General features: G+C 44.3%; 1 protein-coding gene across 1 annotated transcript; it reads left to right on the forward strand.

Moving 5' to 3' along the window:
- The first annotated feature begins 23,974 nt into the window (after positions 1-23,974).
- DCSTAMP (dendrocyte expressed seven transmembrane protein) lies at positions 23,975-58,619 on the forward strand. Its single transcript, XM_073590165.1, has 3 exons — positions 23,975-25,178; positions 49,720-50,058; positions 58,227-58,619. The coding sequence occupies exons 1-3, from the start codon at positions 24,129-24,131 to the stop codon at positions 58,278-58,280; spliced, it is 1,443 nt and encodes a 480-aa protein (XP_073446266.1). The 5' UTR covers positions 23,975-24,128; the 3' UTR covers positions 58,281-58,619.
- Positions 58,620-60,948: the final 2,329 nt, after the last annotated feature.

Consider the following 60,948-nt stretch of genomic DNA (forward strand, 5'->3'; position numbering starts at 1 on the left):
TTGTTCATCAAATGAAAATCATCCAGATATTGATATTCTTCAAAAATTAAGGATTGGTCGGAAGGAATGTATTTTTACGTTCATGTCCATATATGAACGTTTGTACAAAATGCTGAGTGAGAATGTCAAAACACCGTCCCTCATAAGGAGTTTTGTAAGCAAATTTTGGTTTCTAAATCCTGCATCTCGTGTTATTGCGTCACAAAAAGATTCTTTGTTTGAATGTGCGCAATCCCTTGATTTTGCCAGAAAACACGAGAATCGTGAGAGAAAAGTAAATTGTGCTAATTTTGTAAAGACAGGCAGAGTAAAATCTTATCAGAAGCCGGTATTAGCAAAGCCTTCTAAAATGAGATTTCCCCAAAATCAAATCTACGAAGAAAGAAAAAGAAAATCACATGTTTGTTATAAGCCATATGGAATGATGCAAAAGAACACCGAAAAGACACAAATTGAATTAAGAAAAATGATGAGTTTTGATCTTCTTTCTGTAACAAAGATGGCCGAATTTAACAGACAGAAACAGGTGGTGAGTGACATCATGGCCTGTAAACTGAATACTCTGCTCCAAGAATCTATCAGCTTTAAAATGGCAAGAACCTTTCAGGATATTTTTTGCAGAGAAATAAGTATGGGTGTAGGAATTGGCTAGAAAAAGTAATATATATATTGTGTAACAGTGTTATACAATTAGTGAGTTATATGTAATTATTTTATAGAGTATAATCCTGTAGTTTTATGGTTTGTGGATATATACATAGTCATACAGTATATATAGAGTGTTTGTAGAAGTAGAAATAGTAGAACTGTATTTTTTAATGAAAATTAAAATCTACATCAGTAATAATATTTAGAATATGAATATGATATTAACCTTATTTTTTATGTTTCCTTAGAATTTTCATTTCAAAGCAGGACTTAATCGAGAAAAATTCTCTTCCAAGGATTTATGCCTTTATTTACACAGGAAGTTGCAATATTGCATGATTTTATATATCTAACCCTTAAAAGGAAATAACTAATTGCTTTTTAAAATGTTCTGGGTGTGTGCTTTACTGCATGGTTTGAATGACAACCACAGCAGGGGAATTTGAACCTTGTTCTAATAATACAAGTATAACATACCAGTATACTATGTCCCTGTTCCTTAGGAAAAGAATTTTAAAGGGGGTCTCAACTTTTGCAAAGCAATGGAATATTTTTTCCAGGCCTAAATGTCAAGTATAGCTATACATATATTTATGTCATGTGGGGAATATTCAAAGAAATATTAAGAGACTAAATTGAAATAGTTTACAATGCATTGATAATTAGGATAATTTGGGTTAAAATACGTGTATTCATCACACCTTCGTATGTGAGGTATTTGGTTTAAACTTAATATGTGACACAGTCTGAGTGACAGTGACTGAGTGTATGAGCAGCTGCTGAGCGAGTGATGTGATACGTTTGTATGAGGCCTCAGGATTCTATAAGAGAGAAAAAAAAAAAAAAAACCAAAAGCTTTTATCTTTAGGAGGAAATATGCAGATCAGTTAAATTATTAGAATATTAAGATACATAATGAAATATTATCTATACAACATATATTTCTGTATTTCTATAGTAATTATTTCTTGATTTAGTTAATTGTGGATAAGTGCAATCGCACAACAAAATAGAAAATAGTTTAGGAAGAAAATCTATTCTTTCCTTATCAGCTTTAGCTCTTTTAAACAGGCACCAGCACAGAGCCTGGTATTCACCAGCTGCATCTGGGAATAGTGGACCTTCCTTCTCTGTCCAAGTGTGTTAATCTTAAACTACATTTAAATTAATTTTTCCAAAGGATAATTTTATGATATTCAAATTAATTTTAATGGTTACACATCTTCAGACAAATAATGGTATAAGCAAGTATAATATTTACACAATTTATAAATTAATTATTTTTAATTTTGGTTTTGATAAATGAATTATTTCATGAAACAATATTTTTTGGTATTAAGGGGGAAAATATGTTTTTGATCCTGACTACATCATCACATTTGATTAATACTTCTTCTTCACACATTTTAATAGGAAAAAATATTAATAAGGTGCAATGGTATAAGTATTGGGTATAATAACAAGTATTATAAGGATTCATTTCTTTACACTAAGAGGAATTACATGCAAAGTTGCATAATTTGAATATTTTGGTAACACAAGTTTATGACAATTATGAAATAATCCAGATCATGGAAATATTAAGGGTATATGTTACTGAAGACATAACTACTCTGCATCAACATAAAGGCCTTATTCTTATTTTTATTTTTATTCTTATTTTTCATTATTTTTAATTCTTTCACCAATATTTAGTAAAGTAATATCTACTGAGAATATTGCTTCATTAAATATAGCAATTATATGGTTCTATTACTAAGGAAAATGTTTCACTTCTGAGTTATATGCAACAATTCTTTTATTCCTTCATTCGCTCACTCATATATTCTTATTTTGGTTCATGGCTTTACATTCCTACATATTATTAGTATAATAAATATATTCCTTATTAATAAAGATGAAAACACTGGTTACATAAAACAGTGACACCTATGGGTTGGAAAAGGTAATTACACCTATGACAAAAAAAAAAAATGTTCTATCACATGAAAAATGCGGATAATAATGTATTATCGTTTATTATTTCAAATATTGAAATCCATATACAGTACAAATTCTGATAATAATTATATGGATATTACTGATTGCTATGGTACGCTGTGATATTATAGGATAGGAAATTACCAGATTTGGTATAGAATAGGGAATGAAGACTTCAAGCAAGATACTGAAATTATGTTAATAAAGACTTTTCACATTTCTAAACTTCATTGATTTTTATCAGTTGCAAGAAGAAGAATGCCGCGATCCAGAAGTCCCAGAAGGTAACAAAGCTATGATTACTGAGTAATAGACTGTGTTAATTACAAATGCAGTATCCACCACTGACAGTCACAAGTGCAGTATCCACCACTGACAGTCACAAGTGCAGTATCCACCACTGACAGTCACAATTAAAGTGTCTAACCTGACAACCAGAGGACGATGATCCTATGATGTTGAGATGAACTGTGTTATCACGTTCTTATCAAGTTCCAGAGGTTTCCAATCACCTGAAAAGCTTCCATGAAAGCTGGTGAACAATGAAGGTAATTATCAGGAAGCTACAACCCTGACATATGTCCTGTGCATTAGGACAAGGACTGGTTATGGTGCTATGTTTAGCAAGGAAGAGTCATTTTAACCCTTGCTTTGCTGACCAAAGACGTCACACCTGTTCAAAGACCAGTGCCGATGGAGGATTCCAGAATATCCAAGGCGAGCCAATGTAAGCCCAGGTTTTTAAAGATGACACTGCACAGATATTAAAGCTGCATTTCATCTATAGACTTTGTTTCTTATCAACATTTGAATTTATGGACTTTGATTTGATACACCACACAATTCCTACAACATCTATATGCTATAAGAAAACTGTATTTTTAAAAGAACCAAGAAGAAGACAGAAGACATCAAAATGAAGACCAGATGACACCAGATGATAATGACTGGACCTGAGATGCTTCAATTTAGACTTAGGGAAGTAAAATTATACATATTTTATATGAATATTGTTCACGGCTTACCATAACATGAATTCACATCAATTATGTCATTGAGTACTTATAACGGTAATCTAATATTATTATTATTATTATTATTATTATTGATATTAAATTATTTTGTCAAAGAAGAAGAAAAGAAGAAAAAAGATCGTTATATTTGAGGGTTCCAATTAATGTCTGTCTCCCTCAAAAGGGGGAATTGTTAAATATTAATAATTCGTTAAATATTTCTTATAAGACCCAGTTCTGTAGAATGCTTTAGCTTACACGACATAGGCTATTTTTAAGCTTGGCTCATGGTAGAAAGACAGCTCCATATATGTAGAGACCACGTGCTTTAGGAGACGTATATAATTCATGGCTAACTGTAGAGGTCGCTCTTCTTCTTCCCTCACCATCATGAGACACAGACGCAAGATGACATAACTCAACAGCTGGTATGTTACTTTAGTACGAAGAAGCCGAACTGAGAGACAGACGCCATTTGCCATGTGGGATCTCAGAGTATGAACTATGGACAATTTCTCTTTCACCTATTTTTATTCACCTGTTCATCTGTAATAACCTTTCTTTGATGGAAGAATCCAAATAAACCACTATATTTTTATCTGGTAATTAGTCCTGAGTATTTTACAGGATAAGCATTATTTTACAGGGTATCAGGTGCAGTAATAGGGACACATACGGCAGCAGCGGCTCAGTATTGGGGTATCAGGTGCAGTAATAGGGAAACATACGGCAGCAGAGGCTCAGTATTGGGGTATCAGGCACAGTAATAGGGACACATACAGCCGCAGCAGCTCAGCATTGGGGTATCAAGTGCAGTAATAGGGACACATACGGCAGCAGCGGCTCAGCATTGGGGTATCAGGTGTAGTAATAGGGACACATACGGCAGCAGTGGCTCAGCATTGGGGTATCAGGTGCAGTAATAGGGACACATGGCAGCAGCGTCTCAGTATTGGGGTATCAAGTGCAGTAATAGGGACACATATGGCAGCAGCGGCTCAGTATTGGGGTATCAGATGCAGTAATAGGGACACATACGGCATTAGAGGCTCATTATTGGGGTATCAGGTGCAGTAATAGGGACACATACGGCAGCAGTGGCTCAGCATTGGGGTATCAAGTGCAGTAATAGGGACACATACGGCAGCAGCGGCTCAGTATTGGGGTATCAAGTGCAGTAATAGGGACACATATGGCAGCAGTGGCTCAGCATTGGGGTATCAGGTGTAGTAATAGGGACACATACGGCAGCAGCGGCTCAGCATTGGGGTATCAGGTGCAGTAATAGGGACACATATGGCAGCAGCGGCTCAGTATTGGGGTATCAAGTGCAGTAATAGGGACACATATGGCAGCAGCGGCTCAGTATTGGGGTATCAGATGCAGTAATAGGGACACATACGGCATTAGAGGCTCAGTATTGGGGTATCAGGTGCAGTAATAGGGACACATACGGCAGCAGTGGCTCAGCATTGGGGTATCAAGTGCAGTAATAGGGACACATACGGCAGCAGCGGCTCAGTATTGGGGTATCAGATGCAGTAATAGAGACACATACGGCAGCAGCGGCTCAGTATTGGGGTATCAGGTGCAGTAATAGGGACACATGGCTGCAGCGGCTCAGTATTGGGGTATCAGGTGCAGTTATAGGGACACATACGGCAGCAGCGGCTCAGCATTGGGGTATCAGGTGCAGTAATAGGGACACATACGGCAGCAGCAGAGGCTCAGCATTGGGGCATCCGGTGCAGTAATAGGGACACATACGGCAGCAGCGGCTCAGTATTGGGGTATCAGGTTCAGTAATAGGGACACATGGCAGCAGCGGCTCAGCATTGGGGTATCAGGTGCAGTAATAGGGACACATACGGCAGCAGCGGCTCAGCATTGGGGTATCAAGTGCAGTAATAGGGACACATATGGCAGCAGTGGCTCAGTATTGGGGTATCAGGTGCAGTAATAGGGACACATAGGCAGCAGCAGCTCAGCATTTGGGTATCAGGTGCAGTAATAGGGACACATACGGCAGCAGCGGCTCAGCATTGGGGTATCAGGTGTAGTAATAGGGACACATACGGCAGCAGCGGCTCAGCATTGGGGTATCAGGTGCAGTAATAGGGACACATACGGCAGCAGCGGCTCAGTATTGGGGTATCAGGTGCAGTAATAGGGACACATACGGCAGCAGTGGCTCAGCATTGGGGTATCAAGTGCAGTAATAGGGACACATACGGCAGCAGCGGCTCAGTATTGGGGTATCAGATGCAGTAATAGAGACACATACGGCAGCAGCGGCTCAGTATCGGGGTATCAGGTGCAGTAATAGGGACACATGGCTGCAGCGGCTCAGTATTGGGGTATCAGGTGCAGTTATAGGGACACATACGGCAGCAGCGGCTCAGCATTGGGGTATCAGGTGCAGTAATAGGGACACATACGGCAGCAGCAGAGGCTCAGCATTGGGGTATCTGGTGCAGTAATAGGGACACATACGGCAGCAGCGGCTCAGTATTGGGGTATCAGGTTCAGTAATAGGGACACATGGCAGCAGCGTCTCAGCATTGGGGTATCAGGTGCAGTAATAGGGACACATACGGCAGCAGCGGCTCAGCATTGGGGTATCAAGTGCAGTAATAGGGACACATATGGCAGCAGTGGCTCAGTATTGGGGTATCAGGTGCAGTAATAGGGAAACATACGGCAGCAGAGGCTCAGTATTGGGGTATCAGGTGCAGTAATAGGGACACATACGGCCGCAGCGGCTCAGCATTGGGGTATCAAGTGCAGTAATAGGGACACATACGGCAGCAGCGGCTCAGCATTGGGGTATCAGGTGCAGTAACAGGGACACATACGGCAGCAGCGGCTCAGTATTGGGGTATCAGGTGCAGTAATAGGGACACAAATGGCAGCAGCGGCTCAGTATTGGGGTATCAGGTGCAGTAATAGGGACACATACGGCAGCAGCGGCTCAGCATTGGGGTATCAGGTGCAGTAATAGGGACACATACGGCAGCAGCGTCTCAGCATTGGGGTATCAGGTGCAGTAATAGGGACACATACGGCAGCAGCAGAGGCTCACAGCATTGGGGTATCAGCAGGATGAGGGGTTTGTGCAGGTTGGGGATACATGGTGATGGGGCTGGAATATGAGAAGTGAAACGTGTCGTTGTTGTATTCTCTGTAGCTGAGTCCTGGCTGGAGGAGTTGTCATGTCGGTCTGGGCCAGATGGAAAAGACGTGAAAAGTGACCGATTCCATCAGAAAGAACGTCAGTGGTAAGACACCAACTATACCTGTGCAGTAATCACATATGTTTTGTAGGACTGGTATTTACCACTGACCATATTGCGGTAATATCCATGTTGGTCTTTATATAGGGATTATTTTCAGTAACAGCGCAGTCATCTCCTACATCCACTATTAGGGTGCGTCACCGAGTTGTAATCAAAGTTACGAAGTTAGGGGCCCACTCAGAAGTTTCGCCCCCCCCCCTGAACCGAAACCCTAGCTACGCCTCTGCTCTGTGCACATCGTTTACTTTGGTCTGCCTGTGTAAACAGGTAATTCAACGACCGCTGATCAGTAACAGTTTGTATCATGCCACCTGGCGGTTCATGTAAATTGACCCCTTAGGTCCCCGTACACATTTTACCACAAAATGTACATGAGCTCATCTATGATTTCCTTTAGGAAACTAATTGTTTTAACCAATTTGATTTTTTCTCTACATATCTGCCTCTTACTAATTCATCTTGAAGGTTTCTACATCTATGGAAAGTAAGAATAGGGGGAGTATGAGTTCTGTCAATTGGCTGCTGATCTGATTGAATTATGTGCCAGTGTTTCCTTATTGTACTTTTAATTTTATCTGCTAATGGACTGAATTGAAATAAGAAGACAGACTTTTCCATATCATTTCAATTTTTCTTTTTTTTTTTAACAAGTATTTGTCTACAATCCAACAGAATCGCTTTATTCAGTACCTCCTGGACAACCTGTTTATCATATCTCTACGAAATTAATCTCTCGGACAATTCCAGTGACTACTGTGGCAAAACATTATATTCTCTATTAATACGTCAAAGTTGAAAGAAATCAGCTGTAAGGTCGGAAAGTTTTAACATGGAAAGGGTAATAACTTGTATAATGAACAGATGTCACGGTTTCATAACTGACTGTGGCGTAGGAGCGCTGTGAGTGACAGCTCGGACACCCTGTGGAATCTGGAGTGTGCTGGACTGTTGGTTGTGTGAGTGACAGTCCAGTCATCCAATCTGATCCTGGGGTGTGCTGGCCTGTCAGCATGTTGATTGACAGTTGATTGATAGGTTTAGTTTGTGGGAATTTCCTCAGGTGCCTCCCACCTTTAATCATTTGCAAGGTATTTAGCTGGCTAGTTGTTAGTGATCAGTGGCAGTTGTAGCTTTGCCTAAGCTGGGTGTGTTTGCTTAGCTCTGTGTCACTATCCTCTGACCCTATTGCTGCACCTTAGATTTGTCATGACTTCTCTTGTGACTTTAGGTATCTGACCCTGGAATTGGCCTCTGATTATCCGTTTATTGTACTCCCTGGTTTTGCTTTACCTTCCTGGCATTTGACTCCTGACTTTTTTTTACCTGACCAAGTCTTTGACTTACCCCTCTGTACTTCAAGCCCTCCTGGTATCTGACCTCGGACCTCCTCAATACCCTGTCTCACGGCTTGCCCTTGAGTAGTGACTCAGCATCCCAACAGAGAGTTAAATGTGGTTTGCTTTCTAGAACCACACGTTCAATCCACACTCCTCTGCTCTAATGTGAACATCCCAAAAATTCTTTATTTGATTACACCTGTAAATTGCATACTAATATGATTATTATTAATATATGACAAATTCTTGTTCTGAGCCTGACCAAACAATTAAAACATTGTCTATGAACCTCGTCCAATATTGTATGTATTTAAAAGGAATCTGTCACCATGGTTTTGCTACCTCATCTGAAAGCAGTATAATGTAGGAAAAGAGACCCTGATTTCAGCAATGTGTCACTTAATTTACTGGGTGCAACAGTTGAGATGCAATCAGGGTTTTTAGATGTAGCATTAGAGAGCTCAGAAAGTTAACCCCACTCAGACCACATTCTTCTGTTTACATTGTGTATTGACAGTAAGCTGCGAATCAATGCTGGGGGCGGGATTGGACTAGGTCTCACATGGACATCAATCCAGGCAGTGATAATCTCCTGCTGATAAAGCACTGAAACAACAGCACCTTGCCTAATAAGTGACACATTGCGGAAATCGGTGTCTCAGCTTATACCTCATGCTATCCAAATTGCAATAGGTTAGACAATGTAGGTGTCACTGGCATTTGCATTTCAGTTCCTGTGCACTGGGCATACCAGTGCTCACCAAAATGGAAAAGTATTATTCCTTAACACAAGTTTGAGTTCTTCACATATAAAATCCATGCACCCCATGTCCTTGTCCACGCTCTCTAGAGAGGTTCTCACTACTTTAATTCAATTAAAGTGATCCTAGTATACAGACTAATACCATCAGCTGCTGCCATTCTGTATGAATCCTGCCAGGGCAGTTCAGAAGAATTCTGTAAAAGGACTTTTGTGTCAGGTAGATATGATGATTCCCTATGTAACAGGATCCCTTTAAGACCACTATTGCAAGGTTTTAAGACCCCAAATTAACGTCATCGCAGTAAAGTACTTGTAATTATGATTACATTCATACCTTTATTTTATAAGTCCATGCATCCATTGTCTTGTAATCTACCAGCGAATTCTAGTGCAAATGATCTTGCCAGTGGCTTGGCCTGCAGTGAGAGCTCTTCGGCTTCTTCGACCTCTTTCTTCTCCCAGCACCAGCCTGGACAAGTCACTCTTCTCTGAAACATTTCCAGGGGCGGTGCATGCGCAGATGGATAATCCAGCTCTCGAAATGTCATCACCATGTTACTACATGTGTGCTACAGTACCTCACTAATGATGGCGCCTGCGTAAGATGTCAGCAAATCACAGAGAAGAGTGACCTGTCAGTCACTGGCAGGACCCCGGTGATGTAAGGATAAAGAGGCTGGAAAAACTGGAGAATGGTAAGTGCTGGCCAAGCCTCTAAACTTCCGAGATCATTTGCATAAGACTTTGTTGATAGATTATGAAACAACAAAGACATGGGCTTATGAAATAAAAGTATGGAAGTAATCATCTGTCTTGGTTTTACCACAACATAGAAGAGACAGAAAACCGCAGCGTCTGATTTCTCCTACTCCTGCAATGATTACAAGCACTTCACCTTCTTATTACAGGGCAGGGGTTAATCTGCTCTGTAGAGAGCTCCTGGAGGTGTTAAGGCTCTCAGCTGTGCACTGTTAGCCACTCCTTTCTTCAATATAAACTGGGTCCTTGCTAGCACTCATTGTCAGAGTAGCTTATGCTGCATGGGTGGATGTTGTTGTTGGTTACTATTGGTGGATGCATCTGTGACTGTTGCTAAGTTTTGAGTGTGTGATAATTCCCTTTCATCTCCTACTTTTGGTTTCACCCCATCCTCCACCCCCAGATGGCATTCCTCTGTTGTCTGTGTGAGTATATTTGTAGGTTTGGTATTTTTCATTATCCCTGTTCGTATTACCTTGTTATTCTGGTTGGTCTAGTACGATACACTACTACTCCCCTCTTCCCTGGGTGGGGGAAGGTTACAGACTTATGGTGGATTCAGGAGCTAAGGCAATATAATTGGTCACGGCGTCTCCACCATCAGAAGTAATCTGAGGGAACAGGGAGAGCTAGGGCGCCCCTAGCGTTGGGGACAGGGAAGGAGTCATGACATCCTCATTATTGGTACTTTACTGTGGTGACCTTACTTTGTGGTCTAAAAAACCTGCTGACAGGTTATCTTTATGTTAGTCCAATGTTGAATTCATATGCACCATTGACCAGTTGTGCCTAACTTGGCTGGGCCTCCCACCAGGCCCAAGAGCAATATAGAGGTTCAGGAAAGCCACGATACAAAAACATCAGATTCTTGGTAAAAAAAAAAAAAAACTTGTCCTTTATTTCAATTCAATTCAAAAACAAGAGCAGGAAGACACTGCAGGAAACATTTCTGCCATAATTGGTATAAGGTGCCTTATAACCCTGCCCATTACTCTGCAGATGCTATGTGTGGGTGTGATTTGTTGAAATAATCTATTACCATATTACTGGGCTTGTTCTATGTGATACAGTTAGGTCCATATATATTTGGACAGAGACAACATTTTTCTAATTTTGGTTCTAGACATTACCACAATTAGTTTTAAACAAACAATTCAGATGCAGTTGAAGTTCAGACTTTCAGCTTTCATTTGAGGGTATCCACATTAAAATTGGATGAAGGGTTTAGGAGTTTCAGCTCCTTAACATGTGCCACCCTGTTTTTAAAGGGACCAAAAGTAATTGGACAGAATAAATAATTGTAAATAAAATGTTCATTTCTAGTACTTGGTTGAAAACCCTTTGTTGGCAATGACTGCCTGAAGTCTTGAACTCATGGACATCACCAGACGCTGTTTCCTCCTTTCTGATGCTCTGCCAGGCCTTCACTGCGGTGGTTTTCAGTTGCTGCTTGTTTGTGGGCCCCTCTGTCTGAAGTTTAGCCTTTAACAAGTGAAATGCATGCTCAATTGGGTTGAGATCAGGTGACTGACTTGGCCATTCAAGAATATTCCACTTCTTTGCTTTAATAAACTCCTGGGTTGCTTTGGCTTTATGTTTTGGGTCATTGTCCATCTGTAGTATGAAATGACGACCAATCAGTTTGGCTGCATGTACTGTATGTACCCCTAGCTATGTCACATGATCGCTGCCATAAGTCCTGCCCAGCAATGTCACATGACCACGGCAATACGCTCGGTCTAGCAATGTCACATGATCAGGGTCATAGGTCCCGCCCACTGATATCATATGATCATGTCCTTGTTACACAATGCCATGTAATCACTGGGTAGACTTGCGTAGCCCCACCCAGTGGCATCACGTGATGCCGTATTATGACGTGGAATCATGTGATGGGCGATCATGTGATTACCTATTACGTGATGCCCCTATAGTCCTGGAAGATGACGTCACCCACCATCATTTATTTTCAGCTATCAATGTTATTTTGTTTCTTTCCATCTGTATCGGGAACGCTAACGAACAGTGCGATTTGATATTTTAGCATATATCTTTATAAGGTATGTGTCTCATTATATATGCAAGTTAATATGAGATTGTGCATTGATGATCTGGTTATTACAGTATGATAATTTTACATTGGCTATGTGGCATTGCATGGGACAGGAGTGGTGGTGGAACCACTGTGCCATAGTCTGAGGAGAGCCTGGAGGGGAATAACTAGTTGAACAGCTGACTCTTTGCTAGAGCCCCTGATGGTGAGGTTAAACTTGGCTCCAGATGGACACCAGGTGCTACACCAGGACAGACCTTGGACCCACGACAGCTGACCCCCAAGTGGCAAGGAGTGAAAGTTCAGCTGGTACAGGCAAGCACGGTAGGAACACAGGAGCAGCAGGTGCTGGCAGGGATGCTGGAATACAGGCAGGCACTGGCAGGTGCAGACAGGAACCACAGGTCTACAGGTGGGCATTGGCAGTGTGCAAGCAAGTATGGCTGGTATACAGGTAGGTATGGCAAGTGCAGGCAGGTAGGCAAGTAGGTATCCCAGAATTCCAAGTGGAGGAAGTTCACCGACCGCCATATTGGGACACCCAAGTGATGGATGGTGTCTCAATATGGAAACTGCTGCTGGTACCAACCTATTGCATGGTACCACCAGCGGAACACCGTCGCACCACACACACACTCTATACTCCGTACACACGACACACTATTCGCAGTACGTACCACACACACGCTATACGCCGTATGCACCACACGCACACTCACACACACTCACTCTCACACACTCATACTCTCACACACACACACTCACGCAGCCTCTTGCGCGGTAACACCTGCGGAACACCGTCGCACTGCTCCTGCGCGAATGCCACGCAGGCGCAGTGAATCATTCGGCTGATCACGGCGGCAGATGCGCAACATGTCTACAGTCAGAGGAAGCCGGTCACATTAAAGGGGTTTTCCCACGAACGAAAGTTACATTTAAAAATTGTCTATGTCTGACCGTGTACGTAGCAAACCACATGTCCTGGGCAGGGGAGGAAGCAAAAGACAATACTGACATTACAGCAGGAGATCGCAGAGGATTCATTTTGTAAAATATTTCACTGACTGTTTTTAAACAATATTTTACCTTACAAAATGCATCCTCTGCGATCTCCTGCTGTAATGTCAGTATTGCCTTTTGCTTCCTCCCCTGCCCAGGAGCTGTGGTATGTTCTGTACATGGTCAGACACAGGGGTGAGAGAGACAGAGCACAGGGGGAGAGAGCTCAAACAGGACAGCACATGAGGGGAGAACACAGCTCAGGAAGGAGAGAGACAGAAGACAAGGGGGACAGCACATGGGGTAGACAGGTCAAAGAAGAGAGTACAGACGGGAGAAGTCCACATGGGGAAAGAGAGAGTGGATAGGTGAGTGAGCATATGGGGGGAGAGATACTCAATGCCCCCATCGTGACATTACCGCCCTCCCGATGCGATAGCATCGGGCCTCCATCTAGTCTTTTATAAGAAATAAGCGTATCCATGTAAAACTCCATGAAACATTCAACAGCCAGTATCTGTGTGTGTGTGTAAAGATATAAAGTGCTACTGAGCACATAGAGTGAGGGCAGAACAGATGAAATAATGGACGTAGATGTAGGAAGGTAGAACTGAGAAAAGTAGATTAGTGAGGTGGTATGATTGGGCTGCCTAAATAGCTGTGTTTTTAGGGAGTGAAAGAAAGTTCAGATTCAAATATAGACCCAAGATAGTGGGCATGCAAATTATCTGAATATGATGAGTTGACTTTTATTGAGTTTCTATTTTCATTATGTGTGAATGATTTATAATGGTGCCATTCTTTTTTTCAGCATTTCAATATGATAAAGGTAAACTAAAACAGAGAACAGGATAAAATGTCATACATTATAGTTGTGGCCACTAGAGGGTGCTATGTTGTATACATGGAGCAGTAGTGTTATCTTACAGCTTGTTGAAAGCTGTATGTCTCTTGCTCCCATTAACTTGCTGCCTGCTGTAAACCACATGATGACTTTCCAGGTAGGGTGGACATAATTGTATGTATTTCTTCATAAGACTGAAGTGCAATTCCCATAGAAACATCACGTTCCATTATATATTATTTTTACATTTACATTGCATCAATGGTTGTTGCACACAATACGGGCTTTGTGCTGAATGAATGGTGCAGTTGGAATACGCTGAATTGTAAGTAAATGTGTTTCTAGCCTCAGAAATATCTACTATTAAATAAAATGAATGAAAATTGTGTGACAGATCCAAGACACAATAACAATAAGACACTAACCCACAAAGGAAAATTGCAGCAAACTGAAAATAAGGTTTAATGTAGAGGAAATGATCTATGCTGGGTCTTGTAATAGAGGTTTTTTTCTGCACTTTAGCATTTTTTCATGGTAAACAATAGTGCATAAAAATGACATGCAGCCAATAACTGTCAACCTGACTTTTAGTGGAGAGGCTGGGCATACCTGTAAACTGTTTAGTGTCACTATTAGAGATGACCGAGCATTAAAATGCTCGGATGCTCGTTACTCGAACCAAGCAATTCCTAATGCTTGGATGCTCGTTTTGAGTAATGAGTGTGATGGGAGTCAATGGGTAATCCGAGCATTTTTCGAGCAGACCCTACGAAGTCTGGGCGGCAGTGAAAATGTAGAAATGGATGGAAAAATGCTGAATAGAAGGAGGACAGCATGGGCAAGATCCTGGAAGCATTTCTGACTCCCAGATTGCTGTCGAGAACAATGGTGTCACGGGGTTACTGCGACAGTGTGGAACCAGAAGACCACAGCGTCTGATTGCTCCTACACAAGAGCTGAGAAGAAGCACTTCTCGTTCATTTTAATGGTGTTTATTCCTTTTGGCAGAACAGGGGTTAATCGGCCATGTTGGAAAACTCTGAGCTCACAGTTGAGCTCAGTTAGTCACTCCCTTCCCCTTTATAATATGGGCTCTGATGCAAATCCATGTCAGAGGTAGCATTTGCTGCATGGCTTCAGGAGGAAGAGGTGTTCCAGGGACTGTTTCCTTGGTTTTCTGTCCCATCAGTCCGTGTCTCCATCCTGTCCTGAGACCTACCATCTTCACCCCACTCTGCAACTCAGCTGACGGCTTCCTCATCAGAGAGAGAGAGGCATTTAGGTCCAAGACTGTTCAATATGGCTGCAGATGTGTCTTCATTCTCCTAGGAAACTTGCACTGACTGATCTCTTTCTTCTCTGCTGCACCTTTTCTGCACTGGAACCTGCTAACTCTGCTATGTTTAGCCTTGCTCTCCACTCCACCCTGAACTTGCCTTTGTCCTTGACTGAGTCCTGGACTCTGACAAGACTGCGTCTGTCTCTCTGTAACCTGGAAAACAACAAGGACAGAAAGATCTCTCAGTGGTAGTGTAATGCCTGCAGCAGTGCAGTAGCGCCCAACCTCCACCATGGGGTGTTGGTTGAGGAAAAAGGTTATCCTAACAGCAAAACACCACAGTGCAGCAGCGCAGGGAGAGTAGTCAGACAAGCCAAGTCCGCAACGGAGAGGGAACGCAGTACCAGAAGAAGCAGCAAAACAAGTGGTCGGATACAAGCCAGAGAAGATAGAGCCAGTCGGGAGCAGAGACGGGAGACAGTCAAAGAGGTCAGAGTACAAGCCGGGAAAAATACCAATGGGTCACAGTACGGTGAGCAGACACAAGATGAGTAGGGTAACAGGAGAGGGCAGACACGGGAACTCAGTAAACGGGCAGAGGACGATTCAGGGTGTAACGGGGTCAGCCGCTCACGCTGGGGCAGGAGCTATAACTTGACGCTGCCTGCCGACAGCAGCGGACTGAATAGCCAAACAGGTCCCAAAGCGAGGCAAAGAAAGTTAACCCCTGCATTACCAGACTGGAGAGAGGATAAAAAACAAACCCCGACCTGGATCATGACAGGTAATAGTCAAATCTTGAGCCGTCTCGAGCAGTCTTTACCAGGCACGTTAATTTTGAAAAAGGGTTCATCCTTTTCCCTTCCTTCTTGAATCAAACCCACCACATACCAGCGATGTTGCCCCTTCTTTGTGAGGAGCATGACCCTGTTTCCAGCAGTCAGCTTTTGCAGCTTTCGAGACAAGTATTCCATCTCTACTGCCCACTGGTTGAATGAGATGTGATGACAGGTACCAAACTCTTTGACGGACCCCCATCTCCGCTTCAGGTCTTACTTATCAACTTCCTTTGGGATACCAACTGTCAGTAACTTGCAGCTAGCAGGCCCGCTAGTATGTCTCCAGCCCTGTTCCTGACTCAACTCCTTCTCTCTTCTGACCAGCCTAGGCCCCACAGTCTGCTCACCAATTGTTGGAGCTCCTACCACCTCCCCTGTCGTGCCAGCTTGGTTTGGCTCCCACGGGAGTCTCTACCATTTTTGCTGCCCACTAAGCATGTTACACTGTATGGATGAGCAATTGAATCCAGAAAAAAAAATATACTACTGAAATTTACCACAAAGCATGTAAAACTCCATGGAAGAGTAATTGAATCAAAAAAATTCATCAAAGCTTTTATGGAGTGTTATATACCACTTAAATGTAACAGAAAGCATCTAAAACTGTATGTATGAGTAATAGAATAAAGACAAATTTTTCAACGCTTTTTTGGAGTGTTAAATACAACCAAACTTTAACAGAAAGCACATAATACTGTATAGATGACTAATTCAATCCAGAAAAATATTTCAATGGTTTTTTTGGAGTGCTATGTGCAACTGAAATGTAACACAAAAACACGTAATAGTGTGTGTATGGCTGAGTAATTTGATTCAGACAAATTTTTGAATTTTTTTTTAGTGTTTTATACCACCAAAATGTATTACAGAGCACATAATACTCTATGGATGAGTAATTGAATCCAGATAATTTTTTCAACACTTTTTTTGAATATTATATACTACTGTAATGTACCACAAAGCATCTAATACTCTATGGATGACTAATTGATTCCAGAAAAAAAGTAAACGCTTTTTTGGAGTGTTACATACCACTGTAATGTAACAATAACCGCATTAAACTGTATGGATGACTAATTTAATCCAGAAAAAAATGTTGCACGCTTTTTTGTAGTGTTATATACCACAGAAATGTAACACAAAGCATGCAATACTCCATGGATGACAACATAGTATATTTTTTCACCCCCCCAAAAAAAATAATGTGCTCACGTGCAGCAGATATATTTAGCAACGGACTGCAAGGTCCTAAGCCCTGCCTAGAGACTGTATTCTGCCACTCTCCCTACTCCTGCAGCTGTCCCTTCCTAGGTTAATTGAAGAATGTATCTGACAAAAACAGCAAAGCACAAATTTAGCTCTTATGAGGGCTGTTAGTATGATGGTTTAGAATCAGCACCAGTATCAACGCTAGAGGACATTGATTTGCTCAACTGTGCACACACAGGCCTGGACAAGCACTCTCCCTCCAATAAGAAATGTCCTTGAGCTGTACAATGACGTCAGTGTGCCGAGCATGGTGGCGCCTCTCCTTTTATAACCCCTGATGATGTAGATATGGGAAACTAGGAAAAACAGCGCAATAGGGTCTTAACTGACAAAACAATAAGGTGCAGAGAAAAAAGGAATCTGCTCACCTGATGAAGTTGCACCTAAGCAACATGTTTTGCACATATCAGGCGCTACAAGACACAGGTCCATAAGGAAAGAGTGGCACAGGATCCGGGTGAAGTGTCAGTGGATGCTCTGCTGATGAATATTTTCAGATAGTCAATGATATTTTCAAAAGCTTTATTGGACACATTTCAGGTCAACGCGTTTCGAAGTCATACACAAGACTTCTTCATCAGGACAAAACTCCTGATGATGTAATGTGGCTAGCCAACCACAGTAATGCCACTACCAAGATGGCTATGGCATTACAGTGACTGGCAGGCAATCCCTGCTTGCTTATCGGTTGGGTAACAGGCACCAAACATGAGGGGCATGGATTCGAATTTCAAATTCGAACACCGTCTAAAGCTCGCCGAGCACGTCCGAGCACCCAGATACTAGAGTGATATCTGAGTATCACTGAGCACGTCCGATCATCCCTAGTCACTATATGTCACCCATTGTCCTGAGACATTGAATCATTTATCGTAATGACTGGGAACCTTATCTCCATTATGGTAAGTACTACTGGTCCATTGAACACTTGCTAATATTGCGCAATTGTAAATGTTTGTTACAATTCAATATTTATAAAATGTATTTTAAGTGGGCCTTATAGTAACTAATTGATTTTTGTGCTTTCATTTCTGTTCAACTAGCGGAGTGCGATACATGTAAAAATATAAATCAAGGAATACTTTTTTTTGATAAATGGAGATAGACTAGGATAGATTTCCACCAAAATGAGTGACACTGCAACGGGGACCTTCGGGGGCCTGGAGGAAGCTGGCTTCCTCAGTGCCTGCAAAGCGCAGGCAAGAGGAAGTCTTCTTCAATGCCTGTGACAGATTGCTGATCTGTCACAGTGATCTGTGATGTGACAGATCAGCGATCTGTCACAGGACAGTGATGTCCCACCTTGGACTATGTAATAAAGTTAAAAAAAATAAAAAAAAGTGTAAAAATAATTTTAAAAAAATCGCCTAATAAATTAGTAAAAAAAAAAAAAAATATTCCCCAATAAATTCATTTTTTGAAAATAAAAAAAACCCAAAACAATAAAAGTACACATATTAGGTATCGCCGAGTCTGTAACGACCCGCCCTATAAAACTGTCCCATTAGTTAACCCCTTTAGCGAACCCCTTAAAAAATAAAAATAAAAAACGAAGCAAAAAATAATGATTTATTATCATACCGCCAAACAAAAAGTGTAATAACGCGCGATCAAAAAGATGCATATAAATATCCATGGTACCGCTGAAAACGTCATCTTGTCCCGCAAAAAACAAGCTGCCACACAGCATCATCAACGAAAAAATAAAAAAGTTATAGCTCGCAGAATAAAGCGATGCAAAAATAATTATTTTTTATATAAAATAGTTTTCATTGCATAAAACTGACAAAACATAAAAAAACGACCTAAATGAGGTATCGCTGTAACTGTACTGACCCGAAGAATAAAACCGCTTTATCAATTTTACCGCACGCGGAACGGTGTAAACGCACTCCCCCAAAAGAAATTCATGAAACGCTGGTTTTTGTTCATTCTGCGTCCCAAAAATCGGAATAAAAAGCGATCAAAAAATGTCACGTGCCCGAAAATGATACCAATAAAAACATCAACTCGTCCCGCAAAAAATAAGACCTCACATGACTTGGTGGGTCAAAATACGGAAAAATTATAGCTCTCAATATGTGGTGATGCAAAAACTATTTTTACAATAAAAAGCGTCTTTTAGCGTGCGACAGCTGCCAAAAATAAAAACCGCCATAAATAGTAAATCAAACCCCCCGTTATCACCCCCTTAGTTAGGGAAAAATAATAAAATTAAAAAAATGTATTTATTTCCATTTTTCTGTTAGGGTTAGGGCTAGGGTTAGGTTTAGGGCTAGGGTTAGGGCTTGGGTTAGGGCTAGGGTTAGGGCTGAGATTAGGGTTATGGGTGTGTTGGGGTTCGGGTTGGAGTTAGAATTGGGGGTTTCCACTGTTTGGGCACATCAGGGGCTCTCCAAATGCAACATTGCGTCTGATCTCAATTCCAGCCAATTCTGAGTTGAAAAAGTCATATGGTGCTCCTTCCCTTCCAAGCTCTGCCATGCGCCCAAACAGTGTTTTACCCCCACATGTAGGGTATCAGCCTACTCAGGACAAATTGCAAAACAATTTTTGGGGTCCAATTTCTCCTGTTACCCTTAGGAAAATAAAAAATTGGGGGCAAAAATATAATTTTTTGTGGAAAAAAATGATTTTTTTATTTTCACGCCCGAGCGTTATAAACTTCTGTGAAGCACTTGGGGGTTCAAAGTGCTCAACACACATCTAGATAAGTTCCGTGGGGGGTCTAGTGTCCAAAATGGGGTCACTTGTTGGGTGTTTCAATAGTTTAGGTACATCAGGGGTTCTCCAAACGCACATGACACCCGCAGACCATTCCATCAAAGTCTGCATTCCAAAATGGCACTGCTTTCCTTCCGAGCCCCGACGTGTGTCCATACAGTAGTTTTCTCCCACATATGGGGTATCAGCGTACTCATGACAAATTGGACAACAACTTTTGCGGTCCAATTTCTCCTGTTACCCTTGGAAAAATGAAAAAATTGGGGACTAATTGATCATGTTTGTGGAAAAAATACGATTTTTTTATTTTCATGCCCTGGCATTATAAACTTCTGTGAAGCCCTTGGGGGTTCAAAGTGCTCACCACACATCTAGATAAGTTCCTTAGGGGTTCTCGTTTCCAAAATGGGGTCATTTGTGGGTGTTTCCACTGTTTAGGTACATTAGGGGCTCTCCAAAGGCAACATGACACCCGCAGACCATTCCATCAAAGTCTGCATTCCAAAACGTCACTACTTCCCTTCCGAGCCCTGACGTGTGTCCATACAGTAGTTTTCTCCCACATATGGGGTGTCAGCGTACTCAGGACAAATTGGACAACAACTTTTGGGGTTCAATTTCTCCTGTTACCCTTGGGAAAATAAAAAAATTGGGGAATAATTGATCATGTTTGTGGAAAAAATACGATTTTTTTATTTTCATGCCCTGGCATTATAAACTTCTGTGAAGCCCTTGGGGGTTCAAAGTGCTCACCTCACATCTAGATAAGTTCCTTAGCGGGTCTAGTTTTCAAAATGGGGTCATTTGTGGGGGGTTTCCACTGTTTAGGTACATTAGGGGCTCTCCAAAGGCAACATGACACCCACAGACCATTCCATCAATGTCTGCATTCCAAAACGTCACTACTTCCCTTCCGATCCCCGACGTGTGCCCATACAGTAGTTTTCTCCCACATATGGGGTATCATCATATTCAGGACAAATTGGACAACAACTTTTGGAGTCCAATTTCTCCTGTTACCCTTGGGAAAATAAAAAAAATGGTGACTAAAAGATCATGTTTGTGGAAAAAATACGAATTTTTTATTTTCACGCCCGGGCGTTATAAACTTTTGTGAAGCACTAGGGGGTTCAAAGTGCTCACCACACATCTAGATAAGTTCCTTGGGGGGTCTAGTTTACAAAATGGTGTCATTTGTGGGGGGTTTCCACTGTTTAGGTACATCAGGGGTTTTCCAATTGCGACATGGTGTCCGATCTCAATTCCAGCCAAAAACGTCAAATGGCGCTGCTTCCCTTCCGAGCTCTGCCATGCGCCCAAATAGTGGTTTACCCCCACATGTGGGGTATCAGCGTACTCAGGACAAATTGCACAATAAGTTTTAGGGTGCTGTTACCCTTGGAAAAATAAGAATTGAGGGTGAAAAGATCATTTTTGAGGAAAAAATATGATTTTTTAATTGTACGGCTTTATGTTATAAACTTCTGTGAAGCCCTTGGGGGTTCAAAGTTCTCACCACACATCTAGATAAGTTCCTTAGGGGGTCTAGTTTCCAAAATGGTGTCATTTGTGGGGGGTTTCCACTGTTTAGGTACATCAGGGGTTTTCCAATCGCGACATGGTGTCCGATCTCAATTCCAGCCAAAAATGTCAAATGGCGCTGCTTCCCTTCCGAGCTCTGCCATGCGCCCAAATGGTGGTTTACCCCCACATGTGGGATATCAGTGTACTCAGGACAAATTGCACAATAACTTTTAGGGTGCTGTTACCCTTGGAAAAATAAGAATTGAGGGTGAAAAGATCATTTTTGTGGAAAAAATATGATTTTTTAATTGTACAGCTTTATGTTATAAACTTCTGTGAAGCCCTTGGGGGTTCAAAGTTCTCACCACACATCTAGATAAGTTCCTTAGGGGGTCTAGTTTCCAAAATGGTGTCATTTGTGGGGGGTTTCCACTGTTTTGGTACATCAGGGGTTTTCCAATCGCGACATGATGTCCGATCTCAATTCCAGCCAAAAACGTCAAATGGCGCTGCTTCCCTTCCGAGCTCTGCCATGCGCCCAAATAGTGGTTTACCCCCACATGTGGGGTATCAGCATACTCAGGACAAATTGCACAATAACTTTTAGGGTCTTGTTACCCTTGGGAAAATAAAAATTGGGGTGAAAAGATCATTTTTGTGGAAAAAATATGATTTTTTAATTGTACCGCTGTACGTTATAAACTTCTGTAAAGCCCTTGTGGGTTCAAAGTTCTCACCACATATCTAGATAAGTTCCTTGGGGGGTCTAGTTTCCAAAATGGGGTCACTTGTAGGGGGTTTCCACTGTTTAGGTACATCAGGGACTCTCCAAACGTGACATGGCGTCCGATCTGAATTCCAGACAATTTTGCATTGAAAAAGTCAAACGGCGCTCCTTCCATTCTGAGCTCTGCCATGCGCCGAAACAGTCGTTCCCCCCCCACAAATCAGGTATCAGCGTACTCAGGACAAATTGCACAATAACTTTTGCAGTCCAATTTCTCCTGTTACCCTTGGTAAAATAAAAAAAATTGAACCTGAAGTATTTTTTTTGTGAAAAAAAGTTAGATGTTCATTTTTTTTAAATAATCAAAAAAATTCCTGTGATGCACCTAAAGGGTTAATAAACTTCTTGAATGTGGTTTTGAGCACCTTAAGGGGGCAGTTTTTAGAATGGTGTCACTTTTGGGTATTTTCTATCATATAGACCCCTCAAAGTGGCTTCAAATGTGATGTGGTCCTAAAAATAAAATGGTGTTGTAAAAATGAGAAATCGCTGGTCAACTTTTAACCCTTATAACTTCTTAACAAAAAAAAATTTTGGTTCCAAAATTGTGCTGATGTAAAGTAAACATGTGGGAAATGTTAGTTATCAAGTTTTTTGTGTGCCGTATCTCTGTGATTTAAGGGCATAAAAATTCAAAGTTGGAAAATTGCGAAATTTTCAAAATGTTTGCCAAATTTCCATTTTTTTCACAAATAAACGCAAGTTATTTGAATGAAATGTTACCACTAACATGAAGTACAATATGTCACGAGAAAACAATGTCAGAATCACCGGGATCCATAGAAGCGTTCCAGAGTTATGACCTCATAAAGGTACAGTGGTCAGAATTGTAAAAATTGGCCCGGTCATGAACGTGCAAACCACCCTTGGGGGTGAAGGGGTTAAGGTGAAAACAGGCCTGCGGCCCTAAAGGATTAAATGAATCGTAGTGCGGAAAGATCTGCAGCATAAGAACAACGGTGCAGCTTTTAGTAGAATTAGGATGCTGAAATGATGCAGATTTGGCTTGGGATATACGGCAAAAGAACCCATGGTGTAATTCCGCGGTCTCAAAGCCTAAGGCTGTGTGCACACGCTGCGGATTATGTGCGGATTCATCCGCGCGGATTTTGTAAAATCCGCAGGTGAAACCGCAGGTCAAAAGACCTGCGGTTTTACCTGCGGATTGCTCTGCGGTTTTGCCCTGCGGTTTTTCATCTCCTAAATGGAGGAGATGGCAAACCGCAGGAGAATCCGCAGATAATCCGCGCGGAAAATTCCGCACCGTCTGCACTGTGGTTTTTGATTCCCATAGGGAATCATGGTACTGTACACCGCAGCAAAAACTGCTGCGGGTCCGCAGCGGCCAAAGCCGCTGCGGAAACGCAGCAAAATCCGCAGCGTGTGCACACAGCCTAAATGTTGAGTTGTAAATTACTGTAGGTGGGCCCCTAAAATGAATTCCCTTGGTGGGCCCTAGACACCCCAGTCCGACCCTGCCGCTATGTGTCACACCTGGCAAGATCGCTGGCGAGGTCGCTGTTGCATCACAAAACCTGTGACGTTTCAGCGATCTCGCTAACGATCTCGCTATGTGTGAAGTACCCTTTAGTGGTGATTCTGGCATGTATGGCATATAACTGCATAGGCCAATGATATGGATACCTCTCTTTAAAAAATTGTCTCTGTAGTTATAGTCTGCTGCATTTCTGGAAGTGGGAGCTTTGTTTAGCATATATGAAGATCACACTTGTAATTCTCTATTTTTGAACTTCCTATAAGTACATAAAATACTAGTTATTTTGGGGAATTTCACAATGATTCACTGCAGAATCGTAACCACAGTTCTCAGCATTGACGACACATAAACCAGGACTCAAACTGACATTTACAGAACTCAGAATCTGTTTCTAAGGATTCTCAGACACGGATTTATTGTTTTTTATTTTTCTATTGCATTTGTCCTCTAAGAACATTTTTGAAAATGTCTTCCCTGTAAAGATCTTTCCTTACCACTATTGATTAATACTGCTCAATGATGAAAGCTTTCAGAATTCTTGATGTACTCTCCTACTGTAAGAAGCTGTTTGTCTCAGGAGAAGAAGATGGCTTGAAGAACAGGATCGTTTTTGCCCTTCTTTGCTGGCTTTTTGGGATGATGATAAGTAGTTGTTTGATTCTTGTTTTTGTCTTGTCAAAGTTGGGTGGTGGGCTGGTCAACTCGATGATTGCCATCTCATTTGGGATGATCATATCTGTCCTTGCATTTGTTTTTAAGTCAGTGCGTTGTACTGGGCTCCTGTTCCTCTTGTGTTGCGGCATGAGAGAAGGCCGGAATGTGCTCATTGCCATTGGAACTAGTATTGTTGTATTCAATAATGTAAAAAATATATTTGGGAATTTGAAAGTCCTGGCCGATAGTATCGTCTGCAACCTGGAGGCCAAACGTGTGCTGCTAAAAATAATACCCTTTGACTATTACATAACGGCACTTTACTCAATCTATCAACACGCAAAGCTTCAGTTTTTTAATCCTTTTGGCAACATTGTAGAATTGAAAGACAGTTTTGAGTGCAATGTGAAGATCTCCGATGAAGTACTGAAAACTGTACTTAACGAAACGAAACAACAGGTTCAAGACTTGTCCTCCTCTATATCCACCCAGTTAAATATTCTAACTTTAATTGGACATATAGCATTTCTATTAATTGGAGTTTTCATCATTTTTATTGGATCCATAATATTTCTTAAAAAATTCCTGGCCGCCAACAACGAAAAGTATGAAAATGTGTATATTACAAGAAGGTTTATGGAGCACGATGAAAGCAAAAGGCAGCAAAATGCGTTGTGTGTTCTTCCACTAAACAAATCTGAACAAAACATCTACATCATAATTCCTAGCCTGAAAACTTCACGAAAACAGAAGCAAAAAATGGTAGTGTTTTTGATTCCGGTGATAATACAGATTTTTATCTGGACTTTTATTTCTGTCCTGGACCTCATACTTTACTGGCTTATTCTTACAATCAGCAAAAATCTCCAAGAACTGCGCCCAGTTAGAATTCCAATCACATTGACATATGCAGTAAGTATTCAAGGCGGATGTGCTTCTGTCGATTTCTACAACTAAACATTGCCATACGTTCAGCAGACTTCTACTGTTCTGGAATTTTCCAGCACATATTCCCACTTGGTTCGGGACATTTGTGCCTGAGTTCTCAGTGGGGAAGTGGAGGACAAAGGATCGGGTATATTGGAGTTCAAAATGCCCACTCCTTCTTTCCTTCAATATCTGGCTATGAAGAAAGCCAAGCACTCCCGTACAAATTAGATGGTCAATTGAATTTTCGAAAAATCAGTGGGTTTAGCTAAACTTCATATAATATGTATGGGCTTCTTAGGGCTAAATTTACACTAGGTTTTACTATATGAAATGAAACGCTACTGACGTACTGTATATGTCAACATGTCCACACAGTTTATTGGTAATGCCTGATGCCATAAGAATGATATTTTGTTGGGAAAATGTTGGAATTCCATAGCTCCAACTGTATGAAAGAAAACTAATTACAAATTTTCTTGGCAGTCATTATATTCAACTGTATAGGCATACAGCTATATACGGTACCTCTGGCCTTGATGGGACTGGGTCAACTGGTCCCAATGAACATAATTGGCCAACATGGAGCGAATGTAGAGTAATGTCTTAATATATGAGAAAGTATATATCTGAGGGTTTTGTTCTTCTCAAAATCAGGAAATTTTGGTAATTCTTTTTTGAGCATATGTTTTTTGAGGTTATCTAACTATATTGCTATATATGTAACCTCCAGAAACAAATGCTCAACATATGGCCCCCTAAATTGGTGTAGTTGTATTTCTTTAACTTTCACCATTAATGATCCTTCCGCAGGTTAACCTACGGAAACCTCTTTACAACTTTTACTTGCAATAGATAGTAAAGTTGAATCATCTTCTCGCTCATTTACTCCTATTGTTAAAAAGATGTATAACAAGGTGTATTTAGCTGTGCTTATTAAGACAAGAGAGAAGGTCCAGATCTTGCGGCATAAGAAAAGGAATGGCAAAGTCCACATGAGTTAAATCACACTTAGACAGATCAGTCTCAGCCCCTTACCGAGCACTGATCGACTATTAGGGTGTGTGTGCACGCTGCGGATTCTGCTGCGGTGTACAGTACCATAATATCCTATGGATATTAAAAACCGCAGTGCAGACAGTGCAGATTTTTCCGCACGGTTTTCCTGCGGTTTCAAAACCGCAGAAAGAATTGACATGTCAATTCTTTCTGCGGATTCTGCTGCGGTTTGCCATCTCCTCCATTGAGGAGATGAAAAACCGCAGGGCAGAACCGCAGAGCAATCCGCAGGTAAAACCGCAGGTCTTTTGACCTGCAGATTTACATGCAGATTTTACAAAATCCGCGCTGCCAAATCCGCACCCCAATCCGCAGCGTGTGCACGTAGCCTTAAGCAGTTTTCTGACCTGACAGACATATATGAAGAGAACGATTATTATTATTGTTAATATGAGCATTCTACTAGGTACAGTCCATATTGGATGGAGCGATGTGCTGCTGATAACGATAATTTTATCTTGGCGCAAATGATCACCCGATGAATGAGCAAAACTCTTGTTCGACATGTGATGTTTACACGGGATGATAATTTAGAACGAACACTGTGTAATTGGGTTACGAATGCTGGTTTATTGCTTTACGTCCGGCCACCTTGCACATTTAGGATACTTTTACATGACTTTGATAATCGCCCAAAAAGCGCTCATCATGTTTTAGCGACTTCACGTTTTCAGAAGCGGTTTCTGTTAGAAAACCTCTTTGGTTTCACCTGGCTGGTAAAAGCGTAGTGTGCACGTGCCCTGAGATGCAGCAGAGCTGAGATTGTCTTTTACAACAGTTCATTGCGCCATCTTGAATTATTACTGTAGTTTTTCATAGGACTAAAGGTAAAGCACTCTTCCTTTTATCTTCATCATCTATCACCGTATTACGTGCTGCATAATTATCCATAGTAGACGTAACATTTATGCTTTTAACCTATTAATTGTCCTTTTATTAATATGGCACATTAATTATTCATTTCTCCAGAGGCACACTCCCTGACTGACTTTGGATTTATTATTCTCGAGTTGTCACACAGATTTATTTTGTCCTTTCTTTTATTAATCTACAGAACAAGATCTTGGGCGGCTCAGTATGGAGCAGACGTCTAAAAAGAAAAGCAGTTTCGGTTTCCCATAGCAACCAATCACAGCACAGCTTTCATTTTTCTATAGCAATATAATAAAATGAAAGCTGCACTGTGATTGGTTGCATTGATCAGAAACAACACTTTTCCCTTTAATCCCCTAAATCTTTACCATTGTGGCTAATAAAAGAAAAACCCCATCTCTATCGTTCACTTAAAAGCACATAAAAAAGAAGTATAGAAACCTAGTTGGCCTAAAAATGCGTACTGTAATAAATATTGGGGTCTGCCAGGTTCCCATTATGGTGTCTGTTCTTTTGCTGGACACTAGAGATAAGCGGATCTCCTGAAATTTGATTCGGATTCGATGGCCCCGATTCAACCCAAATATTTGATTCGGATCAAATAAATCTGAGTCAAAAGTGCAAGGATTGCTATTATAAGACCCCAAAGCCTAGTATGGAGAGGTAAGGGGTTAATCCCTTAGGGACCACCAAATCTTTTTACTGACTTGAGATATAAGAGAATAGCACTACCCGATGGTTGAAAATGTAGCTGCTGTCGGCAGTACATGATCACTGCCACCATGCGGCATCAGCCACAATCGGTGTTGACGCCGACCATGGCCGTATAACCCCTTAAATGCTGCTGTCAGTAATGACAACAGCATCTAGATGGTTAAAAGAGCATGGTGGCTCCCTCTTTAATCCCAATCATCATTTTGTCATCCTGGTACTTGCCATGGCAATCTTCCGCTTCCCAACCGGTCCCCTGCTCGCTCCCTGTGGTTATCCAGCGCTGACTGCTGAATCCCACATCACTGACGCCAAGCATGCATAGGGCCCAGTAGTCAGCACTTGTAGAATGGAGGGAGCCAGCCAATGTAGGACTGGGGTGCCAAGGGCCCACCAGTAACCAACTCCAGGGCCCCACTTTTCAGCTACATGCAACTGTGACAATATCCTCAATCACAAATTTCTATAACAGTGGATAGGTAGATTCTTAAATGAATAAGATGTCGCCTTTGCCGTTACATAGTGATTCGTGCATATTGTGCCGAGTGCTGCTTGTGTAAGAGGGTGATGGCTCACTCTTGCTGAGGGGCCCACCAGAGGATTCTCCTGTTCTCCCATGGACCAGTCGAAGCCTGAAGTTAGGATTTGGCGAAGAGCTGCGGCGGCAGGAGAGTAGTGAGCATAATTGTATATTTTTAATCCCTAATAATGGAAATTATGGTGCAAATATAAACAGAATTTTAAGCCAGTGTGAATAGCACCTTAGAGAGGATAGATACGGTAACTAGGAGTTATCAAGGTTACATCCGATTCTCATTACTGCAGTGGAATAGCATGTCATTTCATGCTTACGCTGTACATGTATGGTGCAATGCACTATATGGTTAAACCTCAAAGATCATGCTGTGTGATAAGTCTAGAATATTCGGGGACATTGGGACTTCTCCATCGCACTGTGATAATATGGGTAACACAGCAATGTTCCCACCACTACACGGTCATTAGAGGTGTGCTCTTCTGATTTTTGACATCTCATCTCCTGAGATCTTGATGACGAGATCTCCAACTGTGCATGCGCCGCCCCCCTGGTGGCCATTTTCCCGGAGTAAACTGCACAGGAAACCACGGAACTGCGGGGGCTCTGGCCTGTCACAAAATGTCAACTGAGACCCCCGCAGCACTGGAGACCCCCAAAGCAGCACAGGAGACCCCCGCAGCACCGCCGGACACACCTGCAGCACCGCCGGGCACCCGCATTGCTGGACACCCTTACAGCACCGGACACCTGCATCGGCGCACTGCAAATTGGACATCCGCTCATTCCAGCCTGCGGCCTGCAGCATCACCCCACTCCTGCCTCCTCCAGCAGTGACTCTGGGACCCCGATTCACCGCAACCACCACCCCCCCCCGGTAAGCAATAGCAATAAGACGCATGGATTATATATAAGAAGCACCATTTTATTACAAAAAAAAAAATGTATTCCTTTTTTTCTCCTCAAAATTTGGGGTGCGTCTTATAATCTGGAGCGTTTTATAATCCAAAAAATACGGTAATTTACAGTTAGCAGAAGGGGGTCCTCTATTCAGCACTAGGTACATTTACAAAAAGTTTCTTTTGCTCTGGAGGCCCCTTCCTATCCTGCATTGCACTGAACACTTACTACCAGGTTTCCCCAGAGATTGCAAATACATACTGGAGTCCCTGCAGGGTGACACTTTGTCATTAGTTTTATGTTGTCAATTAATCTTTTTTAAAAAATTTTTTTCATTTGGGATTGTCCAAAGCAGACAACCCTTTTAACTAAAAGGAACAATTTTCAGTTTTGCTTTATCTATTTCATGAATAATTCAAAACTCAAATACAAAAAAAGTTTCCTAGCTTCCTTACAAAAAAGCTGAAGGTTTCCACTGCCGTGACTGTGAGAAACCACAGACTAGCTGATGTCATGCTACCTAGGCAGCACAAAAGTGTCATGCAGTGGTCCACACAGTTAAAACTTCTTCAAAATTTGGCCCTTCTGTCCAAACCTATCATTTTAAAGCGGTGCTTAAAGGCTTAAGGCTAATGTTACCTTTGAAGTGGATTTGTTATTGTTCATTTGTTTCCTAAATGCAAAGTTAAAGCATCGCTTGATATAGTCTTCATTAAAAATGTTTTACCATTTTGCCGCAGCAGAGTGTGTGTAATTCCTTCTCTTAACGGGGTAGTCTAGAAATTCACAAAATCTAAGGCACATCTGTCTGAGCGCTGCTCTTTCCCTCCCTTTTCTCATTGTTGTGCCGCATTCGCACATTCGTGTAAGGACTGCGATGCACTGACTGGCTGAGGGTTTCATGACCCAAACTTGACAGCTTCATATAAGTTATGAGCCATGGATGAGTCAAAGGGACATTAGAGATGGCAGCAGGAGACTGAATGCAGCAGACCAGAGAGGGAGGAAAGCATCTACCTTCTCAGAGAAAACAGGCTGTAGATAAGCAAATGAAGGGGAAAACCAGTCAAGCAATGAAGCTTTGCTGATACATGAGGACTAGTGATGACAGTAGCCTCCTGCTAGGCTCACAGACCTCACCTCAAGCATGTGTTACTGAGACAGTCACATTCAGAAACAAAAAGTGTGAAACTTAATACCATAAAGTAAGCAAATAGTCCCATACAGTACACAAATAGTGCAAGTCATAATGCCATATTGTGTAACACCTTACACTATTAATAATGCAATACAGCAGTCAAATGATTGTGCTGCATAATACAAAGATATTGCATTGTAACTTGTATATAAAAATTGTTCACATAACAATGCTTTACAGAGCACATATAATGCTGCTACACAGTGCCATAATGTGCTATACAGTAACATAATGCTGCTACACAGTGCCATATTGCTGCTATACTGTACAGTGCCATAAAGCTGCTACACAGTGCCATAATAATATAGTAACATAGTTTTGAAGGCTGAAGGAAGACCTTATGTCCATCTAGTTCAGCCTATTTTTAGTGCAGCTGTTCTGCATTGTTGATCCTGGGGAAAGCAAAAAACCCACAGAGTAGAAGCCAATTTTCTCCATAGGGAAAAAAATTCCTTCCCCTAAGCTGGGTCAACCATCTACCTATAATAACCTGTTATTCGAAACCTTCTATACTGTTACTCACAAGAAAAGCATCCATTCCTTTCTTAAATTCATTCAGTGAGTTGGCCATCACCACTTCCTCAGGAAGAGAATTCCAGAGCCTCACTGCTCTTACCGTGAAGAACCCTCTTCTATACTGGTGCAGAAATTGTCTTTCCTCCAAACGAAGAGAATGCCCCCTTGTTCTTGTCACAGTCCTTGGTACAAACAGTTCATTGGAGAGATCTCTGTATTGCCCTCTGATATACTTGTACATATATATTAGGTCTCCCCTAAGTCTTCTCTTTTCTAGAGTAAATAGACCTAATTTTGATAACCTTTCTGGGTATTGTAGTGAACCAACTCCATTTATCATTTTAGTAGCCCGCCTTTGAACCCTTTCAAGTTCAGTAATGTCTTTCTTGAGCACCGGCGTCCAAAATTGCACACAATACTCCAAGTGTGGTCTGACGAGTGATTTGTGCAGAGGGAGAATTATGTTTTCATCTCGTGTCCCCAGACCTCTTCTAATGCATCCCATGACCCTATTTGCTTTGGTGGCAGCTGCCTGACACTGGGCACTCCAATTTAGCTTCTTATTGACTAAGATGCCTAAGTCTTTTCCTTGTCTGATTTCCCCAGCAGTTTCCCATTTAGTAAGTAATTGTAGCATCTGTTTCTCCTTCCCATGTGCATAACCTTACACTTATCTGTGTTAAACCTCATTTGCCATTTTTCAGCCCAATTCTCCAATTTACTCAAATCTGTCTGTAGTTGCAAACTGTCCTCCTTTGTGTTAACTACCTTACATAGTTTTGTATCATCTGCACATACTGATATTTTACTGTGTAAGCCATCCACTAGATCATTAATAAATATATTAAATAGTAGGGGGCCCAATACAGAACCCTGTGGTACCCCACTAGTAACCCTGGCCCAATCTGAGGATGCCCCATTAATAACCACTCTTTGTTTTCTATCACTAAGCCAGCTACCTACCCATCTACTCACATTTTCCCCTAGCCCAAGCTTTCTCATCTTACTTACCAATCTTTTATGTGGGACAGTGTCAAATGCTTTAGAGAAGTCGAGATAAATGACATCCAATGATTCTCCTTGGTCCATTTGAGAGCTTACATCCTCATAGAAGCTGATCAGGTTAGTTTGACAGAAGCGATCCTTCATAAATCCATGTTGATATGGAGTTAAACATTTATTAACATCGAGATATTCCATAATGGTATCCCTTAGAAACTCTTCAAAAATTTTACCCACAACAGATGTTAAGCTTACCGGCCTATAGTTCCCAGGTTCCCTTTTTCACCCCTTTTTGAATATTGGTACCACATTTGCTTGCCGCCAATCAAAAGGAACAGACCCTGTTTCTATAGAGTCTTTAAATATAAGGAATAGAGGCCTGTCTATCACATTACTTAACTCCCTTAATACCCGAGGGTGAATGCCATCAGGGCCTGGTGATTTGTCAATTTTAATCTTACTAAGGCGGTTCTGCACTTCTCCCTGGGTTAGGCAGGTAATACTTAATGGGGAGTTTACATTATCACTCTGCCTTTTCCTGTGTGAACACTGTTGAGAAAAAAGTATTTAAAACATTTGCTTTTCCCACATCGCTCTCTATGATTTCACCCTCATTGTTATTTAAAGGGCCGACACCATCAATTTTAATCATTTTACTGTTTATATAATTAAAGAATAGTTTGGGGTTTGTTTTACTTTCCTTAGCAATGAGTCTCTCAGTTTCCACTTTTGCTAAATGTATTTGTTTTTTACACATTTTAATTTTTTCTCTATAACTTTTTAATGCTTCTTCATTGCCTTCTTGTTTTAGCTTCTTAAATGCCTTGTTCTTGTTATTTATTGCCCTTTTTACATCCTTATTTAGCCACATTGGTGTTCTCCTGTTCCTAGCCCTTTTATTTCTGTACGGTATGGCTAGCTCGCAGTGGGTGTGTAAAACTGATTTAATGCTGCTACACAGTGCCATAATGCTGCTATACGGTGCCATAAAGTTGCTGTACAGTGCCATAATGCTGCTATTTTTAGAATCTGTTCAGGTTGTGACTATCAGCCATTTTCTTGTAGTGTTCTGGTCTTTTTCCCCTGGTGCTGGGTTTGTCTTGGGTCAGGTGATTGTATCACCCTTTATTAACCTGCATCTGTCTCCCATTCCTTGCTGGACAACAGTGTAAGGCTATGTGCACACGTAGTTTTTTGGGTGTGCAGATTTTGGAGAGAAAACCGCAGGTAAATCTGCGGTATCTGCGGTTTTGCCCTGCGGTTTTACACCTCATAATGGATGTGTAGGGTTCGAGCAGGCTCACAGGATGCAGTGACGAGACACGAGACTGAATGTGGGGTGAAATAAACTTTTATAAGTTTTAAAGCCACAAGAGCTAAACTGCTTAAATCAAACAAAGGAGAAACACCTATTTGTCCTCGCAGGGACTCGTAAAACAACTTTCAAACAAAAAGGGTCCTTATTTTTCTATAGTGCACTTAGCCTTCTGGCGTCGCTCGAGTTCACGACCACTCAGGGGTTGCAGATGTAGCTGTCTTGTAATCCACGTTTAACCGGAAGGACTCGTGCTCGTCCGGCCCTGAAGAAACCGGAACGGTGGGGCGCAGCAGGCCCTGAAGAAACCAGAACGATGGGGTACAGCAGGCCCTGAAGAAACTGGACGGTGGGGCGCAACGGGCCCTGAAGAAATGGGGTCGGTGGGGCACAACGGGCCCTGAAGAAGCTGGCACGGTGGGGCACAACAGGCCCTGAAGAAATGGGGTCGGTGGGGCACAACGGGCCCTGAAGAAGCTGGCACGGTGGGGCACAACGGGCCCTGAAGAAGTGGGGTCGGTGGGGGCACAACAGGCCCTGAAGAAACTGTTCAGGGGGTCAATCTCCCAGGCGTCCGTTTAGAGGCGCTCGTTCCCCAGCCAGGTCATGACGCAGTTTCAAAAAAAAGACATAAACGTTAACAAATTCTGCTCAGTGTCCCCTCAGTAACCGGGACGGGCTCTGCGGCCGCCTATAGCGAGGTGACGTCCCCTGAGGTCGGTGATGACGGGGCCGCAGCTGTGGGAGAAGACAGGGGGGCAGTGTCCTGGCCACTGTACCGGATTGCTGTGTCGTCGCAGCGGTCGCCTGAGATCCCGGTCCTGTCACACCACGGAGGGAATCAGCGGCCGTCACTTTATCTGAATCTTTGCGGGGGGAAACTCCCGGGGAGAGTCTCTTACGCGTCAACCTTCGGTCAGTCTCAAATTTCCCTTTTTCAGACTCCTGCCTGTCTCTCTTTTCCACACCGTCAGTTGCCACAGTCCTCTCTCTGCCGCACGGCTTCCTCTCTCCTGTCAGGCTCTCTGCCAACTGCCACCTCAGCGCGTCCCCTGCTCCTTTTACCCTCGCCCCGCCCCCTGTTGCCCTGACAACTTCAGTCGCATGTCTCCCTTTGTAATCCCCCTGATGTGGTTTCTTCAACAACCCTGATGGCGGTCCCCCTGGTTCCAGCCCAATCACTGTATGGGGGTCCTCCTCCCCACATTCCCCCACCCTGTAAGCTCGCCAGTCCTCGGGCGAGGGTGTTAGTCTATTGAGATTGGTCTGTAAAGGTGTCAATATTTGTTGCCATACGAACTGGTCTTGTTCATACCGTTCGGGGGGTTTGCCGGCTGTTGACCGCTCGGAGCGTCTAAGTTCGACTGGGGTGGAATCTTCTGGGGTGGTGGACGTCGGTGAGCTGCAAGATGCCGGTGGGTTAATTGTGTCAACTGGCTCATTATTGGGTGGAGGGCCCTTGGGAACTGGAGGGAAATCCTCGTCGTCTGAGTCCCAGCATATGGACTCCGGTTCGGATGTCTTCGGGACGGGTTCCAGTTGCTTCGGGTCGGAAGAAATACACAGGCGTAACATATTACGATGCACAATGCGAGTAGGCAGTGTTTCATCCTGCTCGGGCTGTATTTCGTACACAGGTCCTTCTGAATGGATACGGCGTAGTACCCGATAAGGACTCTCTTCCCAACGTGACTCCAGTTTATTCTGGGGGCGTTGATCTAGTACAAGCACACGGTCCCCGCTTTGGAGATGGGGAGGGGAGGTTGTATTCTTCCCGGGGTGTTCCCAGTCTTGAAGTTTGGTATGTACAATTCGGTGAAGAGTTTGCAACCTGTGGCGATGATTTCGGACCCAAGACGACACTCCGGTCCAGGGCCGAGGCTCTTCGGGGTCCAACTCTACCTCCGTGATCCCTTTACCCTCTCGTCCGAACAGCAGGAAATAAGGAGTATAGCCCGTTACTCGATGTACCCGATTATTATAAACCCACACTAATTCAGAAACATATTCAGGCCAACGAGCTTTCTTGTCACTCTCCAGAGTGCGTAGCATTTGAATCAATGTCCGATTAAATCGCTCACAAGCCCCATTCCCTTGCGGGTGATATGGTGTGGTCCGGGATTTATCAATCCCATAAAGATGATGTAGTTCCTCCATAACTTTCCCCAAAAAACATGCTCCCTGGTCGGAATGTATGCGTTGAGGACAGCCGTACACTTGTATAAAATTTCTGCAAATTGCGGAGGCGGCTGACTCCGCGGTCTGGTCTCGAGTAGGGGTGACCACAGCGAATTTAGTGAAATGATCCACCATGACGAGGCAGTGTTCGTATCCCTGGAATGCGGGACCAATGTGCAGATAATCCACCGTCAAGAGCTCCAAGGGTTCTGAAGTCACAATCGTCTGTGTTGCGGCCCTCTGAGCAGGCGGTTTGGCCAATTCACATAAGCGGCAAGTACGACAAACTTCGTCCACAACAGCCGACAAGCGTGGGTGATAAACTTTCTGTTGTAACCATTGCAAAGTCTTTTTGACTCCAAAGTGGGCCCCTTTTTCGTGAGCCTCTCGAGCCAGTTCGTGTAGTTGAGCTCCGGGCGTAACCACCTGCCAAACAGTCGTTGAGGTTGTTTGCGAAGTGATCTTACGGTACAGTAATCCCCTTCGGATAATCAGTCTCTCCCATTGTCGCAGCATCAGCGATAGGTCTTGGGTCAAAGCTTGTCGTTGAGTATCAGTGGGTAATTGACCAGCGGCGACCCATGTCCGGAGAAGTCCAACTTCTTCATCTTCTTGTTGCTGTTGTATCCACTTATTACGAGATTGTTCCAGGATGCCCCTGTGGGCCTCTGGGGAAGATACTTTTGCATCAACATTGGTGAGCACGGCAGCGGTAAGAGCGAACGGTATTTCCTCTCCTTCTAATTCTTCGTCTCGATTCTGTCCAGGAGTTGTATGTCGAATCCTAGAGAGAGCATCTGCATGAACATTCTCGGCCCCTCTTTTGTAAATAATCTTGTAATTGTACTTCGCCATTCGGGCCACCCATCGCTGCTCCAAAGCCCCCAACTTGGCGTTTTCCAAATGAGCCAGTGGGTTATTGTCAGTTCGCACTACCACCTCGGAGCCCGCTAGGTACTCTGCGAATCTCTCCGTCATAGCCCACACCACTGCGAGGAGCTCGAGCTTAAAAGAGCTGTAATTGTCAGGGTTACGCTCGGAGTCATGGAGTGAACGGCTTCCATATGCGATCACCCTTTCCCGGCCATCCTGAACTTGTGACAACACAGCTCCTAGCCCGTGAAGACTCCCGTCAGTGTGCAGGATGAACGGCTGAGAAAAATCCGCATAAGCCAACACTGGGGCATCCGAGAGTGCAGCCTTGAGATCTCGGAAGGCCTCTTCCTGAGGGTGTTGCCACTGGATTTTTCGCCCATTGGCCCCAGCGGGAGCCCCCTTCAGCAGGTCATGTAGGGCTCGAGCTCGACATGCAAAATTCTTTACGAAACGACGGTAATATCCAGCTAACCCCAGAAAAGCCCGCACGTCTTTCACCGTCTCGGGGGTAGGCCATTCCTGGATAGCAGCAATCTTCTCCCGGGATGGCCTCACACCTTCTGCCGAAACGACATGACCCAGATACTCAATCTGAGAGCGAAATAGGTGACATTTCTGAGGCTTCACCTTCAACCCGTACTTTTGCAGCCGGCTGAGTACCTGTCCCAACCGCTTCAGGTGGTCCTCGAAGGAGGCGGCATAGACGATGATGTCGTCCAGGTAGATCAACGTGGCCTCAAAATTGAGATCCCCTAGACATCGCTCCATCAATCGCTGAAATGTCCCGGGGGCGTTGGCCAGCCCGAATGGCATTCGATTAAACTCAAACAGTCCCATGGGCACTATGAACGCCGTCTTAGCTCTGTCCTCTTCTGACATAGGCACCTGCCAGTACCCACTGGCCAAGTCCAGGGTCGAAAAATATGTTGCTTTACCCAATGCAGACAGAGATTCTTCTATGCGGGGCAGTGGGTATGAGTCTTTAATAGTGCAAGCATTCAATTTACGATAATCAACACAGAATCGTAGTGTACCATCTTTCTTCCGGACCAACACGATGGGGGCCGCCCAAGGGCTTTGACTTTCCCGTATCACCCCTTTTTGTAGCATCTGAGCCAGCAAAGTTTTCACCTCCTGATAGAGTTGTGGCGGGATCTGTCGATATCGTTCTCGGATAGGGGCCGCTCCTGCTGTGGGGATCTCATGAGTGATGGCGGTGGTACACCCAAAGTCGTCCTCATGACTAGCAAATACTTCATGGTACTGTCCCAGCAATGCTTTTACTTGTGAAAGTTGGGCCGCAGTTAGTCCAGAAAGCTCGGCCCGCATCTGCTCCAAAATATTTCGGCCCTTCTCTTGTGTCGAGACTTCGTGGGCCTGTAGGGTTCGTATTGTTACCTCCCCAGGATCCTCGGGGTGTACTCGTAATTGAACCGCAGCAGCGGGCAGCACTTCTTCTAGAGGCTTTACTAGTTTGGCCAGTACAGTCCGTGCTTTCAGAATGATATCTCGGTCTTCAAGGTTAACGCAGCGGACCAGGGCGGTTCCTTTTCGCACCGTAGCGAGGGAACGGGCCACCAGTATGCCAGGAGGTAAGTGCTCTGAGTGACACGGCTCCACCTGCACCTCTACGCCTTCCAAAGGTATCGGGGCCCGAATTGGCAGGGCCACCACTGTCTGTCCAGGAGGCAGCACAAGCAGGGGTGCCGCTGTCGCGATGACCTTGCCCAGAGCCTCACCCTCCTGGCAGTCCCGATGCACCCGCGCACCTCGCACCAGCTGCTGGAATACCTGTCCCTGAGCTGTGCGAGAACCCCACTGCTTCAGTGTCCTTTGTGCGGGATCATTAAGCAACAGGTTACCAAACTCTTTTAAAATATTCATGCCTAGGGTGACGGGGTGTCGTTGATCAGCTTCTCCTTGAGTCAGCACCACCCCTCTGCGGCCGAGGGGTTTACCGCACAACGTCACCTGCACCCACACTACCCCGGCAACCGGAACCGGCAGTTGGTTGGCGGCTACTAGTCTAATCATGGGCCCCCACTGAGGCCTTGCTGCCTCCGGAAAGTTTTGTTGAAAGTACGCTGCGGGCATAGTGGTTACTTGTGACCCAGTGTCCACCAGACACCGGACGGCCCGGCCCTCTACTTCTGCCCAAACTTCAGGACACTTTGCTACCAAATCTTCGGGACTTCCACCACCCCTAGTTGTGGTTTTCGGCTCCGAGCGGCGTCCCCCCAGCCCGGAGCCCTTTAGTTTAATGGCCGCCGGGGTGGGTATCTCCCACGCCGCGGACACTCTCTGGCGAAGTGGCCTGGTTCTCCACACTCATAACACCGGGCCGGTAGAGATTGACCACCTCGCGGAGAGCGTGACCCCCAGGGACCGGGATTAGCACTGGGTCGTCCAGTCTCCGGTTCGGTTCTTCTCTTTACTTCAGCCAACTCGCTCTTTATATTTTTCAATTCACGCTTCATCTCCTCCACCCATTGAGGTTCCTCAACTGTGTTCGAGGAGGCCTCCACACCTCGGACCTTCCCCACGGGGACCGCCATCCCCTGCTCTTGCTCCTGAACCCGTGCCTGACTTCCCACTTCTGAAAAGTCGATTTGGGGATTCATTCTGATCCGTTCCCTTAAAGCCTGCTTTATCAGTGGATCTCGCAGTCCAGTCACCAGTAGGTCACGTAGGGTTATGTCAACAGGTCCTACCCCTACCCCATCTTTTCTTTCAATAGCCGTATGCAACTCTTGGAGTACATTCATATACTGAGTAATCGTCTCCCCCTCTGCCTGCATCCGGCTAAACAGTCGGGTCCTTAACTCTCCCACATTAGTGGGATCCCCGTGGGTCTGTTCCACTATCTGCAACACCTTTTCAAAAGTGTTGCGGTGCCCAGGGGGTTTCAACATCACTGACCTCCGCACCTCCCCGTCTAGGGCCATGAGTGCCACTTCAGCTTCCAGGTCAGGGGTCATTGGGTGCATCCGAAAAAGCCCCCTCATCCGCTCTGTCCAGCTCCATAGCATAGTATTTGAGCCAGAGAATCTAGGCAGGTTGTTCAACATGGCCCCCAATGAGATGCTGGTACGGGGACCCTCATTATTTACAGAGCTTACAGCTCCCCCATGTTCGGGGCTACCACTGTCCGCGCTCGGAGACTGCATCCTGCCGACTACGCCAAGTGTAGGGTTCGAGCAGGCTCACAGGATGCAGTGACGAGACACGAGACTGAATGTGGGGTGAAATAAACTTTTATAAGTTTTAAAGCCACAAGAGCTAAACTGCTTAAATCAAACAAAGGAGAAACACCTATTTGTCCTCGCAGGGACTCGTAAAACAACTTTCAAACAAAAAGGGTCCTTATTTTTCTATAGTGCACTTAGCCTTCTGGGCGTCGCTCGAGTTCACGACCACTCAGGGGTTGCAGATGTAGCTGTCTTGTAATCCACGTTTAACCGGAAGGACTCGTGCTCGTCCGGCCCTGAAGAAACCGGAACGGTGGGGCGCAGCAGGCCCTGAAGAAACCAGAACGATGGGGTACAGCAGGCCCTGAAGAAACTGGACGGTGGGGCGCAACGGGCCCTGAAGAAATGGGGTCGGTGGGGCACAACGGGCCCTGAAGAAGCTGGCACGGTGGGGCACAACAGGCCCTGAAGAAATGGGGTCGGTGGGGCACAACGGGCCCTGAAGAAGCTGGCACGGTGGGGCACAACGGGCCCTGAAGAAGTGGGGTCGGTGGGGGCACAACAGGCCCTGAAGAAACTGTTCAGGGGGTCAATCTCCCAGGCGTCCGTTTAGAGGCGCTCGTTCCCCAGCCAGGTCATGACGCAGTTTCAAAAAAAAGACATAAACGTTAACAAATTCTGCTCAGTGTCCCCTCAGTAACCGGGACGGGCTCTGCAGCCGCCTATAGCGAGGTGACGTCCCCTGAGGTCGGTGATGACGGGGCCGCAGCTGTGGGAGAAGACAGGGGGGCAGTGTCCTGGCCACTGTACCGGATTGCTGTGTCGTCGCAGCGGTCGCCTGAGATCCCGGTCCTGTCACACCACGGAGGGAATCAGCGGCCGTCACTTTATCTGAATCTTTGCGGGGGGAAACTCCCGGGGAGAGTCTCTTACGCGTCAACCTTCGGTCAGTCTCAAATTTCCCTTTTTCAGACTCCTGCCTGTCTCTCTTTTCCACACCGTCAGTTGCCACAGTCCTCTCTCTGCCGCACGGCTTCCTCTCTCCTGTCAGGCTCTCTGCCAACTGCCACCTCAGCGCGTCCCCTGCTCCTTTTACCCTCGCCCCGCCCCCTGTTGCCCTGACAACTTCAGTCGCATGTCTCCCTTTGTAATCCCCCTGATGTGGTTTCTTCAACAACCCTGATGGCGGTCCCCCTGGTTCCAGCCCAATCACTGTATGGGGGTCCTCCTCCCCACAGATGAAAACTGCAGCGTTTCTGCGCCAAACTATTGACATGCTGCGGATTGTAAACCGCAGCAAGACCGAGCGGAAAAATCCGCAGCATGTGCACAGCGTTTTTTTTTTCCACTGGAAATAAAGGTACTGTACAATGCAGCAGAATCTGCTGTGTTTCCACAGAGCCCAAACCGCTGCGGAAACGCAGCAGAATTCACTGCGTGTGCACATACCCTTAATCCACTTGAAACCTGGCTGGGAGCCTTGCTTTGCCTTCTGTGTGTTTAATTAGTGCAGTTCTGGGACCTCTGGTTCTGCTAGTCTTAGTTTCTGTTTTCAGTTTCTCTCTGCAGCCTTCTCTTTGTTTTCTATTAGGAGGTGACCGGTTTTTGTACCTAGTCCTTAGCTCTTTCAGTGACCCCCTTCCCCCTATCTATAGGTCTTCTCTTGAGATTAGCCTAGGATTGTCAGTGGGTCTATTCACAAGGAGTGGGTCGCCCACTCCATCGTAGGGTATCAGCCTAGTCACAGTGCAGGGTTGTAGTAAGGGCCCGGATTGGGGGGTGGTCCACTGCATACCGTGATCAGACGCCTCAGACTGAGGCAGATTTTAGTTGCAACAGGTCCGGGTTTATTGGCCGTCCTCCTGACGACCACCGTAGCCATACACCGCAGTTCCTTTACAGCCCTCTGTACTCAGGCCCGGGAACCTTCACCTTCCTTCAATCGTAGTGACGTTCCTCGCGGATCTTTCGCTGGGGCTGTCCTAGACCTATCTACCATCAGCGCTTCACCTGCCCGAGGTCGTCGTCCAATCGATACCCCCAGGGCCTCGTCTGTCCAGCGGTTCTTGATGTCAGGGCCACCCCCCTGACTGTCTCTTCCCGTCAGTCCCCTGGTCGAGCTCTCCACCGTTGTCAGTGTTCTGCTCCTGAGCTCCTCCCGGGTCTAGACTCGCCTGGAACCCTGTCCTGTCCTATTTATCCCCTCTCTCAGGAATTTCCCTCCTTGGTTTCTATCTCCACGCCCCCCATGACTAAGCGGTTTCGTAGCCCTAAGCTGTTGTAAAGTCCTTTTCTCACGTTCCCCTTTGTCATCTTGTGGTCAAATCTAGGTATTGCACTCCTTTTCCATATTCTCCAGCTGTTTCCCTTCTGTCATTGCCAATATCCGTCTATAGTGCACAAACCATCCCTCCTTCCTTCAGTCAAGTCTGTCCATCAAGTCACCTTCCCCACAGGGTCAGTTTCCCCCCCTCCTACCCTAGTCCTGTGCTGCAGAACCGTAACAGTTTGTCCAGCTTGAGAAAGTATATAAAAAAAAACCCTCCTGGATTTCTGCAATATGAACAGCGTTCAATATCTCGCTCAATGCCTGCAACAGTTAACGTTGGAAGTTTCCAGCTTACAACAGCACGTGATTAATTGGCCAGGGGTCCGCCCTGAAGAGCCTAAGGTGAGTCTGCCTGAATGTTTTTCTGGTAAACGGCAGCAATTTTTTTGCTCAAAAATGCATGTTTACTTTATTTTCGGCTTAGACCCAGGTCTTCAGGAGCTGAATTACAGCGTGTGGGGATTATTATGTCCTTATTGCGAGGGGGGGCCGCAAGTTTGGGCATTTTCATTGCGTCCAGATGACCCCTGTTTGATGTCAGTTGAAGCGTTTTTTTCTGCTATGGGGTTAATTTATGATGATCCAGATCGGGTCACTACAGCTGAGGCAAAACTCAGACGGCTGAAACAGGGTTCTGGTGACGCTGAGAAATATTGTACCCAGTTCAGACAATGGTCTGCAGAAATCAGCTGGAATGATCCAGCACTCAAAAGTCAGTTTTTAGCAGGTCTGAATTCCAGGGTTAAAGACTTGCTCATTGCATACCCTGCACCTGCTACACTTGAGGCTGCAATGCAGTTAACCATAAGGCTTGATAGAAGATTGAGAGACAGGCAGAATGAGGAGAAGACTTCATTTCTGCTGGATCCTGTCTCTCAAGAGACACCAGTGGACTATGGGGAACCGATGCAACTTGGCGCAATGTCCTCTCATTCCCAAGAAAGGGAGAGAAGGTTCTCTGAGGGGCTATGCCTTTATTGTGGTAAGACTGGCCATTTTATCAAGCAACGTGAAGGTCTCATAAATCAGGAAAAAAAAAGGGGGTCAGAGTAACCCTCTCATTCATATTGCATTTTTACGGTCCGTAGGAGTTTCTTTTTCTGGTAGTTCTATCTGTCACGGTCTTACTATGAATTTTCAAGTGATGGTGGACTGTGGGTCTTGTGGTGTAATGACCACTGTGTCCACTAGGGGGCGCTGTGTGGATGTCCCAAGAGAACAGATGAGTGGCAGAATCGTGAAGGATAGTTATGTATCTCAAAGTGGGTGGCTTTGAGATGGAGACTTGAGTATGTGTGATCAGCAATATCATGGCTGAGGTGTTGTTTCTAAGTATAAGGGAGAAGTCTTCAGGTAACTAGAGAGATGGGTGGGTTCTGGTTACCTACAAACCCACCCAGGGGTGTGTCTGAAAATGCCTATAGTAAAAGGCTTTGTAAGTGTGTGAAGGACCTGTGATGTGGTCATAGCCATGTGACCCAGTGGGCATGGCTACGGACCATATAAGGTGGCCAGGGTAGGTCACAAGGGGTGAATGCTGTGACCTGATTGGAAGGTCCTGTGAGGAGAAGGATCTCCTGGCTAACAGCCTGTGGAGCGGCTGTGTGAGCATTGGCGATGTGTGCCTGAGAGCTCCCTGGAGGGAACTAACGTATGCGATGGTGAAGCCGCATAAGGAACCCTGATGGGTGAGATAATGATGAGGCTGGATAGCCTATATAATGGACGCTATGCTGATATGAACTTTGTGGTGCTTCCTTTGGTTTATGCTGAATAATAAACCTCAGGGACTGATATGGTTTTATGGAAAACCTGTACCGGATGTGAGTTATTTGCTGCCAAGCGAGTGTCCACGAAGACGACGCAGCAGGAGCTGCAGTGACTCCAGCCGCTGTGTGTGTGAACAGCATCCGGTGGTGCCGGTGATCGGTGACAGCAGGAGCTGTGGTGGTGCTAGCAAGGACTTGTGTGGTATCGTGAGAGACATAAACTGTGTGGTGTGAACTGTGGTCTGAGAAGACCGGTATAACGGACATGGGGAGATCTCGAAAAGGGGTGGAGTCCCAAAAGGGGGCGGTGACCCAAATTGGGGTGGTAGCCCAAAAGGGGGTGGAGTCCCAGAGGGGGGCGGTGACCCAAATTGGGGGGGTGGTCCAGAAAGGGGCCGAGTGTGAAGAAATGTCAGCACTGGTTGGCTCAGTGGGTATGTCTGGGAAACCGCAGTGTGCGTGTATGTCGTTTCCAGAATGTGGGTTATACTTTCCGGAGCATGACGGACCGCAAGTGTGTACTGTGATGCTGCACCGGGAAGGAATCTCGGGATGGTTAGACTCCAAGAGTCAGGTGACTCTGGTAGGAACTCCGCTCACTTTCTGTCTGACTGAGAAAATGGCCCAGGTTCATTGTAAACATGGGGTCACGGTGAACTATGTGCTAGACAGAGTGGTGTTTGAGGGGCCCGGAGGCAGTGAGTGCCAGGGTGGCGGGATACCACCAGACTTAGTGTATACCTTGGAGGGGGGCCGGGATTTTGTCACGTTGGATGACCTATGGTACGAGGATGGAGACGTTCTTACTGTTGGACTAACCAATATGAAGACGCTGACACCCCCTAACATGGACAGGCCAGACGTATAGGCGGCCAGAGAAAGAATTGTGTCAGATGAATTTACTGACCTGACGTCACCTGAAGGGTACCACAGTGTGAATAAGAATGGTGTGGTAAACAAAAAGAGCGGAGCTGACACACGGATAGAGAGTGTCTTGGGGGTTCACTGTACGATGTGGTGTGACTGTGACGTGTTGTTGCCAGTAGCCACCACTAGGACAGAATCTCGTGCTGTGCTGACTGAAACTCGTGACAAACTGACGCTTACCTGGTGGGTAAGACGGCGGAAGTAGTCACACGGTTAGTGAGTAACTAGAGGGATGACTTAATCTCTGGGGGTGACTGTGGCTCTGAGAAAGAAAGGGAGCACAGAATAGAAGGGCTAAAGAAAGAAGTCTCTGAGCTCAAAGGCCACATGGTAACGTGGCAAGGACTGCATAAGGCCCTCAGAGAGGAGGTGGATGAATGTGTCAAACGAGGAAGAGTCCTGAGACAAACGGCTGAGCACAGGGTCGAGGAGCTCAAGAAAGAGATCTTGGAGCTCAGAGGTCACCTGTCCACCTGGCAAAGTGTGAACAAGAACCTCAAGGAAGCGATGGAGGAACTCAGAGGAGTAGTTAACAGTCTTCTGCGGGAGAAATTGAACGAAGACTTACCGCGGGTGAGCGTGAGTGATAATAAGACAGAATTGCCAGTAGCCATAGTGGCCAAGGGTCATGAAGTGGTCCAACCGAGTGAAGTTGATGAGTTAAGAACTGAAGAAGACAGTCACCCGGTCGGGTCAACTGTAGTGAGGGAAGTGTCCGTGGTAAGGCCAGAGCCTCCTGGCCTGGAAGAGAGCAAGACCACATCCTTCAAGACTGTGATTGAAGGACCTGTGATGAGGTCATAGCCATGTGACCCAGTGGGCGTGGCTACGAACCATATAAGGTGGCCAGGGTAGGTCACAAGGGCTGAATGCTGGGACCTGATTGGTCCAGTTTGGAACGTCCTGTGAGGAGAAGGATCTCCTGGCTAACAGCCTGTGGAGCGGCTGTGTGAGCATTGGCGATGTGTGCCTGAGATCTCCCTGGAGGGAACTAACGTATGCGATGGTGAAGCCACATAAGGAACCCTGACGGGTGAGATAATGATGAGGCTGAATAGCCTATATAATGGACGCTATGCTGATATGAACTTTGTGGTGCTTCCTTTGGTTTATGCTGAATAATAAACCTCACAGACTGATATGGTTTTATGGAAAACCCGTACCGGATGTGATTTATTTGCTGCCAAGCGAGTGTCCCCCAACCTTGAATGACAGCACTACCTCACAGTCTGCACTGAATTTGATCGATCAACAATTTCTAGACAAGTATAAGATTGAGTCTGTACCTTATCATCTCCTTTTCCCGTAGTGGCGATTGATAACACTCCGCTAGAGCATGGGTGCGTTTCCCGAAAGGTCACCGGGTTTCCACTCACTGTGAATATGGAGCACCAGGAATCTTTAGATTTGTTTGTACTTGATAAATTGCCTTTTCCAGTCGTTCTGGGGTTACCTTGGTTAAAAGTGCACAATCCTGTACTGGACTGGTCGTCAAATACTATAAGATCCTGGGGTCAGGGGTGTTATGGGAAATGTTGTGATGTACACATCGCTGCTGTGGTGTAAAATGAGCTACCTGAAGCCATTCAGGAATTCTGGAAAGTATTTTCTGAAGTTGAGTCACAAGCTCTACCCCCTCAGAGATTACGATTGCGCTATTGAGTTCGTCCCAGGTGCTACTCTCTTTAAGAGTCGTTTATTTAATCTGACGATCCCCGAGAGGGAGGCCTTAAAGGAATACCTGCAGACTAGTCTTGCTGCAGGTCATATAAAACCCTCCAAGTCCCCTGTGGCTGTGGCATTCTTTTTTGTCAAAAAGAAAGATTGGGGTCTTAGGCCGTGTTTGGATTTCAGGGAGATTAACAAGATCACTGTGCGCAATCCTTACCCCTTGTCGCTAATTCCGGATTTGTTTAATCAGATTGATCTCCGTGGGGCATATAATTTGCTGTGAATTAAAGAAGGCGATGAATGGAAGGCAACCTTTAATACCCCAGAAGGTCATTTTGAGTGTCTAGTAATGCCTTTCGGCCTTACAAATGCTCCGGCGTTCTTTCAAAATTTCATCAACGATATTCTGAGGCTGTTGATTGGTAGGAGTGTTCTTGTTAATTTGGATGATATTTTGATCTACTCGCCCGATCTGGAGTCGCATTGGCAGAGAGTCCGCGAGGTTCTGCAGATTCTTAGAGAAAACACACTCTTTGCTAAACTGGAGAAATGCGAGTTTGCAGTACAGAAAATTAGCTTTTTGGGGTACATTGTTTCCAGTGATGGGTTTGAGATGGACCCAGTGAAGGTTCAGGCGGTATTGGAGTGGCCAATACCTGAATGCTTGAAGTCAATTCAGAGATTCTTGGGGTTTGCTAATTATTACAGAAAATTGATAAAGATTTTTTTTGTTATTGCCAAACCCCTTACTGATCTGACTAAGAAGGGTGCCAATACTGTCCAATGGTCCCCTGAGGCTGTTAAGACCTTTGAGCATCTCAAGGAGAATTTTAGCTCTGCTCCTGTTTTGATCCAGATAGACGAGACTAAGCCCTTTCTGGTAGAGGTGGATGCCTCATCAGTAGGAGTGGGGGCTGTTCTGGCACAGGAGGGAGAGGATGGGGTACATCACTGTGTTCTTTTCTAAGAAATTTTCGGAGGCGGAGCTCAACTACGATGTTGGGAACCGAGAATTGCTGGCTATTAAGCTTGCGTTTGAGCATTGGCAACATTTTTTGGAGGGCGCTAGACACTCTATTCAAGTCTTTACTGATCATAAGAATCTGATCTATCTGGATGCTGTTAAACGGTTAAATGCTCGTCAAGCCAAGTGGGCATTGTTTTTTGCCCGGTTCCATTTCTCTGTGACATATATCCCTGGGACAAAGAATGTTAAAGCTGATGTTTTGTCTCGAAGTTTCTCCCCAGCGGTTAATACTGAAAAGGAGGAATCTATTCTGCAGAAAGGGGTGGTGGTGGCAGCTTTAGGTTCTGAGTTGGAAAATAGTATTCTTAAAGCCCAGGATGCAGCACCAACCAACACTCTGTATGGAAAATTATTTGTGCCCAAAGCCCTGAGGAGAGCTTTGTTTACGGAGTGTAATGAGTCTTGTTTGGCGGGTCATCCAGGGATTGCCGAAACTAGCAAGTCGATGGGCTGGAATTTCTGGTGGCCGGGGTGTTTAAGAGAAATCGTCAAGTGGGTGCGTCAGTGTACTGTGTGCGCTAGGTCTAAGGCTTCTCATTTTCCAGCAGCAAGGTTGCTGTGCCCATTAGAGGTTCCTAGTTCCCCATGGACGCATCTTGCAATGGATTTTATCACCGACCTGCCGGTCTCTGATGGTTTTTCTGTCATTTGGGTTGTGGTAGACTGGTTTAGTAAGATGTTTCATCTGGTCCCGTTCAATAAATTACCCTGCGCTAAGACACTTGCCAGGGCATTTGTGAAAGAGTTTGTCAGACTCCATGGTGTCCCCACAGACATTGTCTCTGATAGGGGACCACAGTTTGTGGCTCGATTTTAGCGTGCCTTTTGTGACAGACTTAAGGTTCATTTGTCATTTTCGTCGGGTTATCATCCGGAGTCCAATGGACAGACCGAGAGGAAGAACCAGGACGTTGAGCAGTTTTTGAGATGTTTTGTAGCAGACAATCACGAGATGTGGTCGGAATATCTACCATTAGCTGAGTTTGCGCTCAATAATCATACATACTTCTTCAACTGGGTGTTCTCCTTTTTTTTGATGTACTGGAAAGCATTCATCTTTCGGTCCTTTTTTTAGGATTGGGGTAGCAGTGCCTGAGGAGGAGAGTTTTCTGGAAATTTGGAAAGGGTTTGGACCAGTGTGCGCCATAATCTGAATCAGGCTAGTAGGAGGTCTAAGAAATATTTTGACAACTAAAGAAGGGAGGCGAGGTTTGTTGTTGGGGACATGGTTAGGTTGTCCTCTAGGAATTTGCGTTTAAAGATCCCTTCTAAAAAGTTGGGGCCTAAGTTTGTAGGACCCTTCAAAGTGGTTCAGATCAACTCGGATGTCAACTCGGCAGCGGTCAGATTTGACATTCCTTCTTCCTGGAAAATTAATTCAGTTTTTCATGTATCTTTGCTGAAGAGAGTTGACAGGCCTGATAAGGTGGCTATGCCGTCTGCTCCTCCAATTGATGAGGACTGTGAGTTTGAGATTTCACGCATTCTTGATTCCAGGTGGCACAGAGGAGGCTTACAGTATCTCGTGTCCTGGAAGGGTTTCGGTCCCGAGGACAATTCCTGCGTAAAAGCTGTGGACGTCTGAGGCTCAAGATTAATTAAGGCTTTTCACAGGAGATTTCCAAATAAGGCTCGGCCTAGAGCATCCGGGGGATCCTCATTAAAGGGGAGGTACTGTTAGAATCTGTTCAGTTTGTGACTATCAGCCATTTTCTTGTAGTGTTCTGGTTTCCGGTCTTTTTCCCCTGGTGCTGGGTTTGTCTTGGGTCAGGTGATTGTATCACCCTTTATTAACCTGCACCTGTTTTCCATTCCTTGCTGGACAACAGTGTTAATCCGCTTGAAGTCTGGCTTGGAGCCTTGCTTTGCCTTCTGTGTGTTTAATTAGTGCAGTTCTGGGACCTCTGGTTCTGCTAGTCTTAGTTTCTGTTTTCAGTTTGATTCTGCAGCCTTCTCTCTGTTTTCTATTAGGAGGTGACCCATTTTTGCACCCAGTCCTTAGATCTTTCAGGGACCCCTTTCCCCCTATCTATAGGTCTTCGCTTGAGATTAACCTAGGATCGTCGGTGGGTCTATTCACAAGGAATGAGTCACCCATTCCATCATAGAGTATCAGCCTAGTCACAGTGCAGGGTCAGTTTTCCCCCTCCTACCCTACTCTTGTGCTGCAGAACCGTAACAGCTATACAGTACCGTAACAGCTATACAGTGCCATAATGCTGCTATACAGTGCTATAAAGCTGCTATACAGTGCCATAAAGCTGCTATACAGTGCCATAATGCTGATCCACAGTGCCATAAAAAAGCCGACCTGAATAACTTCCACTGATAACAAAGTAAGCCCTATGAAAACTAAAATCAAAGTTATATATCATCTTACCATGTCATATCAAGTTTTTCTCGTGTTTTTTATTAACTAATTTAACATGATTTTTTATTTTATTTTATAAAGCACATTCAGGTGAACCTTGAGGATTTATTTAATTCCAGAAGGACAGAGGATATCTACCACAACCATTTGAAGATCAATCTGTTTGAGCCTCAGTGCATCCCTAAACCGGAGCTCTCCCTTTCCTCCACCTGGATCCCTTTGGCCATTTTAATCAGTGTTTTACTTTTCCTTGGCTTAATCTCTACTTTCCTTGTACAAATCAAGTTGTTGCTGATTGCGGAATTCTACCCCGATAAAGACCTACAGCGGGTCAAGTACCTTCATAAGAAGATACTGCAAGAAAGGACATTACTGTCATCACCCTCTAAAAATGGAGAACTCAAGAAAATTATTTCCCAGGTAAGATGTCTTTAGCCATTTTTTTTGAGGACCAGATCTGCATTTATCTATAAACACAGTAGGCCTATACCTGTAGGGGAACCGGGTGGAAGGGCAACTTTCCTAGACTGAACATTGTTCATCGATATATGTAGAAATAAATGGAGCTCTTGCACTGCCTAAAGGTACTGTCACACTAAGCGATATCGCTAGCAATATCGCTATAACTTGTGACGTTATAGCGATATTGCTAGCGATATCGTTATGTCTGATACTTACCTACGACCGGCTCCACCGCTGGTTATCGCTGATCGCGCAAGAACGTCCAGGACTGTTTCTCGTCAGCTTCCTGCGGCGCTTCCTGCTGTGACGACGAGCGACGCGTGGAGCCGGGCGGGAGGACGCAGGATCGCCTGGTGTGACAGGTAAGTAGCGACCCCCGTCCCCAGCGTTGTCGCTGGTGAGATCTGCATGTGTGGCAGCTCACTAGCGGCCACTTAGCGATGTACCAGCGATCCTGACCGCGTCATATAGCTGGTCGGGATCGCTGGTACATCGCTAAGTGTGACCGTACCTTAAGGCTTAGAGAGAATAGTTGCAAAAGAAAATCAAGATTTTTAACTACACTGTTCAAAAAAATAAAGGGAACACTCACATAACACATCCTAGATCTGAATGACTGAAATATTCTCATTGAATACTTTGTTTTGTACAAAGTTGAATGTGCTGACAACAAAATCACACAAAAATCATCAATGGAAATCAAATTTATTAACCAATGGAGGCCTGGCTTTGGAGTCACACACAAAATTAAAGTGGAATGTAATGTCTTTAAAACAAGTCAAAATGAGGCTTAGTATTGTGTGTGGCCTCCACGTGCCTGTATGACCTCTCTACTGTACAACGCCTGGGCATGCTCCTGATGAGGCGGTGGATGGTCTCCTGAGGGATCTCCTCCCAGACCTGGAATAAAGCATCCGCCAACTCCTGGACAGTCTGTGGTACAATGTGACATTGGTGGATGGAGTGAGACATGATGTCCCAGATGTGCTCAATCGGATTCAGGTCTGAGGAATGGACGGGCCAGTCCATAGCTTCAATGCCTTCATCTTGCAGGATCTGCTGACACACTCCAGCCACATGAGGTCTGGCATTGTCCTGCATTAGGAGGAACCCAGGGCCAACCGCGCCAGCATATGGTCTCACAAGGGGTCTGAGGATTTCATCTCGGTACCTAATGGCAGTCAGGCTACCTCTGGTGAGCACATGGAGGCCTGTGCAACCCTCCAAAGAAATGCCACCCCACACCATTACTGACCCACTGCTAAACCGGTCATGCTGAAGGATGTTGCAGGCAGCAGATCGCTCTCCACGGCATCTCCAGACTCTGTCACATGTGCTCAGTGTGAACCTGCTTTCATCTGTGAAGAGCACAGGGCACCAGTGGCGAGTTTGCCAATCCTGGTGTTCTGTGGCAAGTGCCAAGCGTCCTGCACGATGTTGGGCTGTGAGCACAACCCCCATCTGTGGACGTCTGGCACTCAGACCATCCTCATGGAGTCGGTTTCTAACCGTTTGTGCAAAAACATGCACATTTGTGACCTGATGGAGGTCATTTTGCAGGGCTCTGGCGGTGCTCTTCCTGTTCCTCCTTGCAAAAAGGTGGAGGTAGCGGTCCTGCTGCTTGGTTGTTGCCCTCCTTCAGCCCACCTCCACGTCTCCTGGTGTACTGGCCTGTCTCCTGGTAGTGCCTCAAGCCTCTGGACACTACGCTGACAGACACAGCAAACCTTCTTGCCACAGCTCGCATTGATGTGCCATCCTGGATGAGCTGCACTACCTGAGCCACTTGTGTGGGTTGTAGAATCCGCCTCATGCTACCACGAGTGTGAAAGCACAACCAACATTCAAAAGTGACCAAACCATCAGCCAGAAAGCATTGGTACTGAGATGTGGTCTGTGGTCCCCACCTGCAGCATCACTCCTTTATTGAGGATGTCTTGATAATTGCCAATAATTTCCATCTGTTGTCTATTCCATTTGCACAACAGCATGTGAAATTGATTGTCAATCAGTGTTGCTTCCTAAGTGGACAGTTTGATTTCACAGAAGTTTGATTTACTTGGAGTTATATTCTGTTGTTTAAGTGTTCACTTCATTTTTTTTGAGCAGTGTATTTTTCTTCATAGAAAATATTGCGCTTGCTCTACAGAAGTGGTAAAGTCGCAGTTGTACTGTCTCCATTTTAGAATTATAAACAATTTTTAAAGTAAATCTGTCAACAGATTTCACAATTCCAATTGCATATATTTTGAACCCCTTAATTCAGTTGTAAGGAGATGGACATACTGCCCACGTTCCCCCTCGAAGATCATGTGTATTGCTGTGTTGTGAAAATGTGAACTGTGACATGTGGTGTTGGTATTGTGTTCTGCCCAACAGTAGGGAGAGTTAGAATTAACGATTGGGACTAGCCTATAGTGGAAGGGGCTAAGGTGAAGGCACAGGATGTCAGATAGGGCCCAATGTGCATCTAAAGTAGACCAAAGGTCTGGGCAGTAAGCAGTGTCACATGACGTGGGTGTGGGGAGACCAGGACGGTAGTAGCGTGATTCAAAGTAAAGACGGGTCCTGGGAGACGACGCCTCGCAGTACAACCCAGAGATTGTAACTCAGAGAGATATATTGCCAGGGCATGACAGAGATCATGAGACAAAGAGAATGCCCCAGGCGGGAGTTCCAAGGCGTCAGTAGTAGAAAAGATAAGTACCATCCATGCTGGCAACTTATTTACCTTGAGGGGAAAGAAGACGCGGAACGGCAGGTTAAGAATAGGACTCTTGTTAACTGGACTGTAGTACTGAGCTGGGTTGTGGTGAAGGAAAGTGAAGCAGTGGAGATAGAGAGCAAATGAGAATGGAGTTGCGACTGTGTGTGAAAATGCTCCGTATTGTGAAGGAAACGTTCATAAAGATGTGTACCCGCTATCTTATGTATATGACGCCCTCTAAGTTATCGTTAAGTATAAGTTAATTTTTGACTAGTGGTCTCCCTCATTGAAGTCCTCAACACCTGGTCCTGGCCAACCAAAGTCATCGATAAAATGCGGCCTGCAAGGGTGTAGTGCCCCTAAAGCACACGTCCACATATCCAGCCAGGACCCCCACCTTCATGTAACATGCCGGGGTGCAAGAGATGAGTACCTCGCCCACGGCTACCGCCCCGCAACACATTACACAATATAACATACATGAAGCAGTGATCGAGTGTGGAGAGCGCTCAAGAGCTAAGCCCTGTCCACACGTAGCAGATATTGGCTATAGTAACTAGCTGGCATCTGTCTCTAACAGCTGCAGACAGAGCTGAGCAACCTCTGGTAACATTTGTTAAATGCAATGTGCACCAGTACTTGTATCAGCTCACAATGGTACCCTGTGATGCTATCGCGGGACACTGATTAGCTACCGTGACAGCTTTGGTCCTGCTAAAAACCCACTTCCACTGACATCTTGATTATCCATTAAAGCAATCAATCAATATAAAACTGGGGGGCAACCCCTTTAAATAGATTTCTTAGACCTGATGAGGCTTATATACTTGCTATGTCAAAATGGCTGTTTCATTGTCAAATTAAAATGAGCATTTTATGAGTGGGAAAACTTTAAGAGGCCATTATACTGGCATTCTGTTATGTATTTTCAGAGTAAGTTCATTAGATCTGAGAAACAATTTAATAATGCATGCAGTTTATATTGTGAAATCTGGTGACATCTGCTTTAAACTCATGTTTTCTAACCCCATAACGACTGCCGATATGCTATTTAACTGCAACTGTTAAGGGGCTGAAATTCCTACTGGTGACAGCTGTACATAACGGTTGAAACCCCGAGATATCGCACCTGGCCGGTTTGAAACCGATCGAGGTCGATCAACGCCTTAAATACCACTGTAATTCGTGACAGTGCTATCTATGTGGTTAAAAGGGGGTTAAAAGACCCACTTTGGCAGGATCGACCCCTCGCAATCATAATCCCGAGTGCCAATCAATGCCATGGTACCGTGAAGTCATCTGATGATCTTAGGGTACTGTGACCTTTAAGATCCCTCTATTGCAGCAATCTTTTCTAATTTGCACCACAGTTCATCGATTCTCATGGCAAGAAAGGTGTAGAAAATAATGTTTATGTCCGATGATAAACTTTTAGGTTTTTTCTGTTACATGGGTAAAAAATCTCTTCTTCTCTACTAGGAAGCCTAGCCACCAGTAAGAAGTATAGCATTCTTGCAAAAATGTATGCATGCAAATGCACTGAGCTCCCACTAGTGGTGACAGTTGGCAGCTTATTTTTTTACACTCACTAGTGAACATTTGTCACTACAAGTGCTTCTCACTAAATTTGAATAGCATCAAAAGGTTCATTTATTTCAATTGTTCAATGCAAAAAGTGAAACTCATATTATATAGAGTCATTACAAACTCTAAACCGTCCTGCAAAAAAAAAAAAAAAAACTAAAATAGGTCATTTGGCAAAAAAAATAAAATAAAAGTTACAGCTCTCAGAATATGGAGATGTAAAAAAAAATATTTTTGGAAAATATTATTTCTAGTATGTAAAAGTTTCAAAGCATAAAAAAATATACAGTTGTGCTCAAAAGTTTACATACCCCGGCAAAATTTTTGCTTTCTTGACCTTTTTTCAGTGAATATGAATGATAACACTAAAACTTTTTTTCCACTCATGATTACTGCTTGGGTGAATCCAGTTATTGTCAAACTATTGTGTTTTCTCTTTTTACATCATAATGACAACCCAAAACCTTCAAATGACCCTGATCAAAAGTTCACATACCCCATTTCTTCATACCGTCTATTGCCTCCTCTAACATCAACGACAGCTTGAAGTCTTTTGTGGTAGTTGTGGATGAGGTTCTTTAATTTCTCAGATGGTAAAGCTGCCCACTCTTCTTGGCAAAAAGCCTCCAGTTCCTGTAAATTCTTGGGCTGTCTAGCATGAACTGCGCGCTTGAGATCTCCCCAGAATAGCTCAATGATATTGAGGTCAGGAGACTAAGATGGCTACTCCAGAATCTTCACTTTGTTCTACGGTAGCCAATGACAGGTCAACTTGGCCTTGTGTTTTGGATCATTGTCATGTTGGAACGTCCAAGTACGTCCCATGTGCAGCTTCTGGGCTGAAGATTGTAAATTTGTCTCCAGTATTTGCTGATAACGTGCTGTATTCATCTTTCCTTCAACTTTGACCAAGTTTCCTGTGCCTTTGTAGCTCACACATCCCAAAAACATCACCTACGCGCTTTACAGTAGAAATGGTGTTCCTTTCATCATAGGCCTTGTTGACCTCTCCCCAAATGTAAAGTTTATGGTTGTGGCCAAAAAGTTCAATTTTGATCTTATCACTCAAAACTACCTTGTTCCAGAAGTTTTGATGATTGTCTCTGTACTGTTTTGCGTATTGTAGGTGAGATACTTTGTGGCATTTGCGCAGTAATGGCTTTCTTCTGGCGACTCGACCATGCAGCCCATTTTTCTTCAGGTGACTTCTTATTGTGCATCTTGAAACAGCCACACCGCTAGTTTTCAGAGAGTCCAGTATTTCAGCTGATGTTTTTTGTGGGTTTCTCTTTGCATCCTGAACAATTTTCCGGGCAGTTGTGGACAAAATACTTGTTGGTCTACGTGACTGTGGTTTTGTTTTACAGAGCCCCTGATTTTCCATTTGTTAATCACAGTTTGAACTCTGCTGACTGACATTAATTCCTTGGATATCTTTTTGTATCCCTTTCCTGTTTTCTACAGTTCAACTACCTTTTCCCATAGATCCAATTCTTTTGCTTTCCCCATGGCTCACTATCCAGAAACCTCGGTGGTTGGATGAAAGATGCAAGAATCTGTCTGAATCCCAGAAACTCACACAGCATTTATGCACACACTGATTACAAGCAAACAAGTGACAGGTGAGGATGTTACCTTCAATAGCCATTCATACCCATTTGTGTCAACTTCTGTGCAAGTTATCAGGCCAAAATCACCAGGGTATGTGAACTTTTGATCAGGGTCATTTGGATGTTTTGGGTTGTCATTATGATTTAAAAAGATAAAACACAGTAGTTTGACAATAAGTGGCTTCACCCAACCACTAACCATGAGTGGAGAAAAAGTTTTGGCGTTATCATTCATATTCTCTGAAAAGAGGCCAAGAAAGCAGAAATTCTGCCGGGGTTTGTAAACTTTTGCGCACAACTGTAGGTTTATGCAAAAAGATTCAGTATAACTTATAATTTATTCATACAAATCCCTGCTTTTTAATTTCAAAATGGTTTTTAATGAGATTTTTATAATGCATGAGAACATTAAGTTGTAAAACACAAATCCCTGCTTTTTAGATGCATCCAATGGATGGTCCTAATTACTGATTGACGGTGCATGCCAAGACAGCTGTCAATCCAGTGGTTTCCATGCACTGCAAGCTGCTTACTTTTGTGTTACATCTGTCAGATGGTTCCTGTTTGGTCACTTTCTAGCCCTAATTTTCTTCTTTTGATATGAAATTTCAATTGACACCAAATACAAAGTCAAAACCTTGGATTATCATCTATAATACATCGGTCATGGGTACATAAATGACTAAATGACTAGACTTTTAGGGATTACAGAGTAAATGTTTTAGCAATGTTCCCCATATACATTAGATTTTGGCTTTCAGTGCGGTTTAGTCAAAAGGTATCTAATGTCTATGGCTAAATTTCAGAGGTATGACAACTACAGACATTTATAGAATTTATACAAAATGAGCTCTAAATGGGTGTTTCACCTCTTTGGCTCTCAAGATTGAAGTTAAGAACCTCCTCTTCCAAACCCCATAATCCCCTGAACCAATCAGAGTTGAAAGTTCTGTACATGGAAACCATTGGCTCTAGAGGGCGACCACCATCTCGTGACTTCACTGGGGCCATGTATGATCATTACCCCATGATTAGCATCTTTTTTGGCCATTTACTCATTGGCTGCCTGGTGCGATAAAAAGACATTCGATCAGCTTTTCACTTGGAGTACCCAATGTCACGGGGGCTTAGTTCAACTAAGGCTGAAATACCCGGGGCCCCTGTGGTGTCCCTTTACTAGGGGAAACCCTGTCTGACCCTCAACCCAGGGTTTTTGCTGAAGGTGCAAATGCCTGAGCCTCCGACCTTTCCTTATCTCCTGCTCAGCCCTGCACTTAACCCTCCACCCAGTGAGAAGTCACCACCAAAGCTCCCACACAAATAATGACAGACAGGGAGAACTTAAACTGCACTGCGCCGCACACACACAGGAATAAACAGTAATGTGAACAGGGCACAACTAAACACAAATATGGGAAGGAGAAAGGATAATGACGGATCATACGACACCAGATATGAATCTCTCTCTCTTGAACACCTCCACTCCAGACCGGAACCACTTGGTATGAAACACAAGCTATAATCGGCGACGCCCATATGCCAGTATGACTATTTAAAGACCGTGGGCGTGACTAACCATCCAACCTGGTCTCCAGCAGGATTAACCCCCGAGAGCCTGAAGATCAGGCCGGCGCCACTGAGGCTATAGTGGCTGGAGGTGGAACTACCTTTGCCTGCCGGATGCTGTGGTGTGAACAGCGTCCGACATGAAACCCACATTTTAAAATTGTTGTTTAAAAAGGAGCTGTCACCAGGTCAAAAGTGGCCAAGTTTTGCTTTTTTTATTATTTCTTTTTGTTTTAAACTCACAATACTTTTTTTTCAGAATTATGGGCTTTTTAATTCTCTGCTAATTTTTATGGTCTTTTCCAAGGGGACACAGCTCACAGGATTCTCAGGGGGACATGTCTTTAGACTGTTCTGCATAATTACCCCTTGAGCAGCAACCCCTTGATAAGGATCAAAACATTTGCATTAAATAAAAGGCCATTAACTCTGAAAAAGTATGGTAAAGTTATAAAAAAAAAAACAGAAAAAAATGAATTTTCAGGGGAGCATCGGGATTAAAATAAAAGCAAAAACTGGTCACTCTTGAAACTGGGTCCCTTGGGGTAAACCCTATGAAGTGGCCCAATTTTGTCTACTTTTCAGTATCACAAGCGAATCATCCAGCATTTCAGGTAAACATATTCATTTGGAATAATGCTTTCTTCTGTCTCTTATAGGTGGATTTCTGGTTTCCGATAATCACAAGAAAACATTTCATCAAGAGTCAGTAATTTGGATGTTTGTCATCTTTTCTTCAGTCACTGGAGGCCAAGTTTTTGTTGGAAATTGATAAAATTAAAATGTGCTTCATGATTAATTCATTCAATGCTGAAAATTATGAAAAGTGAATTATTCAAATGCTGGGCAAAAAATAAAGAAATGTGAAAATTAGTAGAATTTTTTCTCTTAATCGAACCAATGAGAAACTGTCAATGGGGCTAAACGTGCCAGAATTCTAGTGTAATTTATTTATTTTTTTAAAAGCCTGTCTTTCATTACTTACAACTTATTCGCTATGTGTTTTACACACTATCTGTGCCTTTCCAAAAAGAGGGTGTGGCATTGTGTGAAATGGGTGGGGTCTATGTAAGCATACATCAGTGATGGTAAATATGCCCTAATGTGTTTTGCTTATATAGTATCACTATGTTCTACAGTGCAACTCAATGGTTAAAGTGGATGTCTCATGAAGATAACCTGGCATTGAAAAGAGGAGGTACAATTACTGATAATTGCAATTAAGGCCGCCAGCACAGGCACATCATAAGGTCCCTACACACCCTGCTATTTTACCGTAAGGTCTCCCGCACAGGCTGCAACTTTGCCCATAAGGTCCCCACACAGGCTGCAACTTTTTCCCATAAGGTCCCAGCACAGGCTGCTATTTTCCCCATATGGTCTCCGCACAGACTGCTATTTTTCCCATAAGGTCCCCCGCACAGACTTCTATTTTCCCATAAGGTCCTCGGCAAAAGTTTGATGTGACTATGCTTGTAATGTGATTGGACATCTATTTAATTTTTTCATGAGTATCATAATTGGAAATTTTTGTGGCTTTAAAAAGAGAACTTCATTTCTACATTCAGACTGACGCATCTATCTCACTTCCCCTTCTCTTCTGAAAAAAGGATCTGCAATAAATTATATGAGGTGACATAAGTAGAAGATTTTTTTTAAAGCCACAAGTGTTTCCAAATATACATTCATGTTTCACTGGCTCCCGGCCAGTGCAACGGTCTCAGTGTTTTGGCTCCAGTGATGACATCACATCACTGAGCTTGGCCGAAAAGCCGGACTGCGTATATGCCGGTTAACTAAGCCCCGGAACACAGCAAAATACTTCTGGGGCTTAGATAACTGGCGCATGCGCAGTCCGGCTTTGCCCACAGTTGGGCAAAGCATACTGCGCGTGCGCTAGCTATGAATGCTTAGCGCTCGTGCAAAAAATGGCGTACACCTACTCCAATTCAGCAATAACCTGCGGACGGCGGGCAAGAATGGGGAGGCGGCACACATCGGGAACACCGCCCATCGGACCGGACCGACCTCGTTTTCATCACCTGCCAAAGGGTAGGTGACAGATTCCCTTTAAGCTGTGTGCTTCAGTTTGGTTTTGCCCCCGGTGGCCATTAGGGTCATTGCACTGTGGTGTTTTCAGTTCAAGTTTTGCCCCCGGTGGCCGTTAGGGTCATTGCACTTGATGTTTTCTTTGCTTTGCCGGTGGTCAGTGGGGTTATAGCAGCTTTTTGCCCCTGATCATTTGACCATCCCCTTCTCCTATATGGGGTCACATGGTCTATGAGCAGGTGTTGGTGATATTGCTCTTTTCCAACCAAGTCTGGTGGAGAAAGGAACTACAGAGAAGAGTTCCTGACAGCTCAGGGGAGCTCTGGTGTATAGCTTCTGGTGGAAGCTGAACTCAGGTGTCGAGCTTCAGAGGAAAGCTGCATTCTGGTGTTGGACTCTGTTGCTGGGAGCAATAGCAACAGAGCAAAGCTTCGTGGTGTTTCCCTGTTTGTATTTTTCCCTGGTGTGTATTAGTGCAGCGGTGGGGCCAGTGCCTGCATCACCCAGCTCCCTAGCAAGGGATAGGTGTAGAGTGTGCTAGGGTGACAGGTATCCTGATCGGCGCCCGGTGTGGAACCGGCCAGGGAACGTTAGGAGTGTGAGGGACACTGACTCAGGGGAGTGCAGGAGGTCTCCACGTCCCCTTTCCCTATCGCAGGGCCCACCGTTGTAACCGTTTCCCTTGTCTTGTTGTTTTAGTTACTGGCCTGCGGGTCGTGTCACACAGGACGGGTCTACGTGACATGTAGATTGTGAGCTCGGCCTCTCCTCCAACATCAGTGTCTGACTTCACAACTGCTTTTCTGGATGAATGGGCAAAAATTCCTACAGATACCTCCGAAATCTTGTGGAAATTCCTCCCAGAAGAGCGGAAACTGTTATAACTGCAAAAGAGGATCCAACTCCTCCAATACTTATGGAATTAGAACAGAATGTTCTAAAAGGTCCTCAAAGTGTAATATGTAGATGCTCCAATACATTTTTGCAGTTAATCCACATCTATATAATCCAATAAATCTTTGGTTTTAACATACCTTTTCCTCTTGGACGTGTTGCTGGATATTTTGTATAATTTGGTTTTCTCCATGTAGTATGTTTTCACACTACGGTCACACATGGGCCTATACAAAAGTCCTTTTATCATAGTATTAAAAATTAAAAATAGTTAATGGTGCCAACGATATGAAGTTACAACACATAGCCGTGCCCAAGTAATACTATGCCATTTTTTTAGCCCTTCTTTACATTACCCTGAAATATCAAAACCACCAAATCTGTAAATAAAATATTTTATTATAAGATGTATTATTTTACTTTTATTGTAGCTTTAAA

Source organism: Dendrobates tinctorius, unplaced genomic scaffold (assembly GCF_039654945.1).
Source record: "Dendrobates tinctorius isolate UK_male_01 unplaced genomic scaffold, ASM3965494v1 ptg000116l, whole genome shotgun sequence".
Taxonomy (NCBI): Eukaryota; Metazoa; Chordata; class Amphibia; order Anura; family Dendrobatidae; genus Dendrobates; species Dendrobates tinctorius.

Bases quoted from the DNA above. Each gene is read 5' to 3' on its own strand.
- DCSTAMP (XM_073590165.1), top strand. From the start codon at position 24,129: ATGATGAAAGCTTTCAGAATTCTTGATGTACTCTCCTACTGTAAGAAG. The intron at 25,179-49,719 runs GTAAGTATTCAA...TATTTTATAAAG, and splicing joins CAATCACATTGACATATGCA to CACATTCAGGTGAACCTTGA. The intron at 50,059-58,226 runs GTAAGATGTCTT...TGTCTCTTATAG, and splicing joins TCAAGAAAATTATTTCCCAG to GTGGATTTCTGGTTTCCGAT.